Below are 72,089 nucleotides of genomic sequence, written 5' to 3'. Positions count from 1 at the left end.
ACACACACACACACAACTTTGCCTTTCAAATAGATAAATCTTTCAAAAAGAAGTCAAGACAGAAGCAAGAAATCATATGTGTCTATGTGTGTTTCTCCTAGACAGATGATTTGAGGCAATTTTGAAATGCCAGAGTTCAGACAAGCCGTATGGAAACACAAAGCATTTCCCCAATTGTGCTTGCCACATATGCAGAAAGCAGATAAGGTTTATCACTTATAATTTTAAAAAAGAGACTTTATTAAAATGATACAGATCTCGAAGTTATGATGAATTGTTTCTTATCCAACCACTTTTATGTTTTTAATAATTCACACCTCTAACACATCGACTATGTAATTCCCTTTTACTGCCCAGTCTTTTCTTTCAGAAAACACATAAAAGACTGTAAGAATTTGCAGACATACAGAAACAATGGTAACATAATCTACATAAAAATTGAAGGTGAGTCAAATAGGGAAAGTCTTGTAACCAAGAGCAACCAGACAGTGTCTAGTGTGACTTTTCCACATAAGAGACCCTGTTATAGCACCAAAGCCACCAGGACGCAACGCTGTAGAGTTTTGCCAAAGATACACAAGATGAAACATTTCCTGTCTGAACTATTGAGTTGCTATGGCAATATGTCTCTGAGTGTGACTTTCAGGATGCATGTGGAATTCTACTTTCTTTTCAAAGAAAATACTACCAACAATACTTTTCAAATGCACAATCTGGTTACTTTCTTGCTTATTATTCTCTTTGTAGTTGACCTGTGGATTTCATGTGTGCATACTAATGCAAGGCATCAAACAGTTCAGGGAGGTTGGTATTCAGTGGAGTAGTCGAATGGCCAGTTAGGATGACTGTGTGTCATATGGGAGGGTCTAGATTGAAGTCTGGTTCTGGCTCATAATTTCAGCCTCCTGGTAATGCAAACCCTGGAAGGCAGTGGTGACGGCTCTAATAGCTAGTTTCTTGCCACAACATGTGGGACATATGGATTCAGTTCTCAGCATGCAACATCTCTCTATAATCAATGCAGCCACTTTGTCTTTTAGGAGTGTAACCAACTGGTTTAGGAGAGCCCTTCCTTTCTCTCTCGAACAAAAGAATTTTGAAAACAGTGAAATGTGAAATCAAAGGTAATTTTATGTTCAAAATTTTGAACTTTTTGCAGTTCATTTATAACATTCACTTTCATGAACTTTTTAAAGATGCCTCATGTTTACATGAACATATACCCATACATACATACAAGCATACATGTTAAAAGGAAGCTCATAGAACTCATATACCAGTAGAACTAAAGGAAAGCTTAATGGTGTCTTTGTCCAGTCGTTATCTAGAATGTATACAAACACTGAATCTAAGAGAGAACAATTACTTACTTAAGACCTGACAGTTAGAAATAGGAGCATAATTTTTTTTTGTTTCTTCTTTAGTTGTCCAAAATATTGTGCTGTGTTTCAGCTCCAAGGAAAAACATGAAAATTAAAAACAATCAAATGCCACACAAAATACTCTACAAATCAAACAGATGTGAATATCTGAATACAAGAGAGATTGATGTTCTGTTTTAAGTGCTGCAAATACTAAAGTGAGGGCTATCACATGCCACGGTTTTCTAAGAATAGTTCAAGTTTGTGCCTATTGTTCTAGTGTAAAAATCATTAGCCTGTACCATCCTTTGCAATCAGAAATGTGCTGGTAGATGATAATTTATAGGATTGTCATAATTAAATTCAAATTTAATGTTGAATTGTAACAGATTTGAAAATGCATTTTGAAACTTGGCATCCCATAGGAAATATTCAAATAATATCACAAGAATTTGGGGGGGAGGGATTAAAAGCAAGGGTACAAGATGCTGTATGTTTAAAAGTTATCAAAATGGCACAGAATGACTATAGAAATGATAAACTTTGCCAGAAACGCTCAAGCAGATGCAAGAGTACTTTGAGCAGTTCATGAGAAATTAAGTCAAAACATAAGTTTGTTTTCATGGGAAAAATTTTTGCATAGTTTTTCATCACATCTGTTTTCCGTGGACCTTTTAAAGATTCGTCCATGTCTATTTTTGTAAGATGTGCTCAATGAGAACTGTGATTATGTTTCTGCTTTCACTTGTTTCTAACAAATGAAATTCAGGTAAGTGAAAGAATGATATAGTCACGCTTTCTTTGAAAAGAACACAGTGGAAGTCAAGACTCCAGTGCACGTCTTGGCACAGCGTGTCTTAAGGCTAATTGCTTTGTTTTCTTGTGCCTTCCTGCTTCTATCATTTGTAAAACAAAAGGGAAGGATTAGATGATCTCTGACTTTTCGTAGCTTTAATTTTAGACTTTGATAAGCTGCCTTAAGAATTTTCATTTTTTTTCCTTTCCCAGGAAAATGTCTTACCCATCTGTGCCCTAATTAATCCCAAGGGTTAGAATGTCAAAAGGTAGATAAGTGACACCAAGTACGTCTCCTTCTAGAATTCCTGTATGGAATTCATATACTCAAAACATGTAAGAATCAAGAGAGTCACTTCTCAGATATTCTAATGCCCTTCCTGGGACAGATGTCGCCTGCTTATCTCAAGCTCCATTTTATTAGATTAGAGGCCAACCTGCACACCTATGACCTTGATAAAATGTGGCATGGTCAATTAGTTCAACTCTGCTTTCTCTTCAATTTGTTCAAACCTTAACCAGCAACTCATGTTGACAATAGAGAAAGCAGAAATGACGGGATTAGATATGCCATAACCTTTTCTGATGGTGTGAATAGACCTGGCTTCATTTTTCTGCCTCAACTGCTGAGATTTAATGAGAGGTCTGAAGGTCAATTAAGTTTGACTGCTTGTATGGAGAAAAATCTAATATCTGGAGAAAATTGATTGTACTATTCACTCTAAATACACAGCAGATTGGTTATTTGCTTATAGAGAATGTTTTTAATTAGTGTTTGAATTGTGCATTAAAATTGGCATCCATAAATAGTTAACAGATGTGATATTTTATACCTTAAAATTCAAAACTTTCCCCCCCCATTTGATGAATTCTAAACCCATAGCTCTCTGTTTATATGTTTGCTATTTTGGTTCTGTGTAATTCTAGAAATAACTAGTTTCAGACAGTTATGGTTTAGTGAACGCAGGGAATTGCTTTAGCTAAAATTATTGTTGCTTGTTTCTAAAACTCCTACAGAATAAATCTACGGCCTTTGGAAAAGCAGAAGTTATTTCCAATGACACATACTATTTGTTGAAAATTTACGGTAGGTTGACTCATGCATCTTTGCATTGTACTCAGATCAAAATACTATAGCTCTGGCGGAATGATAGATGTGTCAGTGGCCTTGCTGTGGCTCAGCAGTTTGTTTTGATAGGGCAGAGAAAGTTTGCCTAATTATAGGAGGCTCGCTATTGGTTCTGAAGGAGGAAAAAACTCATTTCAACATTGATTTCTTCTGGAAATGAATCATCCAGCTGTATAACTTCTAGCACAGCTGTCTGGACCATCTCTGATCTTTTTTTTTTCCTCTTTTAGTTAATGTGAAGTTTGTCATTTCAAATAATGTCTGATGTCTGGTTCCAGGCTATTTGTAGACTTATCCTACCCAGCATGTGTCACTCATCTTTGTTTAGAATCTGTAAACTTCATCCTAGCAACTTCTTTTTATTCTATCCTTACGTTTACTTCTTTGGTGGCTCTGTACTGAATGTAACAGGCTCTCACAGTGGGACTATGATTAATGGTGAGAATAGATGTACAGTAAATTGGAATTGTTGACATGAATTTATCATCCAGATAAATATTACTGCATCTTAGTTCAACTGTTATTTAGACCATATTTTATAATGGCTATGTCATGCTTCCAGTGGTGCCTCTTAAGGAAACAATAGGAAGTTCTAATGTTTTACCCGACACATCCAATCTGAGTTAAAGCTAGGGAAGTCAGAATTCTTGCAAATATGGAAAGGTTTTTGATTTCCAAGCAGTTTTAATTTATATATTAGTGTTTCATAATACTTATTTCATGTTAAATTGATTATCTGATGACAAATTAAAAAAATCTAGCATGTTACTGTCTGCTTTGAAAACAATGTTTTCTTTGCTCGTAAGGTATTTATTAACTTGACAGACAGAGAGAGACAGAGACAGAGAGGAGATCTTATATACTTCTCCATTCCCTAAACGTTACAAGAGCAGAGGCTGGATCATGCAGAAGTTGGAGCTGGAAACTCCATCTGGGTCTCTTACATGCTTAGCAAATTCTCAACTACCTGAGACATCACATGTTGCTTCTAAGGATGTGCATCAATAGCAAGTTGGAATCAAGAGTGGAAATAGGGCCTTGCTATGATGGCTCAATGGTGAAACCGTCATGTTGCAACTTCCGGAATCCCGTATGGGCTCCATTCCCTGTCCTGGCTGCTGCACTTCCCATCCAGCTCCCTGCTCCCTGCCTGGGAAAGCAGTGGAGGTTGACCCAAAGTCTTGATGCCCTACACCTCTGTGGGAGACCTGGAAAGAAGCTCCTGGATCCTGACTTTGGATCTGTTCAACTCTTGCCATTGCAGCCATTTGGGGTGTGAACCAGTGGATGAAAGAATTTTGTCTTGCCTTCTCTCCATAAATCAGATCTGCCTTTCAAATAAAAATAAATCTTAAAAAAAAAAAAAAGAGCAGACACAGAACTCAAACTCACATTCTGATATGGGAAATGGATATCACAAACAGCATCTGAATTCAAATATCTGGCCCATCCTTTCTTATAATTCTCATTTGCACCTGATCCTAAATGTAGGCCTTTGTCCTACAGTTTAATGGGCCAGTCAATTGTCCCTACACACACTGAACACCAAAATTTGCTAAAATAACTTCAGCTTTAACATGCATGAGTAAATCATCCAGAACTTGCACATTGATGACACTACTGAGACTGTGATGAGGCTTTGGGGCTAGCATGCCACTGGAAAACTGCATAGCTGTCCATGTGATTGGCTCAACTGTTCAAACAATGTATTTATTTGGAATAAAAGATAGCAGGTATTAATGGGTACCACTTCCAAAAAGATAATGTATCCTGATTAAAAAGGCACAAGCACTCTTCAAGAAAGAAACTTTTGCGTCAGCAAACAAAGTAAACAATTCAGGTGTATCTGAACCTTGGTGAAGCTGGTTTGCCACTTTGTTCCCTTTCCACACCGGTAATAGGTCAGGCAACCAGAAAATCATGGACTCGTTTCAACTGTGGAATTTCAGGGCATGAATCCAAGCCAAAAGTGTGGCTATGGCCAAATGTCTCCAGTGTTTGTGTGTATTCAGAAACCAAGAGCATGATGCAGCACAAGCTTTGTTAAATGCAATCGTGAGTCTTCCAGACCATGTTAGAACACTTTTTGCATTTGGTGCACCAGATAAAAAGCTTTGCTTGAACTGTAGAAGTCAATCAGCATCAAAGAGTTGAAAGAGAAACCCATATCTAAAGACGATATCCAGTTTTGTCTCCTTTTAGAAATAACTTGCATATGTGACATATAAATTCGAGTTTCCACGTCGGTTTCCAGACTACCTCCACTGTCAGTTGAAATAATGAAGAACTTCCTCTCTGACAATGTTTATGTGTGATTACAGAATATTTCAAGCAAATTGGCAAAAGAACTGTTGGTTAATATTCTGTACTGCAATTCTCCGGTTTTCTACATTTTATTGTAAGAAAACAAAACAATGTCAAAGGTATCATGCAAACAATAATTTTTAATGAAGCTAATTAATAAAACACAGCCTTTAGCAACAGTGTAAATAAAGAAAGAATTTGAATGAATTCTCCTGTTTTATTAAAAAGAAAAAGCAATGTCAGGAAAGCAAGCATATACCATTAATTTTACCTACTAAAATCGGTGTTTAAAGTAAATTCTAGAGTCTGAGGAGATTCATCTCCATATGTGTATTCTTGTATTGTACTACAGAATAAGATCCATCAATATACATGACAACAGCCAGTCTTCTGAGGCTTAAAGAAATGAATTATTTTGACATATTTATTATATTCATAAATCTGTATATATAAATACATGAAATGTGTTCACCTTATATAAATAAAATTAATTTAAAGTAAAATATTTTAACGTATTTCCTAAAATAGAATATTAGGATAGCATTTTGTTTCTTTTTGAATTGATTTTTACCAAAGGGAGCTTCTTAAACTTAAGCAAGTTATATCTATTGCACTGTCTCCTGGGGTTAGGTAAATGCATAGCACACGGTGGGTAGTCATAACTGCACACGAGTCAAGGTGTTTCAACACAAATTATGGTAGATGGTAGCCCTACATTTGAAGGGGAACCAAAAAGCTGCCTCAAATTGATGGCATCTACATGAATCATACTGTAGCTTCTGTTATGATATCTGTGTCCCTCAATAGTCACAGAATTTAATTATCTAAACATACAATTTTCCCCATTTTGGGAGGAATACGATATTGTTATGATTAGAAGAGCTGTTGCTAGAAGAGTCAGTATAGTTCAAACTGAACTCAAGCATGTAGATGTAATGGAAGAGTAAGGAGCAGCAAATATATAATGTTTAAATTTCCGTATAGACCCTTCATGTCCTTAATTAAGTGAAAGTATTTGTTGAACCTCACAGATCCTCTTCAAACCTGAAATCCTGGTGGACTAAGTTGTTCTGAAAGACATTTGTGTTTCCTTTAAACACTTCGCTTTGGAAAGAAGATAGAAATAAAGATTGATTCATTTTAAGAAGCAGTTAAGTTTCCTCTTTTGCTCTAGCTCACCCTTAGCTCCAATATTTATTGATACTCTAGTATTTGCTGTTAAGGAGACTTCATGTTAAGATGTATGGAAAATCAATTTGTTAACTGAATATGAAGGCATGAAGGTGTCATTTCTCAAAAGTCTAATACACACATTGCTTAATATTTTAAAGCAATATGACAAACAATATAGATAAAGATTCTGAATCTATTGTCAGGGCATGGTGATAGATTTCCAGGTTTGGCCTAAGTTTTGGGCTTAAATCGTAGCTTTGCATCTCCCTTTCTGTGAATGTTAGGAAAGCTGCTTAAACTCTGTGCCTTCAGTTCTCTCATACATGGAACAGGAAGGATAGCAGTTGTATTATGGAACCATTAAGTATTAAAAGGCATCACTTTGGTGCTCATCAAAAGAAATGAGCCTTGCAGGGTAACTTTGTCAGACCCTGAGTACATGATAATAGAAAATATAAAAGAATGACAAAAATGTTGTAATAATATTCATTTCACACTTTAGCAGACCTATTTAAGTTTCTCATTTTAATATTTAATAAATGTTCATTTACTTATGTGAAAGTGACTCAGAGAGAGAAACCAAGTGAGACAAAGGCCTTCTACTCACTGCTTCACTCCCCAGATAGCCACACTGGTCAAGCTAGAACAGACTGGAGCCAGGAGACTGCAGCTTTCTCTGGATCTCTCCTGAGGAGGCAGGGACCCCAACACTGGTGCCATCTTTTGGTGCTTCTGCCGGGTCATTGCCTGAGAGCTGGATAGGAAGTGTAGCAGCCTGGACACACACCGATACCCATTGTGGCATGCTGGTATCATAGGTGGTAGCTATACTCACCAGGCCACAATACCAATACTTGTTACTCATTCTTAAGCAATATTCATTTTCCTTAGTGAATCTAAAACTTTTTAGCTAATATGTTCCTAGCAAATCATTTGTAGAGCTTACAAATCATATGCATTTTCAATGAGATCAGTTATTAGTGAAATTATGGAGAAAGTGACCAAGGTCTTGCATATACTGACCTCTTACAAGGATCACATTGATACCACCAGGGCAATGTCACTGGGTCTGAGCTCTTTTACAAGTCCTATCTGCCACACAAATACTTGAAGCACATTGGAGACTCCTTCCTGTTATTCAAGACATCATACCTAACTGAATATTTAATTATTTTTAAAAATTATTTTTATTTTTATTGGAAAGTCAGATATACAGAGAGGAGAAGAGACAGAGAGGGAAATCTTCTGCCCACTGATGCACTTCTCAGAAGGCCACAACAGCCGGAGCTCAGTTGACCAGAAGCCAGGAGCCAGGAGCCTCTTCCTGGTCTCCCACGTGGATTCAGTGACCCAAGGCTTTGGGCCATCCTCAACTACCTTTCCCGGCCACAAGCATGAAGCTGGATGGTAAGCGGTACCAATGGGACATTAACCGGCACCCGTATGGTATCCGGGCGCATGCAAGGCAGGGATTTTAGCTGCTGTTACCGCACCTGGGTCCCTAACTGAATTATTAAAGCCACAACCATTATCATTGACATAGTTTCCTCAATCTGAGTCTTGTTCTAACATTGATTAATTATGCAAGTTTTTAGTTTCCTGAAAGTCTCTGAGCTTCCATTTCCTCACAAACAAAATGAAATTATCCAATGAAAGTGCCATCTGTGGGACAAAGGGTAAGTATTTGTATAAGCCCTTGTTTTTTCTCAGTAATATTTTTATTTTGGTAATACCATCTGTGCCATTCCACCTTCAGTAGAAGGACAAGTATGTATGATTCCACTCCACTTGCAAAAAATGGATTGCTGGTGGTCACACATCTGTTAAGAAAAGAGGACTATTTCATTTTAAACATTAGCAGGCAAGTTTAGTGGAAGCAAGCCAAAAAACAAATTGAAATTGTTGTAAGATGAAAACAAGAACCAAAAAAAAAAAAAGCCTGCCATCTTCTCTTGACAGCACAAGAGGAAGTGACGTTGAGAGCAACCGGAAGCTGACACAAGAGGAGAAGGGCAACCTTCTGGAGGTAAATATTGAGTGGAAAAAGTCCAGAGAAGATGGTGACAAAGAAAGTCTTAGCGTGACACCAAATGCAGAATTTGGAAGAAGGTTAAGTGCCTCACACTCAATTGTAAGTGATTTAATATGCTCTGAAATAACCGCCTCGTGTTAAGCTCAGCTCTTCTGATAAGAAGAAAAGCAGCAACATAGAATTTCCTTAAGCGGTGGTGCTTCTGGCGCATCGTGGAGGGCTACGTTTTCTGAGCGTGAAGGCAGGGTGGAGAGCCCAGGGAATGTAGGAAGGTGGGGTAAAGGAAATTCTGAACATCTTACGAAGGAATCAAGCCAACAAATATATCAGATGAATTTATCCACTTAGATGGAGGCTCAAGACAAAGGTACTTCAAGAAGCATCGATGACCCTAGAAAGTAGGAAAATCCGAGGATCCTTAAGTGGCTGACACCAGATTCCATGTGTGTGACTTCCAGAGTATGGGAAGCTGTGTTTGGGAGATGTGGGATGGTTCACGAAGCTGATTTGCTGTCCACAGTCAGGGTTTGAACCCTGATTTCATTACTTCTCAGTAAAACCTTCAGGAAGACAATAGGTCCTTCTAGAGTCAGTTCTTTATTTGCAATGTGCAGATAACACCTGCTGCTCAGAATGGCAGGCAATAAAAATTGAACTAAAATCCTTGGGGTGATGGCATGCCGATGGTTGAACTTACAAAAAGGCATCTGTGGTTTCCTTCAGTCTTGATTTAGTTCATTAACTTGGGATCAAGTACTTCCACCATGTAACTCGTGAATGTAATTATTCATTAGGAAAGTCTTTATGTCAAGAGATTGCAGCCTATTTGGCAGAGAGGTTTATAGTTTTAAAGGTGTAAAGGCTGAATTTATTTCTATAGGACATTTGTAACAAAGAGCCACTTATCAGAGACACAACAGACCCACAGTTGGTTTGAAGAATAAAACTCAAGCCAAGAATGACTTGAGCTCTGGGATATAAACCTACACCCAGCACCTGTGGCATTCTACCGGAAGACCTTGGATTCCAACTTCTATTTCCTGTGATATATTCTTGCCTCTGCAATTTTACATTTAAAAATATTTTTGCAACCAAATGTTCAGTTTTAAAGAAATTGGTCTTCAGTGTTACAGAAATTGTGACATGCCCTGGTAAGTTTTATGATCTCTTGAAATAGAAAATAATTACATGAGGAATCTATTTCAGTATGTTACAAAGTAGAAATTTTAGAATCATTTATGGGAACTTAGATAATGAAAGATATTTTCTCAATGATTAAGCCTAGATATTCTCAAAAGTATTTCATGATAATATGCTTTGAGAATTATCTATCACATAAGCAACCATAATTCATGATTCGAAGTCTTTAAAACATAAACAGACTATTTAAAAATGGAATGTATCATTTATTAGTCACATGCTTCCCAGCAGAGCTGAAATAAATATTTATCTCCATAAGGAAGAAAATATTTTCCCAGGAATGTGTTAGATTCTGTATTTTATCAGTTGTCAGATAATCTGTCTTAATTCTTCCATGTTGAATGCCAAACAAATCTGAAAGGTCAACTGCATACTATTCAGTCTGTGTGAAAACGCGACTGACAAATCTCAGAAGCAAGGAGTAAAGAAAGATGGCAGGTGGAGTTAAGCTGAAGCTCACTCTGCTGTGACTCCTGTTTTCAGTAAGGAAAAGATGCAGTGCTCTTTAGCCACATAAGCCTCATCTGCCTACAGGAACCAGTTAGCATGAGCTTGTTTCTGACCTTGCTGCGCAAGGAGGGTATAGATCTTGAATGCTACATGAGCAAAACAAAGAGCTGACATACAGAACAAGTCAATAATCATTGCAGAAGCAAAACGCATGGTGGAATTGAAAATTTGGTCCAGTCTTCTGAAATGTCAAAACGGAAATCACAGTGTTTAATATAGTTTTTGTTATATATTCAATTTAATCATTGATGTGTCCTAGTGAACATAAAGCATTTAAAAGAGATCCTGTGGTTGAACTGACTAAAAGAATAAAAATGCCTTGTCAAAAAAGGAGGGAAAATGCTATAAAATATCAATTTCCCTTTCATACTGCCAAAAACCATGAAAGACTCTCCCAGTTATAAAATCTGAGTGAGGTTTTACACAGAGTTGACCGACACATCATCAAATCTTATCAATTCAGTCTTTAAAACGTCTTGGCTGCTTTTTTTTTCTTTATTTCTGTTGGTGGAGATCTCATCCATCCCAACTGGCTTAGTTGTCGATGATTCATAGATGACTGTCTAGTCTCTACCTTTGGAGGGTGTCTTATGAGCCACTGATTATGTTCACTTGAAAACGCCATAAAACTGCTGGCCTCAACACTGAGATTGAAGTCCGTCGTCTTCTCATTATTTGTATGTTTTCATAAATAGAACCACCACCACATGTTCAAGGCAGAGACCTAGGAATGACCCTGACTCCTTCTTCTCCACTCCCCTCCATTTCTAAAGCATCAATGGTTCTTATTGCTTCTACTATTGTTACTATATTTGGAATAATTTTGTTTTTCTGTATCTCTATTTTTTGCGGATACTGTTCATAGCACTCTGAATAAACCCTATAGATGTGTTGCCTATTCATTAACGATTGTTGCTTTGCAAGCACTGATTTACCTAATTAGACACTTATTCTCCTAGCTGCTTTGTTGCTAGCAAAGGTCCTTCCCAGTGAAATGTAAGTAGATTTCACAAGAGATGATGTCCAGGAAGTCTGTTTAAAGATGTTCACTAATTTATCCTTCTTCTTTCTTTAGTTCTTGGTCTGCTATATTTCCTTTCATCTTGCTTGCAAGATAGGTACAATGTTTGAAGCCATAGCAGCCCTTTAATAGCTATGAAGAGAAAAATCACATGCAAAATATTGTGAAGCAAATATGTACTGTCTTGAGCTCTGGTGACTTCATGGGCCTGCTGCTGGGATGCTCAGGCTGCATAATCCATGGCAACTGAAAAAATATATATAACCAATAACAAAATCAACAATAAAAACATCATGCCCTACTTCCTGAAGCCATACGCCACTTTTTCTGGGTTTCTATTACACGAAGCCCATGAAGTTCTGTCTCTCACATATCTCTCACTTTCTGCTTTTCACTTCTAGCTGTGACAGCTTTGTCTTAAAATTGCATGTGGACCTTAACTTCATTGAGAATGGACCACATACAGAAAATTACCAACAACACCTGCTGACCAGGGGCAAAAAGAACCCTATTCCACTGCTGGTGGGATTGCAGGCTGGTGCAGCCACTGTGGAAGTCAGTATGGAGAACAGTCAGACAACTGAAAATTCACCTACCAGCAATCCCTCTCCTGGGAATAGATCCAAAGGACCTGATACATACACATGGGAAAGCAGCTCGCACCCCTGTATCCATTGCAGCATAATCAACAATTGCAAAAACATAGAAACAACTTAGATACCCATTGAAAGAGGATTGGAAAAAGAAACTGTGATACATCTACTCTATGGACTATTACTCAGCTGTTAAAAGGAATGAAATTCTATCATTTGCATCCAAATGGGCCCAATTGAAGAAGATTATGATAAGTGAACTGAACCAATCCCAAAAGGACAGTTATCATATGTTCGCTCTAACGTAAGACAACTTTCATTAAAAATACAAAACAAAAAATAAAGGTGATTACATAGTGTGTAACCCCCACAATGAAGGATGATATGGAGACCAGAATACCAGGAATCAAAGAAAATTAGCAAACTGCATCTCTGCTAAGGAATGGAGGTATACCTCCACTGAAACATCTAAATATACCCAGGCAGCAAAAAATTAGAATTGCTACCATTGCCTATGCCAGCAATGCCATGACCCATGTAAACAGCAGAAAGTTGGAACCATTTCTCTTTCATCTCTAGTCTTAAGTTGTTGTCCTCTCATCGTTGCTCAAGACTATTGGATTGGTTTGCTCATCTGGCTTTTTCTTGTTTCAATTTTTAGATTTTTTTTTGTTTCAAATCCAATTATTTTTGCTGTGAATTTTACTCTTTTGCACTTCCTCTTCATTTCTGTCTTTTCCAGTAAATCCTTGTGATTCATTAATAGATCATTCATATGAGACATTTTGATTGTTTATAATTACCTAATATTAGAAATGTCACTCCCTTTCAACACTGTTTTTGCTACATCTCATGGGCATTTCTTCAATGCTACACGGGCCCTGCAGTGCATTATTTTCTACAAGAAGGTTTTTTATTTTCTTTTTCATCGCTTTAGTTACACATTGGTCATTCAGTAGCAATTGTTTGCCTTCAGTGGATGTAAATATTCTGTGTTTCTTATGATTGTGGATTGTGTTTTCTGGCTCTGTATTTAATGGCATGTATGATAGAAGTGTAGCAGGGACTGACATGTCCAGATGTGGAGACATAGTGCATTACACATCTCTGTATCCAGACCATAGATGGACTCCCAGTGAGCCTATGCTGACACTAGGATGCTGGACTCTGATATTGTGTATGCCAACAGTGTTGGGAGATGCTTCAATAACAGAATGATGGACTGTTCATTGTAATACTTGAGGGGAAACCAGGAGGTGGGGGACTTGGAGAGTGGGAGGGAAATCTCAGAGCCTGTGGCACTATATCATAAAATAGTAATAATGATAATAATAATAATGTTTAAAAAGTTGCATGTGGACTTCCATTGCCCATAAATCATTTTCCAAACTACATAGCAGCACAGCACCCGATGCTCCAGCCTCAGATATGTCCATCTATTTCCAGCCCACACGCTATTCCAATCGAGTATCTTCCTTCCACTTCTGCCCAACTTTACCTGTTGAACTCTGACAGATTTTACAAAAGCTTGTATCTTCTTAGGAATATCTATCCTGATCCAAGCTTGGGTCAGGTGCCTTTGCCCTGGGTTCCTATGACAGCCATACATTTTGGTTATTTGATGGGTATTTATCGCATCAAAATATTTTTAACAGTCATGACTGCTACTTTTATACTTGTCTGACCCTTCAACAAGGTAAAGATACATTTCTTAAGGGAAGAACCAGGCTCACTGTTCTGATTCCATAGCTTATTACATCTGATAAATGACGACACAAAATCTGATAAATAATATTGTTGAATGAGGTAAGTGAATGGATTTTTATTGCACGTACCTGTCATGTGTGCATCTGTGTTACGCATCTGTAGAGTTGTCTGTCCTAATTCATCCATATTATCCAGGACATTGCTATATATGATTAGTCACAAAGCAACCATAATGAAAACTGAGAATGTGCCACTAACTCCATTATGATCAGAAGAGAGTATTGATCCCTTTGTAAGAAAAACAGCTTGGGGAGATCTATGATTGTGAATGTAATTAATTTTTACAATTCATTTAAAAATTCAGTGTATTTAAATAATAAAATTTAGTTATATGTCTTTATTAAAGTTTTGTCATTATATAGATATGTATAATTTTAAATCCATTACTTTGACTAAAAAAGCTGCAGTGACACTCCTTGGGTGTGCTAAATGAGGGCATGCCAAACCAGAAGCAGCCTCAACAGCGGCAAATTACTGGGTGGGCCGAGGATGCAGCATAGCAGATTGGAGAGAGTAATAGCCTATAGCAGAGTCCTAAAGTCCCAGATGTTGCATTTCCTATCAACTGCTAATGTGAAACGAAGGCAGCAGAGGATGGCCCATGTACTTGGGTCCCTGCCACCTATGAGGAAGAGCAAGATGCAGTGGACTTCCTGATCATGGCTTCAGCCTGGTCCAGATTTGCAAGTAGTAGCCAACAACAACAACAAAAAAATGTAAGGTTTCTGCCATTCTGTCTCTTCCTCTTTCTTTCTGTCTTTCTGCCTTCTATTTAAATAAACCTTAGAAAAATATAGTGAAATGCTGAACCTACCAGAACATGTCTCCAAATTCAGAGACAAAACCAAATTTATTTCATTATCTATTTCTATACCTATATGTACCACCAAGAATGGTAACCATTGTAAAAGTTTTGGAATCCACTTTTCATGATAGCCATTTTATAGTTTTATATAGATAAATATAGTATACAATTAATCAATTATAAGCGAAGTTTGAGTTTTTAGTATTTTTATATGAAAGAACACCAAAATGCTCTTGAAGCAAGAATTAATATCAATTTTGTTTTGTGACAAAAAAATTGAATCCATGATATTTTTCAAGTCATGAGAAAACCATATTATTGATTTCAAATGAAGTTTACACAAAAACAAACAACTTTTAATTCTATTTTCAGTGAATTTTCTTTTAAAGATTTATATTTTTATTGGAAAGTCACATTTACAGAAAAATAAATCAGAATGTTCTTCTGTCTCATGGTTTGTTCCTAAGTGGCCACAACAGCTGGATCTAAGCCAATCTAAAGCCAGGAGCCAGGAGCTTCTTCCAGGTCTCCCACATTGGTGCAGGGTCCCAAAGATTTGGACGATCTTCTACTAGCAAGGAGCTATCTGGAGATTGGAGTATCCAGGACATGAACTGGTGCCCATATGGGATCCTGGTGCATGAAAGTAGAGGATTTAGCCATTAACCTATCGTGACTGGCCCTTAAAGAATTTTTTTCTATTTTTTTCTTTATTTTTAACAATCTTTACATAGTTAATTATGGCACAAATGTTCAAGGGCTACAGGATAGTGGGTAAGACTATTATTTCCACATTGTTTTTTTTTTTTCTGTATTTGGGGTAAAGGGGACATAAAGGGAAAAGCCCCACTCATTCTCCCACCCATCCCAGGTGTCCAATGTGCGGCTTGCTCCGAGGGTCCTGCTCAAGCAGTTTTGAAAATTCAACAGTTCTGAATTGCTGCCAATCTTGCCATTTCAATCGCAAAGAAATCTATTTAGAATCTAGTGGCTGACATAGTCCCTTCCTGGTTGGGGTTCTGAGATCAGCAGTTCAGTTGGAGGGCTCTCCAAAGAAACTTTGTCTGAGGTGCTCAGTGAATTTCTTAATTACCCTGATAGCTGTGCAAGCTTTATAGGCATCAGGATTCTTGCAACCCCTCCCCTTCTCCCTGTTTCCGACGTCTGCCATTTTCTCCCAAATTATCACAGTAGTATAGTTCAGGACAAGTTACAAGGTTAACAGTTACAAGGTTAATTTTCCTATTTAAATGTATCATGACATGGTAGCTGTAGGCAAAGATAGAACATCTAGTATCATGTTGTTAAGGTGTATTTCCATGCTATATTGGAAGTCATATTTTTATCATGAGAGGAGTAGAGACATGTACTGCAACATATCTTTGGTTCCCGACTTTCTCATCCCTGTTATATCATTCATCTATAAGATTATATGTGACGCTTAATTTCCTATATATCAATTTTTTTATACTTTGTATGAAAGTTGTCTTACATCAGAGAAAAGATCTGGCATTCATCATCTTTTTATTGATTTATTTCACTAAACATGATGATCTCCAGTTGAGACCATTGTATTGTAAATGCTAGAATTCTTTTTGATGGTTATGTAGTATTCTGCAGAGGAGATGGACTAGAGTTTCTTTATCCATTCATCTATTGATGGGCAGTTGGATTGCTTCCATGTCTTCATGATTGTGACTTGTTCTGCTATAAATGTAGGACTGCATTTCACGTTCACAAATCACTCTCTCAAATGCAGATTTCATTTCATTTGGGTATATTTCCAGTAGTGGAACAGTTGGGTCATAAAATTCAAATAACTAATGTGCAGATTCTCTAGCTGTTGGGAAAATGCATGTAAAAACCATACTGAGGCTTCACTACTAACTCTAGTGAGAATGGCCTTCACACAGACGTTAGCTCACTGTTGGTGAGGATGTGGGGAAAAGGTACCCATCCCAACACAGTACTGGTGGGAGTGTACACTAGTGTAGCCACTTTAAAAGTCAGTATGGAAGTTCTCAGACAACTGAGAATTAATCTACCTGTATCATTCAGTTTTTTTTTTTGACACAGCCATCACCTCCAAAACTTCCTTTGTGTTCCTGCAAAGCTAAACCCTACTCTGAGGAAACTTCATACAAAAGGAATCCTACGATATATGCAGTGGTTTGCATTTTCTCATCTTTGTTGTTTTCTAGTTTACAGATATGCTACATTTTGTTTGGTTTGTCCTTTCAAGTCAGTTTTTAGCTATTAAGAGCATCTTGGTAAGAACACTCCTCTGCGATTACTTTACAGGGGCATATGTTGTGATCTTAGGTATCAGGGAGTTCCATGTCTGGGTTATCCTTGAAATTGATGTTTAACTTGTGAAGAAGATTCCAAACTGTTTTCCAGAATGATTAGATCGTCTGTTCAGGGTTCAATTGCTGGAGCCACGGGTTTGCTTTATCCTAGTTGATTCTTGGTGTTGCCATATTTATTTTTACTTGATATCATCTTATCTGTGCATAGTACTATCTCACTGAAATTTGGTAACTAAAGGTTATGAGTATCATTTCAAATGCACATTAGTCATTTATCTTCTTGTTGAAATGTCTATTCAAATCATTTTCCAATATTTATGTTTTCCTTTGTGTTTACTTGGATACAAACACTGAATATAAGGTTTTCAAATATTTTTTCTAGTTTATGATTTACTGGTTTTTATTTGTTTCCTCAATGATAGGCTTTTTGAAGCACGTGTGATTTTAACTTTATTATAGCATAATTTATAAATTTTTAATTATCATGCTTTTAATATAATATCTTGGAGATTTTTGCCTAGCCAAAGATTGAAAAAAAGTATACATTATACATTTTACAGTTTAATCACTGAGATGAATGGAGTGATAGGCTCTGTTCCACGCATGAAGACTTCACACTTTGCTTGAATAAAATAGTACCTGTTTCCCAGACCCCCCAAAAAGCTTCTAAACTTTTTCCTTGGATCCATTCTCAAAACTCTGAAGTGAAAAATGTGCTACTTTAAAAAAAATCTATAAGATTTTAGGTGCATTGGTGAAAAAGTTCTGGTATCTTACACAGTCAGGGTTAGAATTTCCTACATATGCCAGATTTTAATAGGAAAATATGGTACAGAACTTTATTCTGCACAACAGAAGTTTTTACTTGTGTTATATTTGTTTTCATATATTCTATGTTTGATTATAAAGTATTCTCACAGCAGATTAAATGTATATGTGACTTTTTTTAGTCTCTGCTCCATGCAGATTATCAGCAAAATATCAGCAAATCTATAACACCAAAATACCAGCGATCATCCATAATAGAAAGAAGAGACTATAAGAAACAAAAGGAAAGTGACACTATTATTATTTTGGATGCTAGCAAAAGTGTATATAAGTGGTTACTGTTTTCACAGGCTAGAAAAATGTGAAAATTATCTGTTCCTGGGAACAGGAAGATTAAATTGACAACACACCAGAAATTCAAAGGTCTCAGAAACCAAAGATACTTGATGTTGAGTAACTTGAGTGGTAACAAAATGTGGCTAGAGAAACGTGATTGAAAAGTTGGTAAAATGAGAATGAGCTGTTGCTGCTCCAGAGTTCCGTGCCCATTCCCTGCAGCTAAAACTCCACATCTGCAGCACTTGAGAACAAGACCAAAGTGTGGGTCCACATGGATTTAGCACTTGCTGTTCTCAGCCATAGATGAGGTGATAGCAAACTACTAGATATTAACAGAAAGTTAAAATAGTGAGACACTTCATTTCCCGTCTTTATCAGAATGTTAATAGTGAGAGAAAAATATCACGTTAGATGAATGAATAAAATTTTCCAACAAGGAAAATGACATATGGAAAATGAGAATCATGATCTTTCCACAATTTATGCCTTTTTAAACTCTACCATGCCCTTTTTAATTCTAACCACTGTCCAATAATACCAAACTCTACCTATACACATCAACACATAAGTGATTCCTACAGTGAGGTAAGCTTAGGAAAAGCATAATTAGTACAAGAAGTGAATTGTCTCCCTAATACACCATGTGTTTCAGCCGTGAATAAGTGCAACAGAGCTATTCTAATATAAATATTAGGCACCATATTAAAGTTATATTCCCAAGTTACAAACACAGAGAGAAGTAAAATGTGTTTGAGGGAGGATAGATAGAGAGCTAGGAATTAGAGAGAAATGTTTATCATCCGTGGTAAGTAAATATCTGATTGGAAAAACCACAACAAGAACATTAGGTTGTTATTTTGAAATATAGAGAGCATAAATGAAGAAGCAGTAAAACTATTATTAAAATACTTCCTTTATTGGACACAGTCAGCAACAGGAAGACAGCAGGAGGCTTCTACTTCTGCCTACTGAGCCTGTGAAAACCATTTGATTTCTTAAAACAAATGCTTTTATAAATCTGAAATTTGAAATGCAAAACAAAAGTGTGTGCCTTTGCATTTTGCCTCCTAAATATAAGTCAGTTTTAAAAAGCTTTCTTCAAATTTCCATTTCTTAGAGTACACTAAATTCAATTAGTTCACCAGAGAGGACGTCAATCTAAGAAGGTGAGTTACATCAGCTTGTCTGGAAGTCTCTTGTGGAGATGAGGTTGTCTTTTTGTGATTATCCTCTTGTAACTGGAAAAAGACCTCTCCTTCAGGATATGTTTGTTTCATAGCCTGCATTTTATTTCCCCTCCAGATAGCATCTAAGCTGAATGCAAGATAATTAAAATGTACCAGAACAGATGCTGCTAGGTCTCTGTCAGGCACTGAGCAAATGTTCTGATACGTCATTTCTTCCAGTAACAGTGCGAGAATAGTGCAAGAACGGCGTGTGTTTCCCAGGGTTGCCATTGCAAATTACTGCAAAGTTGGAGTTTTAAAAGAAGAAAAATCCATTATCTCACAGTTTTGAAGGCTCCAGCTTGCAGTGAAGGTGTTGACAAGGCTGAGGCAGGGGGAGAAGCTGTAAGGGCGGACCCTTCCAGCCTTCTACAGTATTTTGTGGTTGCAACACCATATCTTAGCTTGCAGCTGCATGACTCCACTGGCCTGCCTTGACACGTCCTCCCCCTCTTGCCCTTGCCTCTCTCCTTGGCAAATCAGTTACAAGGGTACTTAGATTTAGAACCCATTCATATAATAAGATGGTATCATCTTGGACTCTTATCTTGGACTCTTAACTTAATCACATCTGGAAAGATCTTTCACCAAATCAGGTCATTTTTCCAGGAGGCACAGATTGGGATGTGCACATATCTGTTTGGGGGTGGTGGGGTGATGAAACCATTAAATCCAATTACTATAGCAGCAGGGAAATGTCGCTTGACATTCAGTTAAATAACCTGTCATATTTTGACAGCACAACGCTACACCTGGGTGTCAGTGTCTTTGGAGATGGAAGGTGAAAACAATTGGGAGAATCTGGAGCTATTTATGCAAGTTTCCAAATCAGGTACAAATCTTTTTTTGTAACTTCCATCAACTCCTTCCAGTTCCATGTAGCTTGAGCTTGATTGGCTTGCTGCGTATTCCAAAATCACGTTTAAACCAAAAGAAGTGTTGACTTAAGGTTTACCATGGTTTCATATATTTTTGGATAAAAGAGCATGAACTCTTTTAAGTGGCAATAACAATCTCTTGTGATAGAATTGGGAATTTTTAATGATCTAAAGAGAATACACTTCACAGTTTAAAATCTCATTGAAGTACCTTGTACTTTAAAATGTATGTCATCTAACACCGGATTATCAAAGGAAAACACAAAGTCTTTTATGATGATAGTCCCATCAGGCTCACAGTTTTCTTCTGCATCCATTTTCTTCTCCATTGATTGCCTTTGACTGTTCCTTTTGACACCTATCTACCTTCATCGATTCTCCTGAATGTAGAATTCTTCAACATTTTATATTCCTCAAGTTCTCTGCTTACTTAATGTTTTACAGTCTCCAAACCAATGGCCTTCAAACTGAAATCTCAACCATCTGACTTCACCAAGAACCAGAACCTGAATCCTACACTTCTCATTTATAATCTCCATCTTGCTATATTCCTGATCTTTAACTCAAGCAAACTCATTTGACTCCCTTCAATTCTGTTTCCCAGTTTTTCTTAGTTGCAATGTGTGCTTATGGTCATTCAGCCCGAGGTTATGGAGTAATTTTTAAAAGCAAATCTCTTGGTAAATCCCGGCTAACAGCCGAGCATCCCTCACTGCCCCATGAAAACACCCCTATTTAAAAATGGTCCTTACTTATCAGTGAATAACAGGGGAAACCATAACTTCCAAGAACTATGAAATAAAATTCAGCTCTGAGGAAAAGGAGCATGGGATAGACTGCACAATGTGGCTATTACATGATTTGCTTTAAAATACTTCTCAGTGTCTCTTGCTGTCAACATGCAATGCATTAGTAAGCTCTATAGACTTTTCTTCAAGGGCAAAAGGGATGAGGACACATCATCTCAAAATAAGCTTATGTAATGTCACTTTTATTAATAGGTTAAAATATTTAAATTCTCCACAACAGGGCATATATAGGTTAAATATTTTTATACATATAACATGTGATGGGAGCAGGCATTTGGCGCAATGGTTGAACTGTTACTTGAGACATCACATTCTATATCTGTCTGGGTTCCAATCTGACTCCTCTTTTCAATCCAGCTTCCTGGTAAAGTGCACTCTGAGAAGCACAAGATGAAGATGAAAGTGCTAGAGTCCTGCCACCTACATGAGAAACCCAGATTGAATTCTAGTCTTCTGGCTTTAGCCTCGCCCAACCCCCTCTCTTGCAGGCATTTGGAGAGTGAATCAGCAGGTGGGGGATCTCTCTGTGTCTTTCTATCTTTCAAAAGAAAATTAAAATAAATAAGACTAAAATATATGGGGAAATGCTAGAAAACTATTAATTATGGCATTTTTGATTCAACAATAAGGAAATTTATCTGTATTGAATGTTTAAAGATGTATTTATTTTTTATTGGAAAGTCAGATATACAAAGAGGAGGAAAGAGAGAGAGAGAAAGATCCTCTATCCGTCCAATGATTCACTCTCCAAGTGGTCACAACAGCCAGAGCTGAGCCGATCTGAAGCCAGGAGCCAAGAACCAGGAGCCTCCTTCTGGGTCTCCCACACAGGTGCACAGTCCCAAGGCTTTCTGCCATCCTTGATCACTTTTCCAGGCCAGAAGCAGGGAGCTGGATAGGAAGCAGCACTGCCAGGATTAGAACCAGTGCCCAAATGGGATCTCAGGTGCACGCAAGGTGAGGACTTTTACTGCTATACTACTGCATCAGGCCCTATCTGTGTTGATTTAAAATATATATATTGGAAAAAGGACAAGTAAAATATTCTGAAAAACGATGTTAAGGACTGTTGTTCACTTCAAATTTTGAGAATGGATATCTATGTATAAATGCAGTTATTCTGTTTTTGTTGTATTCCAGAGGATACTTAAAAGACAGAAAAAGCGAAGTACATGCAGAGTAGTCCAAGCAATGTCAAAAGTACCAATTCTTAAAGAATCATAGGATTCAGAAATAACATGAAGTACTAAGTCCAAATTCACTTTATATGCTTTGTGACTATTGAAATTGAGTGATTGCTTGTATGTAATTTATATGACTGTAACAAATGTGGAATTTGAGGCTTCTAACATCATTCTATTAGTTTTCTCTATTTTCCTATCACTGTTAACCTGACAAATGAATCCACTTTGGACATGTTAAGCATATATGAAAATTAATGCATTTTCAGAGCTTGAGATTTATCCTTGGGGAAACCAAATAGTATTTTTAAAGCAGAAATTCCTGCAAGTAACTCTTATTTGACTTTTAACTGTTGAAGAATAAATGTTCCTGTATGAGCTGCTTACCTTTTGTGAGCCCCAGCTCCCTTGCCTGCAAAATGGAAGGATCACTGTATACACCACTGGGCTATTTTGAGATTTACAGAAGTTAAACTTGACAACAGCCCTTAGTTTGTACATAAGGTCTCTTTGATCAATGTCCATTCCTTTCCCTTGCTCTTAATTCAGCCATACTGTAAGAAATTAATGGATTGGGATCCCGCACGGTGACTCAGTGGCTAAACCCTCACCTTGCACATGCCGGGATTCCATATGGGCTTCAGTTCATGTCCTAGCTATTCCATTTCCAATCCAGTTCCCTGTTTGTGTTCTGTGACAGCAGTAAAGGATGGCCCAAAACCTTAGGACCCTGCACCTACGTGGAAGGCCTAAACAGTTCTGGGCTTTAAATCAGCTCAGCTCCGGCTGTTGTGGTCACTTGAGGGGTGAACCAATAGATGGATGACCTTTCTCTCTGTCTCTCCTTCTCTCTGTAAATATAAATAAATGTTAAAAAAGAAAGTAATGGGTTGAATCATGTTCCTCTGACACCAAAATAAACCTGTTGAAATTCTGAGCCTTATACCTCAGGAAAACATTTTTTTAAATTAAACAAGCAAGACTTACAGGGTATGTTGTAGCAGTAGTCCTAGTTTTTATTATTCAGATTGACCACTGCTTGTGATGGTAACATCTCTTTGAGATCATTATTTAGCAACTTTTGTTGGGATATGTAAGGTCCTTCTTTTACAGTTTTAAGGAAAATAAATTCAAAATCCCTTCTGCCAAAATCTTAGTTACTATGACTTTTAAAGAATGGAGAAAGCCAGGAGCCTCTTAAAAGTTTGTTATTCTGGTTCTATTTTTCAAATATCTTATTAAGCCTAAATTAGTAATGCAAGTTACAGGATGGTGCAATAGGCAGCCTAAAAGATCTCAATCTCTCCATGTCTGTATCATATCTACACAATTTACACCTAAATCTGTTCTAAGAATCGTAGTATTAAAATTTCCCCCACCCATTATAAAAAATGAACTGAATACTGCCACTACCACGCTTTTGATAAACCTATCATGTTAATCCCTCTTACATGTTTTTGTTAAGAATAGTCTACTATCCCTTTATGTATTTTGGGCAGTTGATGCCCCTACCCCTTTTTGCCATATCTCTTCAAATAAAATTTTTCCATTCTTCAGAATATCTCCTTGGGCTAGTGTGCCAGTAATGCAACTTTAAGGCCAAAGGTCAGAAACATTTTTAATATTCTTAATACATATTATCTAATCATTTTACAGAGAAATTGATTATTCTGTCCTTTTGAGTTCAGTCCCATGATAATTCATGGTAGCTGGAGGAGGAAAGCAAGGTCAGGGAAGGCATTGGAAGTGTTGGAACTCAACTTGCATAAGCAAGTAATGTACATTACTTTCGAAAAGGTCAAAGACATAGCATGTGGATAAGTGAAGAAATCTCTCATTCACAGCCTTTCCGGAGCTCAGAATTTAAATGCAACATAACCTATTAAATTGTCAACCCAAGTACTGAGTAAAGACGTCTCTAGCCTCTCTGCTCTTGGGAATGTTTCTTCTGATAGGCACTCTGAGTGTTTAGTTCAGAGATAATTTAAAATAAACTGCTGTCATTTGAAAATAAACAGTCTGGACAATGTATGGTCCATTTGGAATACTGAGAAAATAAACAATCCACGATACACTTCTTGCTTTTGTAACCTTTTTGGAATGTGTGCTTCACATACTGCCCTTTCTTCCCCAAAGCTGAAGGTTTGATTTAAAATAAAGCTACCTAGTTAGCATTTCTTGGAAACCCCTTTCTGAGGATCCAACAGCAATGAATGGCTTTGGAACCCTGGTTCTACGAAAGCAGTTTATCCTCCTGGTGCTATTTCTCTTGCAAATTCAGAGTCTGAGTCTAGACATCGATAGTCGCCCTACGGCAGAAGTTTGTGCCACGCACACAATTTCACCAGGACCAAAAGGTGAGGAAAGAAATCAAGATTCTTCATAAATCTGGCCTCTTCCCACATTTCTTGGCCTTGTCCTAACTGACAATCCTTCTCTTCTCTCTCCCACTTTCATTCTATTCTGGAAAAAATCTGTGGGTTGATTCTTACTTAAAGTCCTTTCATGTTAGGTGGGAGAGTGGGGATGGCAAAACCGCTGGGAGGAATCTAGCCAAATCTACCCAAGATCTGGAGGAATTTCCTCTCCCAGAGGAAGTCTTTCTTTAAGAGCATCTGTATTTTTTTTTCTTTCTTTCTTTAAAAGAATGTCTCTGTTCTCAAATAGTTTTTGTGCTACTGCTTTTTCATACTGATTCTGGTTCAGCTATTTCAGCAAAAAGAAAAACAAAAAGATTCAATAATGTAAGAACCAAATAGTTATCTATCTCATAAATGAATTGGTTCTTGAGTTCCAATGGATAGGGTGAGATAACCGTCAACGACTGAAAGTAGTACATAAATGAACATTTCTTTATTTGAAAGTAAAGACTTTGATGCCATGCGCCTTTTGCAGAAGAATGCTAGCATATTTCAATTTCTGTTTCAAGTAGAGCCAAGGTCCAAACATGCTTTAAGCAACTAGTGGATTAAAACAGAAATCTTGTTTTCCTGATTTTAGTTCTTACACTTTTGTTCTGAGAGTGGTCACTGCAGTGCAGATTGGTGTTTTCATTAGGAATTCATGCTATGTTTCTCCAGGCTATAGGGTGGAAGGATTGCAGCTGCTTAAAATTTTAAGCAGAAAACGAGTCTTTCAAAAAATAAAAAAATCAAATGTACATGGCCCCGTGCTTGTCAGTTATTTAAATGTACGTTGCTTAAAGTGCATTTTCTTCATCAGTGAATTAATTTCCCTCTAAGATTGCAATCCAAGTTTTAACCTTTGATACCATAAAATAAATGCAGAGAGGAACAATGAGACCTTACGGCTTCCAAATAATTTCTTGGGTGAGTAAATGAATAATGTAAGGGCAAGCGTTCAAGAAAGGACAGTTTCCATTAGAAATAAACTATTCACCGAAAACTGTTACTGGAGACTTTTTTTTCAGGGAGGGTGGCAAATTTGCCTGATTCTTGGAGTCTTACGAGGAATGCTGGAAATTCAAGGTCTTCCTTGTCTGTGCAAATGGGAGAATTCATTTGACAACAGCGCTGTTTAAATAATTTTCTTTGCAGAGACATTGCAACTTTCAAACTGTAAGAAGATGGACAAACATGTTGGTGTTCAAAGAATGCTTAAAATTTGATTCATTTCAATCCAACAGTCCGTTTATTCCAGCTCAGTTTATATACAGTGCTTAGTAAATGGCAAATACTATTTTAGGCACCAGAGATACATTACAGAACGTATATGAGTGTCATGAGCACTGAACAAATCAATAATTAAGGAGGGGAAACGAGGGCCACGAGAGATTTTCTCAGAAAGTCATTACTGAGTTGGGCATATGGAGCACATTCTAGGGAGAGGCAAAGCTTAGTAGAAAGAGAAGAGAAAATGTATAGAATGTACTTGGTGGGGAGGGTCTTATTAATTGAAAGATATGTTTAGTGTTTCCTTATCACTTCAATCAGATGCAGTTAGTATTTATTGAATACCTGCAGGGTGGCTGTCAGGAAGCCTCTTACCCTGTTGCTTCACCTTCCACAAAGCTCCTTCCTTGCCTTTGGAAGGCCTGTTACGATTTCAAACAACAGAGACCTCTCTAACTGCCTTCTTTTGGCTGGATGAATTATGAGATGATTTCAAGCCCAACTGACATAAGGTGAGACACTGCATATTCCCCAGGCGAGAAGCACTCAGGGATTTCTCAGAATTCTGGGTTTGGGAACCAATTCTACTGTACACTCTGGTGTGGGTCCTGCTGATCTTTCTCTAGAAGTTGGGAATTCTGTATCAAAGAGATTCTAAGTCCTCTTAGGAAAGATTTATCACAATTCTGGAGTGTTCTGAATTGCATTAAGCCCTTGATATCATGTTAGATGTTAAGAAAAGGAACTTACTGTGGCAGTTGCTACTGCATGCCAAGCTTGGTAGTGGATTGAAGACTCTTGCGCTCAGCATCCAATGAGCCTGATAGTTCACTTAGTGCCTACACCTGCACGCAGTCACAGGAGCCCCTTCACTTCTGCCTTCCTTTTGTGTCAAATGCTGTGGATATTTGCACGCTAAAAACAGACATGGTACCTTCTGTCAAAATGTAAACTGCTCTCTATTCTACCTCATTTCTTTGTTAATATTAGAACAGCCCCAACCCGCAATGAGGCAGAATTATGTTCTTAACAAAATGAAGAAACAACATCTTGAGAGAATAACTTATGCTTTGGTTCACGCTTTCTCCCTTAGATGAAACTGATCTGTGTTTCTCTTCATGACTAGCCGTCCCTCCCTGGTACATACCAACACAGCGGCTTCACACCCAGAGACTTTTACTGGGAAACAATTAAAGGAATTTCCCAAAATTCATTTCAGAGAGTGGACCAAGTAACTTCGCTAGAGTTGAGGGCAAAAAGCCCAGAACAAAATTAGAATATGAAATCATTGACAACCCACGGGCATTATCTTTTGGGAATTAATTACCAAATGTGACTTAGTGGAAAAAGACTAGACTTGAACTGTTTGATCTTCAACCTGACATTGTATCTGTTTTGCTTCAGTTTCCTCAGAAACTTGTTTTAAAAAGAGTGGAAGATATTCTATGTAAACCTTAAGCTGTGTAGACGTCCTAGACAAATCTTTAGCACACTTCATTATTATTTCCTTCTTCTTTCCATTAAAGAAGTGTTCAGTTGCACTTTGGGAAATAAGCACTTTTCCAGTTATCAAAACTTCTTTATTGAAAAGCATTATTTTCCTCTCTATGCCTGAAATTTCTTATTTATGCTGCTTGGTAGGAAAACAATTTTTTTTTTTTTCCTTTACTTTGGTGTGGTTCTTGAAGCAACTTATGTGAAATTCTGACCTCTAGTGGTCACAACTTAAAAGAGCAATGACAGGAAATTTCGAAGAGAAATGTTGCAAGGATTTCAGAACCGTGTCTCACAACAGTATATTGTATATTTTATGAATAACTGCAAGAGAGGAACTGAAGGTCTGAAAACATGAAGTGATGATCATGGGATTTAAATTTTAATTACCTTGATTTGATCAGTTCACATGCACAAACATGGACATTTACCTTGTGTTAATTAAAAATTTTAAAAGGAGTTTAAGCGGCTTGAAATGCTAACTTCATGGGTTAATACCTGTGCTGAAATATCACACTGCATCCCACAAATATGTCCAATTGTAACAATAAGATTTTCTTTAAGAGTAACTTGACCATGGGGGCGTGGTACGGGGAGGGGCTGGGGATGCCCAGAGCCTATGAAACTGTGTCACATAATGCAATGTAACAAATAAATAAATATCCTTTAAAAAAAAACGAAGTGCAGGGAAACAATTTCCATCAGGTCAAGTCTATCTGCAATAGGTGTAGTCATACACCACAAAATTAACCCCCAGCCCCTCAAGGTCAAGTGTTATGTAGTGACATCCACTACTTGTAAGTCAGACTTAAGCAGGACAGAGCACAACCCACTTAGAAATGAATGGGACAATACCTAAGAATATAGAGTTCATACAACCTCATCGTACTGGGAACTAAGAGTGATGATATATTTCATCCTTGAGAATGAGCTCTATTATCAACATGTTTGGAAATTAGTGATAATTCCCCCTTTTGTTTGCTTTGGATTAGCGAAGGCACTTTTTCTATCTACGGCGTTTTTGGATATGTGGCCTTCACATTGATTTTTCTCTTACAGCTTTCTCGATGCACACTGCCCTGGTCTTTCATGTCTGACTCAGGAAATATTCTGTTGGTGCTCCTTTTTCTTACTTCAAATGTATCGTAAATCTTACCAAAAATTAGGCCTTCTCCTTCTTGAGCTCTTAAGATTTGTTTATTTTTATTTGGAAGGCAGATTTGCAAAGAGGAGAGACCAAGACAGTGAGATATCGCATTCTCTTTTTCATTCCCCAAAAGACCACAACAGTCAGAGCTGAGCTCATCCAATGCCAGGAGCCAGGATCGCCTCTCAAGTCCTCCAAGCAGGTACAAAGGCCCAGGAACTTGAGTCATTCTCTGCTATCTTCCCAGGCCATATGCAGGGAGATGGATCAGAAGCAGGGCGGCCCATGTGGGATACTGGTTCTGCTGCAGAAGGACTGGCTTGTTATGTCACCATGCAGCCCAAGCTCGTACCTTAAAAATCTATGCGAGGGTGGTATCATGCCCCCATATGAGCTCCAAGTCATGTCCCAGAGATCTGAAGAAGGGTCCCTGCTCCTGGCTTTGGACTGGCTCAGCTCCAGTTTTTGTGGCCATTATCTCTGCCTCTCTATAATGCCGCCTTTCAAACAAAAATGAAATAAGTCTTTAAAAAAGAGACAGATTTGTGCAGTAGACTCTGTGTTCCTACATCTACACCGTAGGTCACGATTCCCAAAACATTTTATTAGCTTCACGGAATAAGATTTGTTGTGCTTTTGTATGTCCGTGGCCAATCACAGGCTGCAAGTTTTGTGAAAGAAGAATTTGTCTATATTGTGAGTATATTTTTCTAAATATTTAACTTGTCTGATCCTTAACACAATTTCAGAAATATCTCTTAACTGCGTCCTGCAATTCCTGCAAAGTGGTGCACATTTTCTCACAAACAACCTGTTCCAATAGGCCATTGTGCAAATATATCTCTGACAAGGGAGCAGGAAAAGGCTCTGTCTTCCTGAACAGGTGACAATGACAGCCTCTTTCAAATAATGGAGCATATTAACTAACTGAGGAGTACTCTTAGCAGACTGTGCTAGAATTCTGCAGTCATTTTGGAGTTCAGTTATCTGAGGCCTGTGTGTGGTGCAGCAGGCAGGTCACCATGCCAGGGCCCAGCATCGTGGCGCATCAGGTGAAGCTGCCACTTGCAGTTCCAGCAACACATATGGTCAGCAGTGCAATTACTGCAGCTGTAATTCCAATCCAGCTCCTTACTAATGTGCCTGGGAAAGCAACAGAAAATAGTCCAACTGCTTAGGCCATCGCACTCAAATGGGAGACCTGAATGAATCTCCCATTTCATAACTTTGATTCATGCCAGTATGGTTGATTCAGCCACTTAGGGAATGAACCAATGGCTAGATTTCTCTGACTCTCTTAACTTTCAAATCAACCAATAAACATTTTTTTTTAATTCAATACACCATGTGAGACATCTGCTATCCCATATTAGAATTTTGATGTTCAAGTTACTACTTGGCTACTGGTGACAACTTCTTGCTAACATGTATCCTATGAGGCAGTAGGTGATGGCTCATGTAGTAGAGACTCCACCACTTACGTGAGACCCAAATGGAGTTCCTGACACCTGGTTTTGTCTGGATTCAGCCCCAGCTGTTGTGGGCATGTGGCATCCCATACATGGAAGGTTGCTCCCTCTCTGTTACATAGAACCATTTATTTTCGCATCATCTGTTACCTTTGGCTTGATGACAAGAAATGCTTTACTAAGATCATGGGGGAAAGGAAAAATCTAGTCAACCCAAAGACAATCGAGGATATCATAGTGATGAAAAAATAATTTACTTGCTAGTTTCATTACAAAAGTGTTCCCTGTATTGTGGGCCATTTATCTTCCTATCTCTCCTGCATAATAACTTAGCTTTAAATCAGTCAGGGACCCAGTAGTGGGGACTTGCATATTTGGATGCACACGGACAGCTAGGAATGGAAATTTAATTGCTCGCCTAGCTATGTGATATAAACCTCCAAGACCTCATTTTCAAAGTAAAGATACTGACATTTCCCATCTCAAATATTTGTTTTTAAAATTAAAACGTGTTTGGCATACAACTTAGTCATAATTTCTTTCATTAACTTCCACGGTCATTTCTTTTGTTACTAGTCACCATTGGTTTTTCTAACTCCACAACCCCAAAGGAGTGACCTGAATTAAAAATAGGAGATGAATTAGGGATGAGAGGCATTTTAGAAGTAAAATTGATAAATTACAATGAGTTTTAAACTGTGTTACACTGTATTGGGCACCCAGAAAGTAAGGTCCACAGCTGATTGGAAACAAGCATTTTTAAGCATCATTTCTTTAACAAAAGTTGATCACCTGACTCATGGAGTTGACTCAAGTTTTCATATTTTATTCCATTTTTGTGTTGGCTATCCAAAACAGCACTGCCATTCTCACAGATCGTTGAGGATTCCAAGTTATTACTCACACTTAACAGCAATGCTATTTCATTTCCTTAAATTTGTTACTTCAATTTTTTGTGTTGTAATATATCTTAAACAGAATATTATGTTACATCTGGAGCATTATAAGCATTCCAATGCCAGAAGCACACATCTCTGAAAGAAAATCACACACCACACAAATAATGCAAATTTGCTCCTAGATTCTATACTTCTCGCCAGTGCATTGCTTTATAGAAGCAAGTCATTTAACCCCAGGATGATGAAATTCTCCTAGGGTTGATTTCTATTGACTCTGCTGAGAATATATTTTAATAATGAATGATATTTATGGGCCAAAGAAAACCTTCCTAATGAAACTTAACGTAATTTTTCAGTAAGTGCAATGTAGATTTCTCCACTCCCTTCCTCTTGGTTGGTTACACTTTCAGTTACTGCAACGTATCTGTAACCTCCAAGAAGTAATTCTTTAAGCCTAAGGAGTCTGTAAATGCAGAATGAATTCTTAGTCATTCAAGTACGAAAGACCATGAGATTTTTGAAATGCTTACTTTTTCCTTTTTTTCTGGAAATAACTGAAAGGAAAATAAATTTCAGAGATTCTGGGAATTTTGTTACAGTGATGATTATGCACATCAATCCCATAAGCACCATGTCAATATTTGTTGATATCATTATTCCACTGAGATTCTTGTTGGATACGTTCATCACAATATATCCCCTTATATATTATATTTCTGTGCATTTGTTTCACATGTTAGTTTTGAATATTCTCATGCCATTTTATTATTTGATGGTTCATCATGGAATTTGAATGGAAAATAAAGAGCAATATAGAGACGAGTAACAAAATAACCAAAGTTTCCCTTTAGTAACTTTTTAAAGCCTTTTTCCCCACCTCTCAGACCACCACTCACAGATTATATATTGCCCAAGAAAGTGTTGTATCCCTAAGAACCCAACACAGAGTTGGTATCACGTAAGCATGGAGTAAACATTTGTTTAATGACCGAACAGGTGAGCAAATTACGAAAGTTTGAACACAACTACACAATAAAGTATAATTACTCACACCATAAGGACCTTATACTCTAAAAGTAGTTGGTATTAATACACAGAATATATTAATACAAATGTGTAATTTAGAGGCTAGTGTTGTGATGCATTCATTTAAGTGACCTATATGAGGGTGCCCCCTTGGAGTCCTGGCTACTGTTTTTAAAGACCTTTTTATTTTCATTGGAAAGGCAGATTCACAGAGAGAAACAGATACAGAGAGAGTTCTTCCATCCACCGGTTCATTCCCCAAGTGGCTGCAACAGCCGGAGCTGAACAATCCTGAGCCAGGAGCTTCTTCCAGGTCTCCTATGTAGATGCAGGGTCCAAAGGCTTTGTGCCATCCTCTGCTGCTTTCCCAGGACACAAGCAGGGAGCTGGGTGGGAAGTGAAACAGCTGGTACACAAACCGACACCTGTATGGTATCCTGGTGTATACAAGGTACATTAAGCCACTGAGTCATGCCAGGCCAGCCACTTTGCTTCTAATTCAGCTTTTTAATAAGACAACTGAGAAGACATTGGAAGATGGCCTAAGTACTTGGTTTGCTGCCATCCATGTGGGAGACCAAAATGGAGTTCCTGATCCCCACCATAAGCCTGAACCAAATTCTGACTGCTGTGATCATTTGGAGAGTGAATCAGCAAATGGAAGCTCTCTAGGTCTCTCCTTCTCTTTGTAATGCTCTGCCTTTCAAATAAATGAATATATATATATATACATATATATATATATTTAAAGGCACTATTTAAATATTATTTCATAGCACTAAATAGAAGATAGTAACAAAAGAATCAGATGGTGAATTTCCAGGGAAATAACCATATCAATGGATTTAAGCAAATTAGATTTCAAATTAAGACAAGGATCATGTGCAGAATTTACAAAGAGGAAGAAGAAGCACAATTCTTTCTGCAATGTTTGCATTGTACTTTTCCAATTAAAAGAGTATTTCTTGGTGCTTGTAACATGTAGCGTATATTAAAATGTAGAAAATATAACCTTATAAAGTAAAAGTTAAAAATCTTTCCTCTACAACTCTTTCCTTTTTGGATTCAATTCTCCCAGGTAACTATCATCAATGGCTTGTTATTAACAAAATTCTATCTACTCGCACTAACCATTTCTTTTTTTAAATGGTAGCACATTACTACATCAAGAGACATTTTATATACAGTGTAACATGGAGGTAAGAATTTCTTATAACTCATGATTTTTAATATCACTTTAAGGTTGTATATCTATTACAACTTTAATCATCAGAATGTAATATTACTCATTATTTTTTAATCAGTCCCATGATGATAAGATAAAGACAATGGCAGTAAAAATGGAAAGAATTAAAAAGAATGGATATAAAGATGGACTTCCAATGAAACTATTAAACATATCTTGTCAGTAGAATGTTGGACTTTATTCCATTGCCTATATCTACAATGTCAGGATACACTTAAATAGAAGGATGGATTCATGACTATTGTTGAGGGATTAACCTATTGTTACAATATCGGGGAAAACAGTGGAAGGGAGAGAGGAAAGATAGAAGGGAAAATCCGTTAGCTGAAAGAACTATGTCATGAAAAATAAAGAAAAAACTAAAATTGGAAAAAATATATAAAAATTGTTGTGAAAAAATAGGATGAGAACGATGGCTTATTTAAGTATTTAGCTGGAGAATTCACAGATGGATAGCATGAGACTGGGAGACAAAGGAAAATTACAAAACAAAATGAAAATTTGGGACGCAGGCATCAGTGTAGATGATGGTTTTTGCGATTACCTGGACTGTCTTACCAGGGCAAAACAGCCCATTGCTAGAGACTTCTCAGAAGACTGAAGTCAGTGTATTAATCAGCCATTATTTACAATGACAATTCAATTAATCATAAATTCATTTGACTGAATTGCAATTAGGCTCACATTTATTCATCTTGTCTTTTGGATGATACTTCTTTTACTTCAAAAGCAGTTATTGAGTAAGCACCTAGTGTTCTCAGACTGGTGCTGGGAATACAAAGAAAGCAATCTGCCATTGAGCTAATTTACTTTCTATGACTCATTGTGGAAGGTGCTATGATGCTGAGCAGCGCATCCTTCAGAGAATGAGATTAAGCACAACTGTGGAAGAGAAGGATGGAGCAGAGGAGAATGCCCTGAGAAAACTTCTCTTAGGGAATGTGACAGATGAACTGGAACCCTAAGGAGTATGTAGTGCAACTGAAAATAGAAATCCACCCGAACTTTTTGGGAGAGAAAATTGTGCACCAGCTTGCCCTAACAAAATGACACTTTTAAATTTTAGCTTATTCTTTACACACATCTTGCAATACAGGGGTATTCTGGTGGAGTTCAGCTCAAGAGATTTGATCTTTCCTTAGACTAGGAGAGATTTTTAGATGTGAACAGGTTGAATTGGCTGTTTTCTCTATTGTGCTCTGATAACACCAAGTCAGCATTCATCATAGCAATGACTGTACTCATCTCCTTCTTCTCTTGAGCCCCAAACTCCTCAGGGAAGCAATTATTCTTCTGACCCTGATCTAGTCCTTGTAACTGGGAAGGACACTTGTGCTTGCAAATGAAAAAGAAAATCACAAATGAAAGAGGTCATTGAAAGCAACACACAGAGGAGAAGAGAGAACTTACAAAGTCACATAAACACAGAGGGATTCACAGTCGGCTAGGTTCAGATGCCGGAATAAAGGGATTTAGACTCAGTCTTCACATATTAAATCTGCTTTCCTCTGCATTGACTAATCATAACCTAGGCTCTCTTCATGGTGCCAACATAGATTCAGCTACTTCAGTAACAGTCCATCCTGTCTGCAGATCCAATAGATAAGCAAGTCTTTATTTTTTGAAAGCAAACTAAAATGTGTACATTGGCCAAATTGATACTTACTGGCTCTTTTTTGTTGTTCTATTGGTTTGTTTGTTTGTTAATTCATTATTTTTCAGGCTACAGTTCCATAGGCTCAGGAATTTCCTATTCCATCTTCCCTCATCTCCTCCGCCATTGTTTTCCCCTATATTGTAGCCATACTTTAGTCCCTCAACAACAGTTGTTAGTCCATCATTCTGCTATCTAAGTGTAGTCTGATATTGTAGGTGTAGACAATGGTATAAGATTCAGCATTCTAATGTCAAGATATATTGAACAGTTTCATAGGGAGTTCGTCTTTCATTAAGAAGCAGAAATCCATATCACAATGTATCTCCACTTCATTGTATACTTCCCTTCATTATGTAGCTCCTCTCCCTCTCTCTTTCTCCTCTCTCTTTCTCTCTCTTCCCCCTCTCTATATATAATATAATATAAACACATATAACACACATTATATATGTATATACATATGTATATATATGTATATGTGTGTATATATATATATATATATATATATCCTATATCTCCACAGGCATGCTTACCTGTATCTCTATTGATTTTGTATTTTGCATGAAGGCTGCCTTATATCAGAAAGAACTTATGATATTTGTTCTTTTGAGACTGTCTTATTTCACTGAACATCATGGTCTTCAGTTGGAACCACTTTCTGCAAATGGTAGAATTTCATACTTTCTAATGTCTGAGTATTCCATAGAGTAGATGTACCACAGTTTCTTTATCCATTCCTCTTTTGATGGGCTTCTGAGTTGTTTCCTCTTCTTCACAGTATGCTGCTGTAAATGTAGGATTATAGATCACTCTCTCATATGCAGATTTCCTTTGAATAGATATTCCTTTCGAATATTTCCTTTGGATATATTCCCAGAAGTGAGGTAGCTGGGTCATATGGTAGATCAATTTACAGCTCTCTTAGTGCTTTCCATACTGACTTCCATAGTGGTTGTACTAGCCTATACTCCCCCAACAGTGAAGGAGGGTACCTTTCCCCCGACATCCATGCTGGACAGTGTTGTTCAGAGTTCTGAATACAGGCCAATCCCAGTGGAGTTGGGTGAAGCCTGTATGTGGTTTTTGTTTGTATTTCTCTAATAGCTAGGGAGCCTGAATATTTTTTCACATCTGTTAGACATTTGTAGTTGTTCTTTTGAAGAATGCCTGTTCATTTCCTTTGCCCATTTCTTCACAGTCATTTGTTTTGTTGTCACTGAGTCTCTGAAGCTCTTTGTAAATCCTGGCTATTAATCCCCCATCACCCTATTGGTTCTATAGTGTGCAAAGATTTGTTACATCCTGTTGGTTGCTTTTTTACTTTGTGGATTATTTTGTTTGCTGTTCAGAAGCTTCTTAGTTTGATGTAGTCCCATTTATTTATTTTGGCTTTGATTGCCTATGCTTTTGGTGACTTTCCTAAGATGTCTTTATCAGTGCCTCTATGTTGCAGAGTGCTTCCTATGTTTTTCTCTAGTAGTTTGATGGCTTCTGGGTGCAGATTTAGGTCCTTGATCCATTTAGAGCTGATTTTTGTATATAAGACACTTACTAGCTATAAATGTCATCACATGTCAACCAGGGTCCAAATTACATGCATTAAGAGAAAGAGACTGTGGTTTCCTGAATATTCCAGAGCTGTAATCCTGTATTCCTGAGTATTCCAAGACACACACGGAGTAGAGCAAAGACAGTGACAGTAGCAGACACTGGTTCTGTTCACAGCAGTCATGCATCAGTGACCGTGCATCTGCAACAGGGGTGTTTTTAGGGATTTTTACCATCCAGAATCTCATTTCTCATTTGATCTTCTAGTAACTCCAGAAGAAAACAATCATCATCCCCATTTTCCAGGATAGGACACAGAAACTAGAAAGTTATTTGTGCCATATAAAATTCAATCTAAGTTTCAATAATTAATTAGAGCACAGTTAGTTTAATAAAATCATTAATATTAAATTATTTAAAGTACAAACATAAAATGTGTATCATATGATCAGAGAAATAACTATGTGGTCCATTCAGGATCTGACCTTAAGTCTGTGTGGTTACGAAACTCTTCTTTGTCCATTGCAAACTCCACAGGCAACTTGAATGAGCATTCCATCTGAGGACAAGTGATTCCTGAAAGTAGAAACTGAGTGCATACTGCACCTTTGTAAGGTGCTATCTTCCCTGTAAGGTTCTCCTGGGAATGATTTTTCTACTTAAAGCCATGTTATTTAATTTGGACTCAGATGTAGTGGATTCTTTTATACCCATAACCCTTTCATCGGCAGAGAATAACAAATTTTTGAATGTTTTTAATGTGTTTGAAAAAAAGAGTACATTTTTACATGAATGATATTATTTCATACATATTTCTAAAACTGTGTAAGGTAATATTAAGGGACAATCCCAGAAAAATCTCCTAAAGAATCCCTGGGCCACTGCCATTCAAAAACTTGTGTCTATTCCTGAGCAGTACATGGTTATTTATTGTTCTTAAGCATGGTTGACCAAGGTCAGGGTCGCTCTTTCCCACAGATAAGCTATCTTACAGCAATGGGGATAGTGAACTTATAGCACCTAAAATCATTGTTAATTTAGAAATCATGCTGTTTGCTTTTTATGCTTTTATTAAATGCAATAAGAAGAAAATTTCCCCTCAGCAGGTCAAACGGAGAAAAAGAGTTGTTATGCAAGGTCACCACAGGTCCATAGTCACTTCACAGAGTGTGCCACTGCTACCTCTGCGAGTCAGCAGCCCAAGCTCGGAGAGATCTCATTTTAAAATATATGTCACCTTCTCCTGTTGGCTTCTATTAACTGAGTGATCGGTGCCAGTTCAGGGGTTGAAAGCATTTAGACAATTGGAGAATCTCAGCAATCAGCTGAAGCAGTTCAGGTTATCCTGGACATTGCTCGATATCACATGTGACATGGAAGGAGGAAGTGTCTGACAAGTCTCCTTTTCTCCCTGCAGTTTCCATCACAGAGCCCTTATGTTGAGTCGTAGTAGCCGGTATCTGAGGGGGAGGAAACACCTCCCGATGTGGGAGTCCAAAACAAGTAGACACTCTGCCTTTCCCCCAATGATCGATAAGAAAGCAGAGACTTCAAAAGATGAAATATCAGGACTACACTCACAAATCTGGCAAGCAACATGAGAACTCAGTCTCAGGATACATCAGATTAGAGTCTCTGGTGTTCATCAGTCTTTCATCTAAACTTTCCAGGAATGAACAGGAATGGCCCATGGTGAATGACCAAAAGAAATTAATTTTCTTCCAAATACCTGTGAAATTGCTTGACTTATTAGTAATTTTTTTCAGAAAAGAAAGATGAATTTTTCACATTGGGTTATTTTCAAAGGATCTAGGCTTATACTTTGAAATTAATGATTCTCTTCTTGAGTGCTCACTTCCTTTCTTACTACAAGTATCACAATAGTATGGACTCATCATAAATAAGATCATATAACCCTGTAGAAACGACTTTAGCCAATATAGAAATTCCTGAGAATATTTCTGGAAAATGCATTCTATAAAAAACATTAAGCTTGAATTTCAAAAATCTATGTGCACACCTATATTTATCTTTCAATTTCATTTTCCACAAGCTTTCTGAAATACTCTCATATCTGCATCCCATTAAGAAATAAAATTGCTATTATGATAGTTTTATGGGAGACCATTTTTATCTATTGAGCTCAGCTATTGAAACATTTGTTGAGGTCCTTATGAGCGATATACCATGTTTGCAATTTGCTTTATTTTAGAAAAATCAGCAAAAACTAAATTAATGAATATCAATGACAAGTGGTGAATTGTTAAATCACAGTAATGAGTCTCTCTCTCTCTCTCTCTCTCTCTCTTATCTCTCACTCTCACTCTGCCTCTAACTGTGTGAAATGCTTGTAGTATAGAATAAAAATATATATACTCACAGAAAATATCATGATTGTAGGATGTAATTGGAATCTGGAATTCAAGGAAATAATCACCTTTATATGTCATTTCTATTTAGAATAAAACAAACAATAGACGTGTTTACTGAATAGAACAGATATTGCATTGAACTCTGCTCATTCACTATCGTTATGTCACAGCAATCCTATGATGTAGGAATCATTTTTATCATGTATGAATGAGGAAATTTCAGGTTAGACATGAAATGCCTTGCTTCAGAGTATTCTTTAAAGTATATATTTATTTTTATTTTAAAGACAGAATTACGGATAGGAGAGACAGAGAGAGAGAGGAGGAGAGAAAGGTCATCCGTACATTGTTTTACTCCCTAATGGCAACAACTCCAGGATCCGGACAGGTATGAAGCCATGAACCTGAAGCTTCTTCTAGGTCTCCCACATGAGTGCAGGGGCCCAAGGACTTGGGGTTATCCTTTGCTGCTTTCTCAGGTCATCAGCAGGCAACTCTATTGGAAACGGAGCATTCAGGACTTGAACTGGTGCCCATATGGGATGCTGGTGCTGCAGGTGGAAGACTGATGTGCTGTACCATAGTGCCAACCTGTCCAGAGTATTCTTATCACAGCAGTGGCACACCTTTTGTCTAATCAAGAAGAATGAGAAAATGATGGCATTAAAATAATTTAGGATTGGTGGGAAGGGAAGGATAGGGAAAGTAGCAAGGAACTGATGAGTGTGGCGAACTTTTAGTTGTTACTCTCCTTAAATGCAAGGTCTTGGTCTGAGTTCAACCATTCAGTTTCAAAATGTAATGTAATTTTAAAAGACTTTTGTTTGTGAGAAAATCCACCTAAGAAGTGATGTCGCGTGCTGGAATTCTGCAAGCTAATGCGCTACAGAGGGACAGAACCAATCAATTTTGCAAACTGGAGCTAGTTTATTTCTGTTTATAGCTTTCATTTAATTTTAAAATGTAAGTAGCTCTTTTGTAATGAAGGACAGAATCTCTAAATTGCTCTACTATTCCACAGTTATTGTCAGGAGGATAGAAGCTGACAACTGTGAGTCACATAAGGGATCCTTTCCAAAACTGATTTTGTGTCTCCCTTCTGTTCTCAAAGATCAAATGAAGTCATAACCCGACCCGAAAGCATGGGGATGGGTTGTTGACTTCGCCTCTGCCAGCAGCTGGCTCGCCATCAGGCTCCCATGCTGTCCCACAGGTCATGGGCGTAACAGTCTTTCTTCACCCTCCTTGACTCTCCGCCAAGAGGCACCAGGGAGCACCAGACTATTAAGTCCCTCACCTGGCTGCTTCCAGTTATTCCCCAGCTTGAAAAGAAATGGGGTTGGGCAGTGGAGGAAAAGAGGAAATAAAAATGACAACTGTAACTCAAATACATGTGACTTTATGATCCTGATTTTTAACGAGCAGGTTATGACCTGCTAGTTCCATTGCCCAGAAAAGCCACCAATCCCAGAACTGCTGTCACAGAAATGTGATCCAAATAATATGGCTTGTTCAGAAAATGAATTCTCCAAACAAATGCTCTGGTTTGAATGTTGGCTTTACCACGAGTGAGTCTTGTGAGCGTGGCTGAATTACTTAACTTCTCTTTAACCCCATTTTTGGTCTTGTAAAACTGGAGACAAGAATAGTAATGGACTCAAAGGTTTTGGATGGGGATCAAGTGAAGGAATGCCTGTCATGAGAACACTTCTGACCTATTGTACCTGATAAATAGTATGGGCACATTGAAATGTTTTATGTTCACACAAAATATAGTTAATTGTATTATATATATCAAATACTAATGGCAGGTGATATACTAAATTCTGGAGATGCTAAAATAAATCATCTATAATTCCAGCCATACTCAGGTAAAAAAAGGAATAAAATGAATAGCAGAATGATACATTTGGTATAAAGTGGAATTTTAAACAACAAAGGGATTTAGAAAAGAACCCAGCTTAAGATTGTTAGAGAGGGTTTCTTGTAGGAAAATACCTCTCTAAGTTTGCTTTAGCTACCAATTCTCTGAAGAAAGATAATATTTTGTCCTTCCTACAAATAAACATGAATTTAAAGGACTCCCAAGGTCTCTCAGCTAAGTGTGTCTCAAATCCAAATCTCAACTATACTGATTAACTTCAAGGATATATTTCCTTTAAATGAAGTCCTTGGGATAATATTTTTTTTCCTCTCTCTCCATCTTTCTTGTTTAAAAGGAAATAAAGACTGTCATTCTTCCTGCATTTCCCCTCTGCTTGAAAATTTGGTAAAGATTCAGATTCTCTAAAATTCACCATCTGCTAGGAGTCACAAATCCTACGGTGAAAGAGACGTATCCCGCTAGGAATCTACAGGAACAAAACCATGTGTTGGATCCTGATTCAGCTACTAACAAGCTCTCTAATAATAGGAAAACAACTTTACATATCAAGTCTCCCTTTTCCCCCATTTATAAAATGGAGCAATAATAGTTTCCACCACCTAAAAATGCATGATGTCAAGTCCTTAGCACAGTGGTTGGCACAGTTTATGGTGACTGGAAAAATACTGCCTTTTCCCCCACTCACCCCATGTTCTGACTGTAAAAGCCATCTGCTCATTCTTTTCTGAAAGCCTTCGCCGGAAGGAGTTTCTAGCTTCGCTCACGAAGCATTACAATGCTTGGCCAATAACACAACCAGGATGTTTGACTTTCCCATCTACTGCTCAGGCTTTCATTTAAAAGTTCAGCATTCATCTCTCAGTGAAAAGAAATTTATATTATGTTTAATTTTGCTTTTCCTGATGAATCAATGGGCATCTCAACTTTCTCTCTTCCAAGTTCTCTGGCCCCAGAAGCTTCTTTTTTTTTTTTTTCCTTTCTCAAGTCTTTGTTCTCCTTTCCTTGGGTGACAGACAAGGTCCCTTCCTCTCCCGAGTTTGCTGAGGTGATAATAGTGGTGTCTGCCCATAATATTATGGGTGCTGTGCACTTTATTTTCAAAACACATTCAAATGCTCTGTGTTTATCCTGAAACACAGGAACAAGCTGAGGGGGGTAGATATTATCCCCATATTAAGGATGAGGAAGCTGAAGCTTAGAGGAGACCATGGCGATCAAGACATTGTGTTCCAGGTCTTCTGAGTATAACATCTTCTGGGGACCTCCTAGGAGACCCCTTTCATAAGTGTTATTAAGTCCATCTGCAGGAACAGAGATTAGGGCTAGAGTCAGAGGTTGTACATTAAAGTTACTCCAAGTCTGGGCCTATTTTATTCCAAAGCCAATCAGCTCAATCAGTTAACAATCAAAGGCCGACTCAGCCCATCAGTTACAAACACATTAAAATTAGGACTCCAGGGTACCTTTCTTTAAAATCAAGTCCCTCTTGTTTGTCCAGTGGACTGGAACTGCACACACCTGTGTCTAAGCAGGTGCAACTACACAGGCTTACTTTGCAGCTATTCCTCACTTACTTCCAGCTTAGATTCCTGATATACTTTTGGAATCCCCAAGCATTGTAGTCAGAGATAATAAATTTATGTGCATACTATAGACATTTATATAACTTATTATATATATATAACACAGATGTATAGTATACATATGCATGTAGTATGTGCATAAGTATATTGTATATAATGCATATTCTCATATGTGATATGTACATAATATATGTGTGTATATTATTTATGTGTGATGGATACTTGTGATATGCATACATTATGATTATGAGTAATATGACATATATAAGTATGGAAAATATATACAAATGTATGAATATATAACTATATATAATAGTTATATATGTATATAATATATAATATATGTTCATGAGATAATATATATGTGATCATTTGTATTTATAGGTATACAATAGATATCTAAATAGCATGTGTGTTGGTGTATATTGTGGTTTCAGAATCATGCAACAAAAATAAAGTTTTATCAGATCAACCAATGGTTTCAAAGATCTAACAGCAAAGTATTTCTTCCAACATACAGAGGAATGTTGAAAAAAGGAAAAGGGAATCTGTGGGAAGTTTCCTTTGTTAATGAATGTCCAGACCGTGTTGGCCTGTATTCAGACTCACAAGTGAATCAGATAAAAGCACCGAGCTAAGGGATGAATTCCAATCATGTTCACCTTACTCTGGGGGAGAATTGCTTATGCTGTTATTTGACCTGCTCCACATTCTCATTTTTTTTTTGTCTTAAAAGGAGATGATGGTGAAAAAGGAGATCCTGGAGAAGAAGGAAAGTATGGCAAAGTGGGTCGCAGGGGACCCAAAGGTAGGTGAACTCATGATACAAAATTGCCCTGGAATATCAGAATTAATCTTTTCTCTCTCCAAGCTGTTCTCAAGAAATCATCAACTCTCATAATGTCTTCTGTCCCCAAAATGCATAAAATGTGTTTCACACATGAATTAATTCACCAAAAAAGACCTACATCTGAGGCTAAATCATTAGGGCATGTTAGAGGACCCCTTCTCAAGGCATCTCCAAGGGATAGAAATATCTGCAAATATACAAGATATTTTAAAGTGTGACAATTCCATTTTGCTTGACAAATCTAAAGCAACTCCGGGTTAACACCGTGGGAGGAATGGTGGAACATGGAGGGAGGAAGAGCAGAAGAGACGTGAGGATCACTGGGACAGTAGGGTGACGATTCTGCTCACAAGGTTGAGTCTCTTTGAAACACAGCTGCTGGCCGGATTGGGCTGTGTGGGCATGTATCTGAAGAGTTGAATTATGAGCATCAATTGAAGGAATAGCTATTTAAACTAAGCTCATAAAAGTGTATACCAATTGCAAAATATTTTAAAAAAAATAAAGCTTGTATTTAGTAACTACTTTTAGATCATCATATAAAAGATAAGTAACAATGTTGAAAGAACTCAGTGGGTTTTTGGATAAAAACTAGTGGGACAATCTCCATTACCTCTGATCACATTTCATGATTAAACATGCCTTTCTCTATTTTAAACTGGCTAATGTTGTCAAGACTTGTTTCAAAAAAAGAGAAAATAGAATCCTAAAGTGAAGCCAAAATGGTTCTGGAGAACAGATCCAGAACGAAGCTCAATGTGGCTTCCATTCATCCTTGTCTAAACTTTTGACATCCTCTGCTAGAATCAGTCTAGAAATGCTGCACCATAAGTAACTTATTATCATCACATCCAAGAACATTATATTCATCTGCATTTTAATTTTAATTCATTATCAACACTCTAAAATAGGGAACAGAGTAGAAGATATATATTAGATATCACAGCTTTAAAAAAAAAAAAACTACTTTTTTGCTGTTTACTTCAGGTAAACAGCATGGTAGCCACATTTTTAAAAGGAAATATAAAGCAATGTCATGAAGATGGCATCCTGTTCTTTTCAGGAATTAAAGGAGTACTTGGTGATATAGGATCCCAAGGCAATATTGGCAAGACAGGACCTATTGGCAAGAAAGGTAAGCTGCATTTAACACTTCTTCCATGGACATTTCAAGCAAATTGAGCATACTCTTAATATGCATTCTAAGTTTTGCTTCAGGAAAATGGGCCCTTTCCTTTCCTTTAAAATATGGGTTATCTCTGTTTTCATTGCTTGAATCTTTCTTCCATGCATAAGCAATATAGCTCACAGGCCAGAAATAAAAGGCCTCGAGGAAAATTAAACAAGATTGCAGGTTGAGAATCAAGCATAAAGAGCATTACAATCTCTATATTGAGCTCCCCTCCGGCCTACAAGTTGAATACTAAATTTTATATAATTAAAAATTATTTTATGATTACTTAACCATATATTTTTAATAATTTCCTTAATTTGAGTGAAGTAACTAATAGTGCATCATTTGTGATCATTTCATAGGATAGAAACTTGAACATATATGGCTATACCTATTTGTATTCAGTCAACTCCTGGCCTTGAGCATAATGGCAGCATAATTGTTATTAAATGGAAATATTGCTCTCTTTATTGTCTAAGTACTCTTTCCATTTTTCTTTGCTTAAAGCCCCACAAGGGTGGCAAATTCAAATTGCTTCTGATATACAGTAATTTATAAGGCATTGTTCTACTTTTTTTAGACGATACAAAATTTTATTTCAAATGACACATAGACTAATCAGGAAGAGGTCTCTCAAAAATAATTATACTATTTAATCACGTGGTTGCTACTGTAGACATAGGAGAGTAAAATTAGATTGATACGATAGAGAACTGATCTAGTGTTGAAGAACTGTAACACTTTGTGGAAATGGAGAAAAGTCTTTTGAAAGAGGTGCAGGAGATATTTCTGCAAAGAATGAGGAATGTTTGATGTCATGGGCATACAGTCTTGCTTTATTTTCTTGATTAATTTATCTCCTGGTTATTTCTTGACTGATTTATTTTTGATTGGTTTATTTGCATAAATTCTTGAACAGTGTATAATCACTCCGAGGTGGCCACCAGTGTGTTTCTGCAGCTAGGTCTATAGAATGGAATCTGAGCTGGCATTGCAGCCTACACCTTAAGGCTTAAAATACCCTCTCTCCCACACCTTTCCATCTCACTACATTTGAGGACTCTCCTTTAACCTGCATCTGAAGGCAGGGAAGATAGAATCGCTGCAAAGAAACTGCTCTGGTTCATCTGCACCTGTTGGCCTACGTGGTATAACGTGTGGTGATAACCTCATCCCAGAGGAAAAGCTAGCTTCTTACAATCACACATCTCACCGCAGTGTGTGTTGGCAGCGCTTTTATCCCAAAGCAAATGGAGCCAAAGGGCTTCAGAATCCCTCATTTGTTTTAGCTCTTTCGAACATCGGTAGAGAAGATTTATCCATAGGTGCACAGGGCATTATGTCTTAGCAAAATTAGTAAAGGAGGATATGTTAGCCCTAACTTGTCAAAATAGTGCCTAAACTAGAAATATACATATATTGCTCCTTACCCAACAAGAGTTTTACTCAATTTTCCCACTAGTTTCCTATGCTCATGGAATAAGAATATCCAACCATAACTATAGATCTGCTTAAGTATTGTAGGTACAGATCTAGGTGTGTGCGTATATATACATATATATATATATATATATATATTTTTTTTTTCCTCCTCTGAGAACTGCTTTTGCACAGATGATTTTTCTATTGTCCCATTGAGAAAATATGAGGTAAATTATTCTCTTCTTCCCTTGCTTTCATACTGCTAGCACTGGGTGGTTTTGGAGTGGAGGCAAGTATTTTGAGAGCTAGCTAAGAAGAACATGAGTAAGGAAAACATTTAGCTTGGACTTAAAGAGATCTAGCTGTGTAATTTGAAGTTACTTCCACATTCAGTTAATGCTAACAGTCCTAATGTAGGAATAGCTTCCAAGAATACTCCGACCACTTACTGTGCAATTTATCAAAATCAAGACGCACAGCTGCTAAGCCAGAAATTGGATTAGGGAATGAATGTCTCCTGAAGCATCCAGAAAAAGAAGGATGTTGATCACGGAGAAGAAACACTGTTTGGGGTCAGGAATCTGTTTAACTGCCAGTTAGGGCATCACATCCCATGTCAGAATGCTAGATTCAAACTCAGATCCTATTCCAGATTCATTTTTGTTTGTTTGTTTGTTTGCTTGCTTGTTTTTTTGTGCTAGTGCACACCTAGTGCATGCTAGTGACGGCTCAAGTAATTGGGTCCCTGTCACCAAGACAGTCCAGACTGAGTTTCCAGTTTCTAGTGTTGTGTGTGTACAGGGAATGAACCAGTAGAGAGAGAGAGAGAGAGAGAGAGAGAGAGAGACTCTCTTTCAAAAGACCTCTGCTTTGAAATAAGTAAAAACAAATTTTTTTAAATAAATAAAATGACTAACCATGAAGAAAAGCAAACGATTGAGAGTCTACTAAAATAAAGAGTAAAAGACACCTCGGGGGGGGGGGGCAGCACAATGGCATAGGAACATTATCCTCCACCTCTGGTGACAGCATCCCATATGGGCCCTCGTTCAAGTACTGGCTGCATGACTTCTGATCCATCTCCCTGCTAATGGCCTGAGAAAGCAGTCTAGGATGGTTCATGTCCTTGAAACCCTGAACCCACATAGGAGAAAATTCCAGGCTTGTGGCTTTGGATCAGTTCATCTCTGGCCATTGCAGCCATCTGGGAAGTCATCACCAGATGAAGGGCTCTCTTCTCTTCGTCTCTCTGCATATCTGCCTAACAAATAGAAATAAATCATATAAAAAAGACACTTCTGAGGCAAAAAGAAAAAGGGACATAACTGGTTATGTGCTACATTTATGTCCTTTGAATGACTGTATAAATCAGGATAGAGACCCTTATACAAGGGAACAGTAATGACTAAGAGGACCACAGAAGAGGCTTCCTGAGGCTTTAGTGTGTCTCATTGGTGGTTCTGCAGACAATTCATTCTGTGAAAAGCCATTAATCTACATCCTTATGTTGGAACACTTCCTTCGTGTTCCCCTTCAATGCAATAGGTTAAGTTTAATAAAATAATTTGTTATTAACCATATTAGGCAGAAGACTGCATCTAATTGCATTATCCTTCTAGCCTCTCTTAAAAATATTAATATTGGGCCCAGCGGTGTGTCCTAATGGTTAAAGTCCTTGCCTTGAACTCGCCAGGATCCCATATGGGTGCTGGTCTGATCCTGGCAGCTCCACTTCCCATCCAGCTCCCTGCTTATGGCCTGGGAAAGCAGCCGAAGACAGCCCAAAGCTTTGGGACCCTGCACCAGCGTGGGAGACCCGGAAGAAGTTCCTGGTCCCGGGCTTTGGATCAGTGCAGCACCGGCCATTGTGGTCACTTGGAGAGTGAATCAGTGGACAGAAGATCTTCCTCTCTGTCTCTCCTCCTCTCTGTATATCTGACTTTGTAATAAAAATAAATAAATCTTTTAAAAAATATTATTAATCTCTACTCAAAGAAAGAATGCAATCAAAGGTATATAAATGTATATATCTCATAATTTTCCCCCTAAAAGAATTAGTTACAATTCATTCATTCATTAAAGTACAATTTTTAGTGATTTTTAAAAATGCAGTATTTGTCAACTTTCAAAATGTAATCACGTAGGTGTTATGATAAAGATTCACTTGTACAATCACTCATCCATTTGCAAGTCTGTATTATTTATAATTTCTAAAAAATGTTGTATTGATCAAGAGAGAGAGGCAGAGACTTCCACCCACTGGTCTACTCCTCAAAGGGCTGCAATGGTTGGGGCTGGGCAGGACTGAAGCCAGGAGCCAAGAGCACAGTGCAGGTTTCTCTCTGTTGGTAAGAGCCAAGTGCTTGGTCCATCTTCTGTTGTTTTTTCTCTTGGAGCATTGGCACAATGCCAAGTGGAAAGTAGAGCAGCTGGGCCTCCAACTGGTGCTAATATGAGATGCTAGCAAGCATCATCTTAGTCCACTGTGCCAACATGCAGCCCACACGTCATTCTTCACAGAGATGACTGTGGGAATTGTGCGAGTTTCAGATAATATGCACCACAGATCTCCCTTTGGCACTGTCAACTTCATGGACAATTAGTTAATAAAGGGGAGGGAAGTGAAGGGATGGTATAACCAGAAAGTAAAATGTTGGACCTTAATATTTCAGAGATGGAACCATGTTAAATAAGGTCAAAATCCCATGCACTGTCCTGGGTTAGCAAGTGCCACAGACAAGTCCACAATTGTCACTTTTTACTTCACATTGCGTCATTGCAGGGATTGCAGTCCCTAAATTTACTTTATTTATTTAAAAGGCAAAAAATAGACAGAGATAAAATTCTCCCACATAACAGTTCACACTCTCAAAGCTTACAGCAGTTGGGAATGTGCCAGACTCAAGCCAGGAGCCAGACGTTCAATCCAGATCTCCCAAGTGGTCGTCAAGCACCTCTTATTTGAGCCATCACCCATTGCCTACTGCAGTGTACATGATCAGAAGCTGCAATCCAGGGCGGTTGCATGACTCCAACCAGGGCACCCCAAGTGACATTTCAACCCCAATACCAAATGTTCAGCACAAATGCTAACTTCAGATGCATCTCCAGTTGTAAGATTTAGAGTTAATGGTCTTCAACCAAATTTTATTGTTTTCATAAACTAAGTAACTTGAAAAGGTGATAGAGGACAAAGACAAGGAAGAAACTACACATTTTAGTACGACTGTCTGTGCTTCAAGATTAATGAATTTCCAAACACATTAAAAACTGTTAATCTGGAATGATTGAATTTACTAATCTTTTCTTTAGCCCAATCCCTTCCATATGGTTTAGCCACATCGTACCTGTTGCAGTTACCTTTACTCCTTTTAGTGGCTTTTTCGTTTACTCAATTGTCACAAACATTCTGTACACAAGGATCACAACATCACATAATAAAATTATTTTTTTAATAGGGCTGTGTTGTGCCATAGATTAAAGCACTCCTTTTGATGCTGGTATTCATATTGACATATTGGAGTGTCAGGTGAAGGTTCAGTTGTTTCACCTCGAACCCAGTTTCCTGATATTAAGCCAAGGAATGCAGTGGAGAATAGCTCAAGTGTTGGGGCCTGGATGGGTGCCCGGCTTCAAGCTGACCCAGCCCTGTTCCTGGCCTCTGGGAAGTGAATCAAGAGATGGAGGTACTCTTGGTACTTCTCCCTTTCTCTGTCACTTTCAAAAATTAGAGAAATAAAGAGAAACTTTCAAATAGAAAAAGTTAAAAAAACAAATAAAAAGAACAAAGATTAGCATTGTCTATTTGTTTAAATAAATGTAAGTTTGTGGTAAGCTTACTCTTTAATTATTTTCTCATGATATTTGCTCTAGAGTAGAAACTAAGTGTTTGTTATGTTAAGAATGAAAAATCAATGCAAAAGCATATTGTTTTCCACAATATGGTCCTTTTTTCTATTTCTATTCCTACGGGTACCACTTTTCCTTACCATCAATTTCTACTATTGGCTACTAAGATTTCTTCTTCAGATATATGCCATCAAAATTTATGAGTGTGCAATTTTTTAAAAAAAATGGAGAAGTAATGTTCTGGTTCACCTGGATTGATTTTATTTTTAAACTTTACTTTGAAATTTATTGTCCTCATTTCGATGTTGGCCCTTCTAAACTTTTCACTGCCTAAAATCTATCTCCACTTTCCAGGCTGATCTTAATGTTGTCAATTGCATGGATAAGGTAGCTTTCTGGATGTCAATATTTCATTTTAGGACTAAGAAGTAAGAATGATTTAGTATAGGTAATTTCAGTGTTAAAGCAAAACAAATATTTTTACTTAAAGTCAATAATCCTTTTACACTGAAAGTACTATGATTTTTGTTTGTTTTGAATTTGATCTCTAATTCTAAGCATAAGACAGTTACACAAGCATTTTACCACTTTGGCCAAAATATACTTTTGTGGATGGCTTTAAAACATAGTTAGTTTTGGAAAAATAGATGTTTTAAATCTAATTGTCTTGTGATCTGGCTAAGTATTTTGCATGCATTCTTAGGGGAACAGATGTAAAGATTTTTTAAAAGAGATTTATTTTTTTTATTTGAAATGCATTGTGACAGAGAGATTGAGAGGAAACAAATGGTTTTCCATCTACTATATCACTCTCCAATACTTAGCAATAGTTAAAACTATAGCAGGCCAAAGTCAAGAATCAGAAAACCCATCCTATCCTTCACATGGGTGGCAAGACCCCTGAACCTGGACCATCGCTCACTGCCTCCCAGGTTGATCAACAGGAAGCTGAATTGGAGCTTATTTATAAAAGCTGGATCTTACAATTTTAGAAACTATATTTTTAGACAACATTATTTCCACAAAGAATGACTCATATGTGGGCATAAACCTTGTGAAATGAAAGCAAAAGATTTCATGATGCTACTGAGAATGAATTAAAATTTAAAACCTAAAAATGTTTGGAAAGGCACGTGGAGGAGCAGTTAAGTCATTTATTGGGGCTTCCCTTCCTTTATCAGAGTACCTTGTTTGCATACCAGGCTTCTCTAATTCCAGTCTTGCTTGCTGATAATACATACCCATAAGCAACAGGTAATGGCTCAAGTATTTGGATCTCCATCACCCACCTAGAGATATGGATAGAGTTCTGTTATCCTGGTTTTCATCTGGCCTAATCCTGGCTGTTGCAATCATTTGGAAAATTATCCAGCAGATGGAAGATCAGTTGGACATCTGAATATAGATAACTGAAACTAAAAAGTCGAATAGCAGATAAGGTGACTACTTCACACTATTTGTAAGGACAGACCAATTCTAACATAAATATGCAATACATGTTGAATCAAAGGGACTCATATGCAAAGAATATACTGCATTTTTTTTCATTGTGATACCAAAACCATATTCATATGACCTTTTAAATTTATGTTGTTTCACATCGTGATAAGCACTGATGTCCTGTAACATTTTTTTAGTAAATTTTTATTTATTTGTTTGTAAGGCAGAAACAGAGAAACATGGAGGTGGAGAGAGAAAAGGGAAGGAGGGAGGCAGAGAGCGAAAGAGAAACAGTACAAAAATCTACCTCCTACTTTACTTCCCAAAATCCCCAGTGGTCTGGGCTGGACCAGGGCCAGACCATGTACCAAACCCCAGAACACAACTCAGTGGTCCTATATGAGTAATGGATGGAATAAGTAACAGAGCCATCATAACTGTTTCTCAGGGTCGCACTGGTGTGAAGCTGGAGTCAGAAGCATGAAGCAAGTAAGGAACTTGTTGTTTCAATAAGGGACATGAATGTCTTAGCTGACATCTTAATCATTAAATACTTACCTTCCTTTCAACCTTGTTTTTTTTAAGAATTATTTTTATTTGAAAGGCAGAGTTACAGAGAGAGGGAGATATAAAAGAGAAAATTCTTCTGTCCACTGGTTCACTTCCCAAGTGGGCACAATGGCTGAAGCTAACCCAATTTGAAACCAGGAGCCAGGAGCTTCTTCTGTTTTTACCATCTGGATGCATGGTCCCAAGGCTTTGGACCATCTTCTACTGCTTTCCCAGGCCACAGACAGGAAACTAAATGCAAAGAGGAGTAGCCAGAACACTAGCACCTACATGCAATGCTGGCGCAGGTACAGCTAGGATTTAGCCACTGAGCCTTTGCCCTGGGCCCATCAACCTTGTCTAAGTATTTTATCTATTTAGCTACTTAATTAAAAGGAAGAGCAGCACAGAGGTAGTGAGAGAGGCAGCACCTTCCCACTAGTTTATTCCTCGTATGGCCACAACTTCTATGTTTGGATCAGATGAAAGCTAGGAGTCCAGCATTTCATGTAAGTACTTGTGTCATGTTCTGCTGTATTCTCAGGCAGAAGCAGAGCAGGCAGGACTAAAATCTAAACTCAGATATGAGATGCTGGTTCTTTGAACTTGTAGTGACATTTACAAAACACTTTACTTTCTCTCATTAAATCATTAGCTAAAACATTTGGGAAAACCCGTGAGCTGAGAGGGCAGAAGTGGTGGACATCGATCACCAGCACTGTCATTTAATTGTTGGACATCCTTGGGCAAGTTATTTCACCTCTCTCATCATCAATTATCTCAGTTGTAGAATAAAGACAATGAAGGCTCCTAGCATGTAGGATTTAATATGAGAATACTTACATGTGAAAGCCCTCCGGAATGACAACAGATTGACAACCGGCCTCCTTGTTTCTTGTCTTCCTTTAGCATATGTTCAAAATCTGCTTTTACCATTTGCAATTTACATACCAAGACAATAAGGGATTTTGGAGGATGCAACTGAAGTGTCAGCAGATTAACCTGCCCCACAACACACTCCAAGTACACTGCTTTTTTTTCCCCGGTTACCCACTCCCTGCTGTATACCGTGTATTACTTCCTGTCATGAACTTTGGAAATCTTCAGATGGTCAAGCACAAACACTGCTTCTTCTGGGTCCCTTTAAGAGTATATTGTTTTGATCCACTGCCTCCTTCCCATTGCTTCACGTTTCTTGTTACAGGTTCCACCATTGTCTCCTTTTATTCAAGCACAAGTTCTGAGGCTTATACCTGCCTCCCTGCCTTCTTTGGGGGAGTTTATGAAGGCCTGAAATTTATGAAGATCCATTGTAAGGAAAAATTTCCACATGGATCACTTTAGAAAAAAAAAACTCAGAAAAAATGTAGGGGCCTCCATAGACATGCTTATTTCAGTAGGAAGGGATTCCTACCAGGAAGCACACGCAGACAGTGATGTGAATGTTGCTATAGCCTTCTTGCCAGTGATGGGGGCTCCCACAGACTCCGTGAGATTTCCACAGTCTCTGTGTGATGGAGTAGGAAGACGTTACATATAATCTCAATCCTGACTGCCTTCCTGCTCGCATTATTTCCTTGGTTCCTTTTCTCAGTGCCTTAGCTAGACCACCTGGGAGGGTAACTTCATACTCCTTGTAGCCCACATGACCTTCATCCTCTCTTCGTCCTTTGTGAGTTCTATCCAGTTCTTTTTCCAGGTCATTATTGAAGTATAAACTCTATTTTACTTCTGTCAGGGTCTTCTCTTTTGATTCTCAAGAATCTCAGCCAAACATTTTCTCTTGTAAATCAAAGCCTCTTCCTTTCAATTACTGTGTCTGATGTGAGCTTCAAGAACTTATTTTGAAGTCAGGCAAAAAAATAGAAAAGTCAACGTTATTTTTTCTCTCTCTCTATTTTAAAAATTATACTTCTCTGAAAATTATTTTATAGGTGTCTCTGAGTGAGCAAAAATAGGAGCCAAAAAGGAAATTTCAAGGTTGACATTTAATCAGATTATCTTTGACTTTATATTATAGATATTTGCATACATCACTTCACACATCACGTGATTCCTTCGAGTCAAAAGTTTGATCTTGTCTCTTCATATATCCTGTCAATGTACCTGGCCTTTTATCCTGCAAAGTGTGTAAAAGTAAATGTTTGTTGAATTAGATGGAAAAACACAATGCATGTTGTGAAAATCTAAGAGTGAAGACATTTGGTCTCAAGTAGGCTATAATAAGTACGCAGGCACTGCAATTTGATAACCAAGTCGATCCAAGTTTGCAAAACAGTGTTATTTTTAAAATTAAAAACATGCTAAGAATGTCATTAGTTTCGTCCAGATATATATATATGAAATATAGTATATATATTATATGTAAATATATATAAATATATATTCTATATGGGGAGAGGTAGGTAAGTAGGTGGAATGAGTAACACAAATTCAAGTGTTGCTTTTTCTTGCCACTGGAATTTACATTGATTCTAAAAACTTATGACTTGTTTGATTAGATGTGCCCATGTAGTCCACTCAAATTATTTATGTAAAACTAAAAGATATTATTTGAAGATATCGCTAATAAAATTTGAAAAATGACTTCCCCGTAAATGAGGATAATTTCTGCTTGAAAATTTCACCTTTTAATTTACTAATGTTTTGTGGTTGATGCTGTTCTCATTCAGGTGAGAAAGGGGAAAAGGGTTTGCTTGGGATTCCCGGAGGAAAAGGCAAGGCAGGTAAGATATGCTCCTTTCATTCTTTTGTCTATAGAATCATCTCCCCATTCATCAAAAAAAACAATGCATTTTAAGGAGAAAAAAACAAAAGCGGAAATATGCAATGTGCTTCACCCTCTATTCCTTCGGACAACGAAAAGGGAAGAATGAAGCTTTCCTCTCTTCACTCTTACTCTCTCTTCGCTCACTCTTTTCACCAAGCACATTCCATCCCAGGCATGCCGATGGTGAGAGACAGTTGAGACTCTCTTTCTGAGAGGTGGCTCTCTTTCTCGACTAAGAGGAAATTCTGCTGGACCTTTCATTCCACTAGCAATTCACCCAGCTGGCAGTTATCCGCTCGCCAGCAGCAGACTTGCCTGTATCACAAAGGCTTGACAGTTACAAAATATGTTCTCCACAGTTAGGGAGATTCTCTATAAGCATGGAAAAGAGTTTATTTCTAGAGTTTAATTCAGGGAAGAAGGGAGATTGTCCTTGGGAAATTTCAGTTTTTTGTGTCCACAGAAATACAATAAGCGTTAGTTCTAAGAACTATTTGACACTCCTTGCATTTAGCTATAAACATGAATAAAGTCACAGATGTTTTTCTTTTACTACTAATAAAATTACTTTTACTTTCCTACTAAGAAATTGAAATGTTTATATAAGTCAGACATTAGATGAAAAACATGAATGTTCTTATCCTTTTCTTTACAATTTCTTCTCTGCCACAGTATTAGGTAGTTGAGAACACAGATGAGCAAAAGGGAAAGGATGACAACTTAAAGTCCAAGTTGATCCACCAACTGAGAAACTGGCTTTTCCAATTGTAAATGGGACCTATAAATTTACGTGGATCTGAAATTCATCTTTGAAACATGCAAAAATCTCCTTGAAATGAATAATCAGAAATAACATCTGATTGAATTTTGATAAGTTCCTCCTATCTTGGGAGAGTTGTGTGAGCTACTGAATAATGCAACAGCTAAAGAGAACTGGTTGAAAATATGTTTTAAGGAAGCTGTGAAAATTTTATTCTGAGATAGGACAGGCAAATTCTGTGTTCAACAAAAATGCCAAATGGTTCCCAGGGTGAGTGCCTTGGCTTGTCATATGTCTTCTTTTTCAAGATGTCGTTTAGAACTGTCTCTTAACTCATTGGAAACAGGTAAGATGAACACTTCTAAAATTCCAGAACTTGACAGAAATTGCAAATCATGCTTTAAATAAAAGTTTCAAAGTATAGCCATTCACACAGAAAGAGAGTCAGACTGGAAAAAGATAGTCAACATTAGAAAGAACATGTTCTTTGCACTGCATGAACTTCAACAGGAATTCAAAGTTTTCATCCCTTAAAAGGTACTGTGTGTGACTGTGGAAGATATCGGAAAGTTGTTGGACAATTGGATATTAGTGTTGCTCGGCTCAAGACATCTATGAAGTTCGTCAAAAACGGTGAACACATTGTCTTCTGTTTTGTGCTATGTATCTATTGACGCAATTCTTTTTGGCTTTGCAATTCTATGCTCTTAGCAGGAAATACTTTTGAACAAGCAAAAACTGAGATGGTGTTTCTACTTTAAGGTCACCTGGATCCATTCAGATTCCAGAATGCTTCAAGTCCACAGTGTACTCAAACATCATATGTATGAGATATATATATGTATATATAAACATTACCATTGATTAGAAAAGGATACTAGTAGAGAAGGGAAAAATGGGTAAAATTTGATAAACTGTGCCTTAAGAACAAACACAGAGTGCAAGAGTCAGATGTAACTGCCATCTCAAAAAAGGTGGTTCCTTGAGTCCTTGCAACAGTGCACAGTTACCAGCATTGTCTCACTGAGTTCTGCTGCGGTTGTGTTAATGTAGGTCCTATAATGAAAGGGAAGCTCAAAGAATGCACCTTGCCCCAAGATCTGGACTTAATAAGCCCTGTACTCAGAATCTGAATATGAGTTTCTCTAAATCCATCATCCGCAGCAAAAACTAGTCCAAGTATTATTGTTTCCTTAAGTTTAGTAAGGTCTCATACCATTTTTCTTATCCCTTGACCTTTTCCCATAATAGTTAGCAGTAAGGTCCTTAACAGAGGTGGGCCTGAGTTTTTCATTCTGAGAAAGCACTGATGAACGACCTATTGTCATCATATCACAACTTATTTCTTTTGCTGGACTTTAGTTTTTTGTAATTCATAAGTGTTTTCAGTGTGTTGTTTAAAGTACACAAATGTTGTCCTGAGTTTATCCTACCTGGTAATACTAGAGCACAGAAAATGCTTGACTTAGCTAACCACAATGTTTACAGTTCTGCTTTTGCCTTACTAAAGATTCTTTTTCTGATATGTCTGAGACTATCATGATTATACTAGTGCCCAAGGCATAACATAATATATAATATAAAATATTTCTTGACATTGTACTAGATACAGATTTTTTTTTTGCAAATTTAAACTACAGACCTTAAACTTTAGAAGTATCTGTAAAGCAAAACCTATCAAATGACTTGAAGAAATTTATGAAAAACAAGTCAGAAGGGAAGTTTGCTGTGGAATAATACATAATATTCATTTCCACAGTCTTTTGAAGATTCCCCCAACATATGCTGTATTATAAGAGATGATTTTTCCTCCTTTGTTCTACCCCAAGCTTCCTTGATAATTTAGATTCCCTCACTTCCTACATAAATTATGAGAAAGTTCAACCAATGAACATGTTCCTGACACAGGCATTTTTTCCCAAAATGGACAAACTTTTTTGTCATTACTGTTATCTTTTCAATAAACATTAGCCATGCCTTGAATTATTCTAACTATTGAGGCTGAGAAGTATCAAAGATTTGATCATTGTCCTCAGATTTTTTTACAGTCAATTTGGAGAAATACAAAGCAGAGAGATTGAAAAAAAAAACATAATATGCTAAATGCATATGCAGGAAACAAACACAGCAATGAAAACACGAGGAAGAGCCCACGAGGACCATAGCCACGCAAGGGTATTGGGAGAGAGTTCTTACCGGACATAGTTTTCCTTTGCAGTTTAATAGATGAGTCGAACTTTCACAGGTGGAGATGCAACAAGCAGATTTTTTTCAGGCATGAGAGGAGTGGAGGGTCAAGGACATGCTGTGAAGCTGTATATATGGCTAATGTCTAGACTACATTGGGGAAATCGAAATGGGTTAAACAGGGCAGTTGTGCCAGTGATGAGCCTTGTCAGGAAAGATGTGTAGGAAATGGATGAGGAAGGAAAGTGAGGACAACTGGTAGAATTTCAGTTTTCATTTGCCGACTAGAATAGGGGTGGAAAAACTAAACTGATGATTACTTCACAATATGACCCTGTGGAATAGTTCCTGAATGCTGAATCAATGAGTTTCAGTCAGGCAATTTTATATGTGTACTTGTTTTCTCTCTCTTTGAGATATGTAATGACACTTCTTTTCCTCCCTGCAGTCATAGCAGGGATTAGGGAAACTGAAGAGAAATTTTATTACATCGTGCAGGAAGAGAAGAACTACAGGGAGTCATTGACGCACTGCAGAATCCGGGGCGGCATGCTAGCCATGCCCAAAGATGAAGCTGCCAACACACTTATTGCTGATTATGTCGCCAAGAGTGGCTTCTTCCGAGTGTTCATTGGGGTAAATGACCTTGAAAAGGAGGGGCAGTATGTGTTCACGGACAATACTCCCCTGCAGAACTACAGCAACTGGAAAGAGGGGGAGCCCAGTGACCCCTATGGCCATGAGGACTGCGTCGAAATGCTGAGCTCAGGCAGGTGGAATGACACGGAGTGTCATCTGACCATGTATTTTGTCTGTGAGTTTCTCAAGAACAAAAAGTGACTTCCCCTATACCACACATTTGTTATGTCCCAGTGACTGTCACTGCAGTTATTTATCCCCCTAGTTAACACTGAAGTCATTCTGACTCAAAAGGAAATGCTAAACTGCATTTTGGGATCTGCATCGCTATGCTGTCTTATGACAATGTTATCGCTTTCATGTATGGTTTCTCATTGATCCAATAATTTACTGGGTTACACGTGTCCTGAGAGTATTTGGATTATTAATCACATAGGGAGTGTTGGTCTACAAGTCAAATTACAGATTCTCTTGGAATATATGCCTCCAGTTCTCCCTAGAGTCCTGCCCAATGAGTGTGACTGTGCAGCGTTCTGATAATGATTAGGTTGATTGGTCATGATTAGGCTAATCTGCCTTTGCTCAGAGCCAAATGTATAGGAAGGCCTTCTCTGAGTAATGTCAAAATATTACTTAGCTATGAACTCAACACCCCTAATTCTTTGAGTACCCATCCACCACAACCAGGTCATCCTTAGAAGTCTCCCTTATTTACATAGATGTGGAATAATTTTAACCTTGAATCTCCATAAGAGTATCTTCCAGCTTAGTGACCTATTCTAGACCATGTGGAAATGTAAGGAATCTTTTTAGGCTTCTGATCTAGATTTTCAAACTATATCAAGCAGGTACTTCTGACCCCTTTCTATATGCCTACTCCATTATGTCAGGACATAAGATATCAATGATTAAATTAGTCAAAAGGAAGACTCTTGAAATCTAAAACAATAGATAGTATTCATTTTTCCAAAATATGTATTGCAGTTCTATTGAATTTGCCTAGCTATTAATATGGCTTTATTTTTCTTTTTTGTCATAAACTTAACTCTATCACCTTTACTGCCCTTAAGCATGGGGTGGAAGGAGAAGGGATTTGTAAATCCTTCAGAAAACTTCAGAAGATTCAAGGATCCCAAATATCTTGCATCAAAATCTAAGCATACCCTTGCCACCAAAATATCACTCATATTAGCACATAATAGGAAGTCTTTCAGTCTCTGGAAATTAATATTTTAAGAACTGAGTCAGAAATGGCATCTGTAATGCTCAAACATCCCAGGAATGTGTCAAGTGTGAAGTTTAGACCATGTCTAGAATGCATGTTTTTACTCATGTGGTAAAATCCTACCTTGAACTATAGATCAAACCTCAAAGTGCTTTGGCTTGGAATTTAAAAGTAAACAGTTAAACAAAACTGATGCCTCAGTTATGATTTGTGACATATGATTTGGCTTGTTTAAAATGCTGGCAAAATAATTCATGAAATAAAAGAAGCAGATCAACAACATTAGTTCATCTTAAACCATCTGTCCTTGATCTCACTCACGACTTACTGCTTATGAGATGGGATTTATTTCTGTGTTATTTCTGTGGGTTCAAGAAGGGTCTTGAGCTCAGATCCTGTAGGACCGAGCCAGATTTCATAAACGAATGAGATAGAACGGTTGTGTACTGATAACAGTTTGCCCTTCTAAAGAAATTGGCTGCTCCCCAGTCACTGCTATCTTTGCCACAGAAGATTCATTGTTGGTACATATCTTTTCTTTTTTTATCTTGATATGTGAAGGGAAGTCAGAAAGCTGTTTTTCTATATCTTTATATTTTTAAATGTTGGCAACTAATCAATGTTTAACCCAAATTCAAAATCACATAGAATCTGCTAGCTAAAATTGTGCTGTTTCCATTTCTCACTTCTGGGGAAACGTTCTGAAGAATGTAATTAGAATATGATGACATCAAATTCAAGATTTTCCATTAATGCCTTATTTAATTCAGCTCAACATAGCAATCTGTAAGTTGCGTGACATTTATCAGATTTCCAAACTAGCTCTGTAGCTTCTTTTGAGAATATGGCAAAGGATATTGCGAAGGAAAGGCAGTTTTAATAAAAATGACACAATAGTATACAAGATCAAGGATAATATCCTTGGTAGAAGGTCAGCCAAGATGACAAAGAATGAGAACACCTAGAGATATTGGGAAATTTTTAAAGGGGGATAGTAGGAGAGGAAGATACTAACAGGTCGTGAACATTGGCTACAGGAAACTCAGTGTGATCCATGATGTGTTCAAATACCCTTCCCTTGATTATGCATTCCTTGTATATGTATTTTAGATGGTAGTATTATTTCTATTTTAAATATTATCATAAGAACACCAGTTCTCTCAATGACTCATCTTTTCTCTGGATGCTCCCAAGAGAAGATGAAAGAACTTCAAAGAACATTTTTCTTTCCTGCAAAATTGCCTGGAAGAGATTTCAAAATCACCACACAATTAGATCTGCAGTGAAAACAACATTTATGAAGTACTTTATGATTTATAACATGTCTCTGCATATTATTTTTCACTTTATTCCTACAAACTCTGACCAATAAGAAAGCATTTTTACTACCATAATCCAAAGTTACGGAGACAGACACAAGCTAAGCAATTTACCGAAACCAACTAATTTGCCAACCAAGTGTTCTCTCCAACATCTGTCCATGAGTGTTAAATTGAACTGAAGTACATCCACATTGTCCTTGTGAATAGCAAAGGCTTAAATCTCTCTCGCTCCCTCTCTCTCTCTGTTCTCATTTCTAAGGGAAAAATGTGGGTTAATCAGGAGAGATAGCAGGGATTTTGAAACACCTTAATAATTCTGTGTTTACTGGTTTATATTTTAAATTACAAACATCTACATAATGATGTAAGTGTGGTCAAAGTGAGTTAGAATAACCTCATTACAATATGCAGACAACAACAGATATGTAGAAATTGGGAATATGAAAACCAACGTTTGCCTGAATTAGAACTGAGTAGGTAGTTATTTTCCCACTGAAGAAGTTCATAAAATAATTCACATTTAAACAATTTTCATTCTTAAAATGTTGAATTTATACAGAGACACGTTCCTTACAAGAAAGAACCACAACTGTTCCAAGTGAAGAAAAATGAAAACTTTTTCACATCCTCAAAACACATCCTTTTCTAAAGCTTCTTCTCATTTCTTGTCAACCCATTCTCTAACCATGCAGGAAGAAATATTTTATTTCTAGAGTCATTGTCCAAACACAGTAGAAAAATGTACATACACCCTGGGTGGAGAAAGATATAATACTATTTATTGAACTTTGTACAGCTCACCATAAAAACACTGCTGGAATTTAAACAGAATGTATTTTGCCCTGTATTTCTTGTCAACCCGTTCTCTAACCATAGCTGTCTGGATTACATGTTTTGAGACCATAAGATACCTGTAAAACAGGAGAAGTAAATAAATTAAGTAGCATCATCAACAGACTGAGATAGAAGTTTTGCAGGTGTTATTACTGATAAGAAAGTCATAGTGTGATTCCATTTGACAATGTTACTCAAGAATTCAACATCTGTGCCTGTTCTCCAGACTACCTGATTTCCACTGTCATGGTGCCATCAACAAGCCACACACTAGAGGAATATTTTATGGGCTGTAAGCCTTGTTTCCCTAATCTCTACAGTTTATTCCTGTAAGTATGTTGTAACAATTAAAAGAGGTAATGTAATGAAGTATTGAGCACAGTAGCAGCTAGACACATTGCATGGCTGCAATGAAAATTAACCATCATTATCTGTTGAGTGCAGTCACTTGGGGAGTGAATCAGAGAATGCAAGATCTTTCTTTTTGTCTCCTTCTGCCTGTAAATCTGTCTTTTCAACAAAAATAAATACATCTCAAAAAAAAGTAACAAACCATGGTCCTAAGATAACACACACAGTATGTTTTTTTATGAATGTAGAACTTCATTTTTTTCTCCCCTTAATAGACTCATACAGACAGTATTTGAGTGATTTTGATAACTTGATAAGCCTACTCAAATTTTTTTTCTTTAATATTAAAAGCTTTTTAGTGAAAAATTTCAAATCTCTGCATTGTTTTACATATAACACATTTCCATGAACTTTTTAAAGACCTTTCCATAGTGTATTAAAATAAACTTCTGATTCTCACCCATCTTTCTCTTTTGCCTTTTGATGTTAATTGCTTTCAGATCTAGCCCTGAGACAAGCTTAGGCATCACTCAGAGGCTCCTAAGGAAACACAAAATAGGGACAGAAAACATGTGCTCACCATGGCACTGGTCACAAGGTACAGATCCAGCACCACCCCTTTCTCAAAAATCTAAATGTGTGTCACTCATACCCAGGATTCCAACTCTGTTGGTGATACAAAAGAGATACATGTGTAGAGTAAAAGTGGCAATCAAAATCAAGTGGACCACCTCAATCATACACAATGTGTTCATTATGAGAGAACATGTGTTGGGCAGCATTGCACACTAGAAGAGGAAACAACAGACGGATGATTGCAAATTCTCCCTAGAAGGCATTCTGATTAGCTGTCCCAGTGCTGGTGGGAAAATGAAGTCAATATCAGAGTTCAAAGGCACAAAGTCTACGTGGAGAAAAATAAGGAAGGGTGTGGCTTAAATGAATGAATGGTTGAATGCATCCACTCTTCAAAATGTTTGTGGAGTATCCAATGTTTTACACAATGCTGTGTTGATGAATGTGCACCCAATGGGAGAAACAGATCTGATTTCTACTGTCATGGACATAACTCACTTCATTCTACATCCAGCTATGACACTCAGGCATAACAGTGACTTCATTGTCAGAATTACACAAGCCTATTGCAATTTTATAACTATGCAGAGTTTCAACATCCTAGCTCCTCAAATATATAGTGAAATAAATTGGACCCAAAAAGAATTTGCGGAAGTCACCACCTTTTCTTGAAAAGTAACTTTGACACATCTATTTAAATTCATCAACACACCTATTTTGGCTGACTCATTTCTATGTGAACAAGTTCCCTTATCATTGTGTATACTCACCCACACCATTTCCTCATAAGATAGTCTAGATCCTTCTTGTTGTACATGACAAATAGTCAACATTACATTGCCTCCTTTTTGTTTCTCCTGATAACCTGAACCTCATAGTGAAAATCAGCTTTGCTATAGATTCTCACTCCCATAATGAAATAAGGAGGAATAAGAAAGAAGAGAGGGATACATTTTACAACAAGATTTGCTAAAATGTGAATACACAAATTAATCACCATATTGGTGCCCACAGTTAATACGGATTATTGTGCATCACGGCAACTTTAAAGTTATTTGACCCTCTGACCTAGATGCTTTTCACTTTAGAAAACAAAGAGGGGTGGACATTTAGACAAGTCATGAAGACACTGATTAGAGCACAGGCATCCATATTGGAAGGTCTGAGTTTTTTTTCCAGCTCCTGATACAGCTTCCTATGTACTCCAGGAGGCAGCGATGATGCCTCACCATCCACGAGGAAGACAAGATAATTTCCCATATCCCAATTTCATGAACCTGACCATGGTGGAAATTTGGGAAATGAAACACAAAAGATACTGACTGCCTCTCACACTCTCCCTCTCTCTCCAACTAATCCATCTGTCTTTGTGTCCCTCCATCTTTACACTGTAACTCTCAAATACATTAAAAAAAAAAAAAACGATTTTCTATGCACTATGAAATTGTAGAACTGTAGTAGATCGTTGTTATTCCCAAATAAACAGAGATCACAATCAATTAATTTACAGAGAGTACCTTCCAAAAATTTTATGTCTTAAAAGTATTTTCTCAATCTACCATTTTATGTGAGCTCACATTTGATTTTATTGAGTCTGATTCTTCAGAGGAATAAATGCTAAGACTGAGAAAGAACTATTTTCCTGGCATTGTTATGCATCACAGATATCCCAAACACACAACAGGGACATCATTCTGGCCCTTCAAGACCTTAAACATAAAGGACAAAATGAACAAGAACAGAAAGCTATTGGCCTCTGTCTTTGAATAGCAGTAGATGTGCTGATATGCTCAAAAATACATTTCAGATATTAAAATGAAATATTCAAAAAGGGAGATTTCTCAATAAGCTTGAAAATACATCCTCTGGGATTATTAACTCTAAAGACACCTAAATAGCAAGATTTTATTTCTTGAAAGATGGTAGGACATGGAGATTGTATATGTTTTTATCTTGGCCTTTGAAAAATGCAAAACAGACAACATCTGGGAATTTTTTTGCCCAGATGTTTTGTCATATTGGATATAGGGTGAGGCATTACGTAATAACTTCTTTGTAAAAGGTATTTTTGTTACAAACTCCTTATATTTTAGGAAAATCAAGATCTCTCTGTGTACAGCCTTATCCATTTATGCTTCTGTGAAACAGCAAGAGTATATTTATAATGTTAAGTGCAGCATGCATCAGTGGATGTGTCATCACAACTAAGCCATCACTTGCAAGTGGACAGAATGCATTTGATATCTGAGCCCTGGAATGAAAAATTCCTTTTCACTGACATCTTCACTGTAAAATTGCTTGCAATTAGTCCTAAATAATTTTCATATTTGCATCCTTGTATTTACCAAATTATTTCTGGTCTATTAATTCCTGGGAAATACCAGCCACACTTGTTGGTGAACATTATAGTGCTCTGAGGAAGTTCAGTTAGCACTGATCTGTTGGGATTATAGCTCCTTAGTTTCTTCATTCTAGACAACCTTTTTTAATGCTCAGTAACCAACAGCAAAAAAATCAATTTCATATGTTTGGTACCATGATGACTAGAAGTAATCCACCCTTTTTAATTTATGGAGCTAACGGCTGCTTATTTTAAAGGTTCTCTGGTTAGGTCTTTGGTCGAATGAAGTATTTCACCTGATGATCAATTAAATCCACCTCAATTCACCAAAACCAGGCAAATTGATACTTTAAGAAAGCAGATATAATTGCATAGTTTCCTTCTCAGATATCAAATTCCTATAGAAGAAGTAAGCTGAAAGGGCTGGTTGTGGTAGAGAAAGGTATGTATCATCCTCAGTTCAATGACAGATAACAGAAAAACCCATGATAACCCACTGAACTTGCTAAATTCCGGGGTATTAAATACTTGAAATTTGTTGCACATGATTAAATTCTGTATCCCAGTGTTCCTAAGGCTTTCCTCAGAATCTCTGGTTTGGCCAATTACATCTTCCTTCAAGATGTCCAGGAAAGAATGTCGTTTTAGGACATGCCCCATCCCATGGGTGATCAGCAACTCCCATGCACTGTCCCATTGATCTTCTAATTTTTCCCCCAAGAAGATGCAAGCTTTAGCTCTTTGCTCTGCATCTAATTTTTAAATGTTCTGCCTCATTGCTAAACTTGCCCTTTTCAACCATTCTAAGACCATAATGAGGAATTTGCTTCTGATCCACTTTCTTTCTAAATTAATTCCCCTTTTACCCTTGTTAATGTAATGAAATCAATAAGTCTTTGGCTTCTCCCCTACCCTCCATGCAGCCAAGTTTATCATTAGCCTTCTCTAACATGGGAGGAGTGCAGTGTTCTCTTTGTTTGTCTCCTCTTTCCTCTTTCATAATCTACTGGACAGTTCTTACCATCTAATTTATATGCTAAAGCTGTGCTAGATCTAGACTGAAGAAATCAGGGGTGAATTCAAGAGCCAACAAAATAAAACTCATGGATATTATATGGATTAATCAAGAGTGTTACTATCTAGTAATGCATCTGAGAATTTCCCTTCTGTCGAACTAGATTGCAATTTCATTGATATAATTTAATTTAATTGGCACTGGGCTCTCTCCTCTCTCCTCTCCTCTCTCCTTCCCTCCACTCTGTACTCCCTTCCAGGTTCACAATCTGTGTCCATCGTGAATCTTCCCAAGTCCATCATGCTTCAACCAGAGTATCTCCCAGCCCTGTAGGAGACTGACATTTTGTTGTGGGTTCATTCTTGTATCCTGAGGCCCTAATGTAGGTACAGTGAGGATTAGGTCTTTGTTGTTTATGGGCAATACCAATAACAGTGATAAAGGGGACACTGACCATTTCAGGTGAAAAAGACAAAACTGACAAAAACTATCGGCCATTACATTTTATGGTTAGTGAAGAATACCTTTAATAAAATTTAGCTTTGCTTCATAAAAAAAAGGTTGTAATTTCGTATAACATAAGAAGTACATTATAAGAGCAAACCTCTTCTTCAAAAGGCCTTGTTGGAAACAATGTAGGCTACCCTCAACAATAGTACTCAGCAAATCTTTCCAAGTGCATCTAAATATTAGTCTCCAATACTTGAAATCGTCTGTGCCATCAACTTTGCAATCCTGCGTCACCCAAACCTACATCATAATTCTTACATATTTCCCACCTAAGTCCTTTTAAGTGCTTTTCATGGGTGGTCTGAGCATAGAATACCACAAAAGTGATGAGCACAAAGATGAGCTTCAAAAGCACAGAAATGGATGAAATTTTTTAGGATCAGGATAGTGAATGAGGAAAGCAGGTATCCAAGGCAGAAATTCTAGGGTTAGCGAGAGTTATCAAAGGAATAGTAGTGGAATCAATTGTTGGAAGAATGAAACAATCGATTTTACTGAATGTCTGAGAACTTAAGAAAAAACAGTGATTGGAAAATGCCTGTTGGGTTTGCTGATGGCTTGAAAAAGCAAAAGACAATCTTGAGTTCAGTCAAAAAGGAAATGGCCTTCAAAGAGACCAAGATAATGAATGTAGATAATGTGTTTCAAAAAACTTACAAAAAAAGAGTTCAAGCAACAAGATAAAAAAAAAGTGAAAGGTGTGGGGTTGGTGCAATGGTGTAACAGGCTAATCCTCCACCTGCTGGTGCCAGCATCCCACAGAGGTGCTAGTTCTAGTCCCAGCTGCTTGGCTTCTGATCCAGCTCCCTGGTAATGGCAAGGGAAAGCAACAGAGGTTGGCCAAAGTCCTCGGGCCCTTACACCCAAGTGGGAGACTTAGAAGAAACTCTTGGCTTCCCATTTCAGGCTGGTCTAACTCTGGCTGTGGCAGCCATTTGGGAGGTGAACCAATGGATGGAAGATTCTCTCCCCTCTCTGTCTCTTTACTGCCTTTCCAAGTAGAATGATAAATCTTTTTTTAAAATGATGTTTTATTTGTTTTTAACTTGGAAAGGCAGAGTTACAGAGAGAAGGAGAGACAGAGAAAATGGTCTTCTATTCGCTGGTTCATTCCCCAAGTGGCCACAATGGCTAAAGCGCCTCCAATCTGAAGCCAGGACACAGGAGCTTCCTTTGGGTCTCTGACCTGGGTGCAGTATCCCGAGGCTTGGGAACATACTCTACTGATTTCCCAGGCTGGAAGCAGGGAATGGAAGGAAAGTGGAGAAGCCAGGACATGAACCAGCACTCATATGGGATCCCAGTCCTTGAAGCAGGATTAGCCATTGAACCATTGCACTGATCCAACGTAAGTAATACATGTTTAAAAATGGGAGTCGGGTGGGGTGTGGATCAGTAGAAGAATCAATCGTAAATTAGTAAAAACTCATATAGCTTGCTATTATAATAAGCATTTTAGATGTCGATTTTGGTTAGTCTTCTAATCAACCCTCTATTGTATGTACTATTATTATCCCCATTTTTACTCTAGGCACAAAGTAACAGCCCTAAAGTTACCCTACTGAGCTTGCAGTGTGATAGCTTTAGTGCTGCCCTCCTCTGCCTTGCCATACGGTAATGAGCGTATTTGAAAGATCTAGCGTATTAACTATGGCTTAACTGCTCATATTCTGCTTCACCCTATAAAACTCATGTATCTTTTCTGTGCTTCATCTTCATGGCTATAATTTTTTCATGGATATAGAGAAACAAAGAAAAGAGTGCAAAAAAAGTTACTCTGCTATATCTTAGTCTTGAAACTTTATCCCTTCCTCAAAAGGAATACAGGTATTTCACGAATTTTTGAGACTACTCTTTTTATTTCTGTCCTTCAAAAGATTGAAAAAAAATACAGCTTCATGTAAAGGCACTCTTCTCATAGAGAGAAATGGCTCTAGAGGGACCCATTCAGAAGCATTCAGAGTCAAACATGATGAAGTTCCTGCAAAGAACCTTGAGAAGAAACTGCTTTGGTCGAGGGGGAAATGACACATTTGGGTCCCTTGGGCTAAAGTAATAGGATTCTGGGGTGAAACAGGAGGGGGAGACAGAGAACACGGGGTTGCCTTAAGGGGCATTGTAAGTGTTGCCAGAAGGAAGGCATTGCCCAGTGGTGAGAACTCCAAGTACTGCCTTTGGAATTCTGAAAGCAGGTGCCTCTTCAGGAGAAATATCATTCCAGACTAGAAAAGTGAGTCACCATCCATTTTAACTGACCCCTGCCACCCTCTCTTATTACTGGGATGTGTAGAAGAGAATTTGCCACATGTATTTAACTTTATGATGAGACAGCATTTAATCCATGCTGACAGTCATTGTCAAGCTCCCAAACGTATACAGACAAATGTTTCAGATCCTGTTCTGATTCAGCCTTAGAGTAAAGCCACCAACTCATAAATGAATATTATTTCTCTGTATTATGTCCTCTGCTCACACTGTCAGCCCTATCATTTCCTACCCCCTTCCTAGTAAACACCTCCAATTCAGCCATTCACTTGCAGTTTCCATGAGAGGTGCCTTACTCTGATTTTGAAATATTATCAGTGTATATCAATCCTTCTGATCTTCTGCATCAATCTATTTGATTTTCTATCATTAAAAGACAGATTAGATAATTTGTAAGCAATAGAAACTTATTGAAACAATTCTGGAGACTATAAAGTCCAAGAACTAGTGGTCTGGTGAGGGCCTGCTTCCTGGTGGCTAGGTGGCTATCTTTGCTTTCTCATCAGATTGCAAAAAGGAAATGCAAGAAGTTTTGGGGATTTCTTTTCCAAGGACACTCATACCTAACAGCCTAATAATCAAGTTTGCATTTCCTAATACCTTTACACTGGGGCCTAGTTTTCAACATGCAACCCGGGAGAAACCCAAATAGTTAACCCATAGCACCTATTTAACAGCCTTGCACTCATCAGATGAAACACATCCCTGCTTTCCAAAGAACCTCACAAATTTCCTCCTTGGCTCTCCTCAGTGCATCTTTGCAGGTTCCCAGAGCAATCTTTTCTGTTAAGGACAGAGATTATGTTACACACATCTTTACAGCATGAAATTCAAGATGAAGTGTCCATCACATAATAGATAATTGGCATATATTTGCCCAATACTACCTTAAGACAGATTTGACGTTCTTATGGTGCTTGCAGTTACTGCAACATGCAGGGCACTGTTACTGGAAATAGAAGTGCTTTATTCTGCATCCAGACAGGAAAGATGGCAAATGTAACTGAGATAATGGAGAAGAATATGAAAGAAGTGCTATACACAAAAATGTCAGCAATATTCAGGAAAAGCAATAAGAGTTGACAAATATTTAGGATTGCAATACCAATAGTACCAATGTGACATATAGATTAATATAGCTGGAGAGATCTTCATGTAAGAGTCATACAGCAGGGCCCGGCGCGGTGGCGCAACTGGTTAAGGTCCTCGCCTTACACGCCCAGGATCCCATGTGGGCGCCGGTTCTATCCCAGCAGACCCGCTTCCCTTCCAGCTCCCTGCCTGTGGCCCGGGAAAGCAGTCGAGGACGGCCCAAAGCTTTGGGACCCTGCACCTGCGTGGGAGACCCGGAGAAGGCTCCTGGCTTCGGATTGGCATAGTTTCGGTCATTGTGCTCACTTGGGGAGTGAATCATCGGACTGAAGATCTTCCTCTCTGTCTCTCCTCTCTGTATATCCGCCTTTCCAATAAAAAAAATAATAAAAATAAATCTTTAAAAAAAAGACAGAGTCATACAGCAGCTCCTGTGGACATTGAACACGATCTGTTGCCATTTAGTAAGGAAACCCAAGAGGGCATCAGCTGCCCTGCTCCTAATACTGTTCCTCTCGTTTTCTTTAAGTCTGCACTGGTCAATCTCAGTCAGCCATCAGAGGATTAAATACCCATTGGGCTGTAGTTTATAAAATGTAAACTTCTCAACTCTAAACATGATAGAGCCAGATATAGGTGGAATTGAAGAGATTCGCCCCCAAAATAAATAGACTGTAAATTCCCAACCAATTTATTCTGGATCAGAGGCCTATAAGAAATTCTGAGAACCAGCATTATGAGAAGTTAGAAAAGCATTGAAATTAGAAAGCTAGTCAATGATGGGCAATTGCAATTAGTATGCATAGTTCTAATAAAGCATCAGAGATAGGCAGAAAGGTAGAAACCAGATGTGAGACATCAATTCAGAATTGAACAGAAGTCTTTAACAAAATATCAAAAACATGTCCAAGATATATTCTTCTAAAGTTGGTTGTTGGAAATTTTGCAAAATATTTATAGATTTGCTCGTAGGTAAATGAAGGACATAGGAAGTCTGTAGAGCTGCTTTGGAGAGATGCAGAGGAACAAGATATGATTCTGAACTTAGTGACTTCATAAATTGCTAGGATAAAAACTATCATACATAATCCGTAAGTGCAACTCACCCCAATGGCATTGCCTACAACTTGGATCTCCAAGACCCACCTGTGTTTCCCAATCTTTATCCAAGACAAACATTTTTTGAACAATTTTTAGCTAGTGTATTAGCTATTATGGGTCTATTCAGCTTTTAATCATTCTCTACAAATAGATCAGGAAACACAATTTAGTTTCAATCACTACCAGGTCAATCAAGAAAAGGATGATTTGAACAAGCAATGGTTATTTGAAAGTGTGTCCCTTTCTTCTCTATACCACCAGTTAGTTCTAGGCTTGGGACTCTCCGTAGCACTGCTTCAGACCAGAAAGAGGCAGAATCTCAATGTGGACAGAAGTGGGAGACTCAAGGTGGCAGCTGGATGGTAGTGCACCTTGATCCAGGACCGGAAAGGCTTCTACACTCTTTAGGGCCTCTTGATCTTTGCTTGCATTTTTTTCCCAAAGATTATCATCTCACTATGGGAAAAAAATGTTTACTTGCTAGACTCTTATTCTTCCCCTTTATTAATTCCGAGAGAAAAAGTATACACTTGCCTTTGACACAATGTCTTATTATAGACCTCCAAGTAGTTTGGTGTTGACCTTGTTTCTAACACTGTGGCAGGGGTCGTAGGGAGTTATTGAATGAGTACACTTTTCTCTAATTCACAGAATTCCTTTTTTTGTCCATGTCTTTGTTGTCTATGATCTATTTGTCCTTTATCTATCTAGAAATGGCTATCTTCCTATGAAACAGAAGTATTTTTAGTTTTGTTGATTGGGATTGAACTGCATGGCTGAATTAGAGAGAGGGAAGGAAATGAGAATGAATAAAGGACCTAAGTACAGCATCACTCTACCTTAACGCTGCCCAAATGACCTTATACATTATACTTATTTGGGTCATCTTACCCTAGAAGTCCTAGGAATCAGTCTTGTTACACTCAGTAGCCCAAAGTCAGCGTGTTCTTACATACACATATCACGAAGCATCAGTATTCATCCTGTTAAATTAGAGAATGCCTCCTCCACCCCTGCATTCCTTCTGTTCCCTCTCACCTCCCCATTGCTCAGTGCAGTTAAGCATGCAAACGTGTTCCTGCCAAGTGACTCACCATAGGGACGCTGAAGGACACACGTCAACACTGCAAAAACACATTTGCACTTCCACATCTCATCTCAAAAATCCCCCTAAATGCTGCAATCCAGCCACATTAAACTGTGTTTAGTTTCCTATAAAATAACATCCTGTCTGCCTTTAAGTACAACCAGTAGTACAAAAACAGGCAAGTGATGTTGAACTTTGCCCTGCACCTTTCTGACACCCTGGGCTGAGTCCCCATTCAATAGGCCATGCTCTACTGACTGTCTCTCATGAAGCAAACACAGGCAAGCAGGAGAGCGCAACTACAGCTGGAAATCAATCCTATCATACCACGAGCATGTTCACGCGCACTGAAATGTCAGTCTCTCTCAGTGTTTTGACAGTTGCTTCAAGTTTCCCAAATGGAGAACCAGCAATTACGATTTCCAATAAACAACTGCCATAATGTATTTCAAATGAGTAGAATGTCCATGGTGCTCTTGTTATGGATTTTATTTGCTACCAAGTTGATGGTTTTTTTAGAGATGAAAGGAGCTTTGTATTTATTGTTTAAAGCAACACATTGCTGTTAAAGT

General features: G+C 37.7%; 1 protein-coding gene across 1 annotated transcript; it reads left to right on the top strand.

Moving 5' to 3' along the window:
• Positions 1-24,395: 24,395 nt before the first annotated feature.
• COLEC10 (collectin subfamily member 10) lies at positions 24,396-58,057 on the top strand. Its single transcript, XM_040979462.1, has 6 exons — positions 24,396-24,557; positions 42,895-42,966; positions 44,072-44,143; positions 54,115-54,168; positions 55,510-55,605; positions 57,608-58,057. The coding sequence occupies exons 1-6, from the start codon at positions 24,410-24,412 to the stop codon at positions 57,997-57,999; spliced, it is 834 nt and encodes a 277-aa protein (XP_040835396.1). The 5' UTR covers positions 24,396-24,409; the 3' UTR covers positions 58,000-58,057.
• Positions 58,058-72,089: the final 14,032 nt, after the last annotated feature.

Source organism: Ochotona curzoniae, unplaced genomic scaffold, assembly GCF_017591425.1.
Source record: "Ochotona curzoniae isolate NIBS_2020 unplaced genomic scaffold, NIBS_Ocur_1.0 contig_3190, whole genome shotgun sequence".
Lineage (NCBI taxonomy): Eukaryota > Metazoa > Chordata > Mammalia > Lagomorpha > Ochotonidae > Ochotona > Ochotona curzoniae.
Note: the sequence above shows the minus strand (reverse complement) of the source record. Positions and strands in the feature narration are given on the sequence as shown.

What these genes read in the sequence shown, in the direction of transcription:
- COLEC10 (XM_040979462.1), top strand. Translation starts at nt 24,410, where the DNA reads ATGAATGGCTTTGGAACCCTGGTTCTACGAAAGCAGTTTATCCTCCTG. An exon ending in CGGAGGAAAAGGCAAGGCAG is followed by an intron (nt 54,169 to 55,509) that starts GTAAGATATGCT and finishes ATCCCTTAAAAG; the next exon opens with GTACTGTGTGTGACTGTGGA. An exon ending in TATGAAGTTCGTCAAAAACG is followed by an intron (nt 55,606 to 57,607) that starts GTGAACACATTG and finishes TCCTCCCTGCAG; the next exon opens with TCATAGCAGGGATTAGGGAA.